The 71,025-nt window shown below is 41.2% G+C and overlaps 4 protein-coding genes across 10 annotated transcripts in view; all 4 read right to left on the bottom strand.

Annotated features, from left to right (window-relative positions):
• furina (furin (paired basic amino acid cleaving enzyme) a) overlaps window positions 1–13,302 on the bottom strand; it is an 86,899-nt gene extending 73,597 nt beyond the window's left edge. Inside the window, exons 1-2 of one of the 4 annotated variants that reach the window (XM_080884266.1) lie at window positions 13,117–13,302; window positions 5,354–5,671 (exon numbers count right to left, since the gene is read on the bottom strand). In XM_080884266.1, coding sequence (XP_080740392.1) covers window positions 5,354–5,557 — 204 coding nt within the window. In that variant the 5' untranslated portion in view covers window positions 5,558–5,671; window positions 13,117–13,302. Of the gene's footprint in view, window positions 1–5,353; window positions 5,672–5,968; window positions 5,989–8,862; window positions 8,937–12,499; window positions 12,668–13,116 lie in introns of those variants that run through there. The other 3 variants (XM_080884268.1, XM_080884267.1, XM_080884269.1) reach the window with 3 other exon arrangements.
• A 4,065-nt stretch (window positions 13,303–17,367) lies between these two features.
• Window positions 17,368–34,870, bottom strand: LOC308398506 (stereocilin). Its single transcript, XM_080885174.1, has 30 exons — window positions 34,808–34,870; window positions 34,278–34,437; window positions 33,048–34,184; window positions 32,550–32,574; window positions 31,869–32,439; window positions 29,850–30,728; window positions 29,708–29,770; window positions 29,497–29,622; window positions 29,008–29,174; window positions 28,741–28,927; window positions 28,399–28,514; window positions 26,999–27,131; window positions 26,725–26,907; window positions 26,324–26,362; window positions 26,067–26,243; window positions 25,746–25,895; window positions 24,286–24,344; window positions 24,005–24,128; window positions 23,839–23,921; window positions 23,596–23,731; window positions 22,928–23,130; window positions 21,080–21,170; window positions 20,801–20,972; window positions 20,495–20,664; window positions 20,031–20,186; window positions 19,406–19,548; window positions 18,808–18,956; window positions 18,468–18,565; window positions 17,635–17,786; window positions 17,368–17,489 (listed from the first exon to the last, which is right to left on the bottom strand). The coding sequence occupies exons 2-30, from the start codon at window positions 34,375–34,377 to the stop codon at window positions 17,405–17,407; spliced, it is 5,874 nt and encodes a 1,957-aa protein (XP_080741300.1). The 5' UTR covers window positions 34,378–34,437; window positions 34,808–34,870; the 3' UTR covers window positions 17,368–17,404.
• A 2,634-nt stretch (window positions 34,871–37,504) lies between these two features.
• Window positions 37,505–45,398, bottom strand: LOC308398872 (dynein regulatory complex subunit 4-like). 2 transcript variants are annotated; one of them, XM_080885739.1, is made up of 12 exons: window positions 45,302–45,398; window positions 44,907–45,002; window positions 43,720–43,917; window positions 42,753–42,947; window positions 40,867–40,921; window positions 40,548–40,750; window positions 40,089–40,244; window positions 39,878–39,958; window positions 39,590–39,799; window positions 38,751–38,816; window positions 38,540–38,670; window positions 37,505–38,251 (listed from the first exon to the last, which is right to left on the bottom strand). In XM_080885739.1, exons 1-11 carry the CDS (start codon window positions 45,302–45,304, stop codon window positions 38,584–38,586), a joined length of 1,350 nt encoding a protein of 449 aa, XP_080741865.1. In that variant the 5' UTR covers window positions 45,305–45,398; the 3' UTR covers window positions 37,505–38,251; window positions 38,540–38,583. The 2 variants fall into 2 exon arrangements, with proteins under 2 accessions (XP_080741865.1, XP_080741864.1); XM_080885738.1 differs by lacking the exon at window positions 37,505–38,251 and having other exon boundaries at window positions 38,404–38,670.
• Window positions 45,399–48,262: 2,864 nt separating this feature from the next.
• LOC308398604 (transcription factor E2F5-like) lies at window positions 48,263–56,050 on the bottom strand. Of its 3 annotated transcripts, none has more exons than XM_080885352.1 (10): window positions 55,824–56,050; window positions 55,236–55,402; window positions 51,595–51,704; window positions 51,328–51,483; window positions 50,344–50,387; window positions 50,111–50,175; window positions 49,799–50,009; window positions 49,318–49,365; window positions 49,189–49,233; window positions 48,263–49,055 (listed from the first exon to the last, which is right to left on the bottom strand). In XM_080885352.1, the coding sequence occupies exons 2-10, from the start codon at window positions 55,392–55,394 to the stop codon at window positions 48,970–48,972; spliced, it is 924 nt and encodes a 307-aa protein (XP_080741478.1). In that variant the 5' UTR covers window positions 55,395–55,402; window positions 55,824–56,050; the 3' UTR covers window positions 48,263–48,969. The 3 variants fall into 3 exon arrangements, with proteins under 3 accessions (XP_080741478.1, XP_080741477.1, XP_080741479.1); XM_080885351.1 differs by having other exon boundaries at window positions 55,236–55,399; window positions 55,824–56,049; XM_080885353.1 differs by lacking the exon at window positions 55,824–56,050 and adding an exon at window positions 52,608–52,692 and having other exon boundaries at window positions 55,236–55,373.
• Between the last annotated feature and the right edge of the window lie 14,975 nt (window positions 56,051–71,025).

The following is a 71,025-nucleotide window of genomic DNA, read 5'->3' as shown; positions in this document are numbered from 1 at the left end:
TCTCTGCCTTTAACAATCAAGGTAGGATGAGAAAAAAGAAAGACTAATAAAGGCAGCCAAGTAAGGGGTAGCACATAGAGGCAGTATAGCTCAGTTGTGACAGTTTGTGCACTTAGTGTGTCAAGAGTTTTACATGATTTGCTGCCATCAGACAACAGCTTGATGGCAGCTTTCAAGTTTCTGCACCGTAAAACAACCAGCTCGAGTCTCACAGTCTCTGGCTTGGTTTGATTGATTTGCAGTAAAAGAAAACAAACTGGACTTAAAGTGAAGTTTACCTTCAACACGACTTAAAGTACTAGCACCAGCAAAGAAAGACTGACGAGCTGCACCAGCAGGGTGGATATTTTTGTCTTAACAAAAAGAAGAAGAAGAAAAAAGGGGGGGAGATCAAACAACAACAAAAATTATACATATATAAAAACAAAACATTGATTTAATGGCACTGTGGTTCTGATTCAGCAGCCCCAATACAAATACTAAAAACTGAATGAGAAAATGTCAAATCAAAGTTAAATATCCATTACCATTTAAAAAAATAAAATAAAATAAAAAAATATCCCTGACTCACTGCTTTGGGTCAGCCAGCTAGACTTTTGTTGCCTGTGAATCCCCTGCTCTACAGAACAGATGACACATAGATTACTCAAAAGGAAAAGTACTCAGTAGCTGCAGTCATAAATCCGACTCGTATATAAAGACACATAATGCACTGAATGCACCACATAAAAACGAATCGCTCATCGAGCAAAATTATCTCAAACTTATCTACCCGACTCGTGCAATGCATCATGTACGATTTGTTCTTCATCTTTTTGTTTACAGAAATGTCTTCGCCCAGGGTTTGGTCCACTGGGCACATCAGAGTTTGGACATGTCCATCATTGGTGGGTTTTATTTTGCCAATTTACTTCTCTGCCTCTTTTGAACATGTCAGTGAATTACAGACTTGTACAGGGTAACCGTCTGAAGATGAGGCCTCCTTGGGTGGCTGTAGCTCAAGTGGTAGAACAGGCCATCTACTAATCGGAAGGTTGCTGGTTTGATCCCTGGCAACTAACCCCAAGTTGCTCTCTGATGCAACTATCAGGGTGCGAATGTTCGATAGAAAGCACTATAAAAGGGAAAAAAAAAAAAAAAAAAAAAAAAAAAAAAAAAAAAAGTACTTATGAATGGGGCACATTGCATAAAGTGCTTTGAGTGCTCAGGTAGAGCAGAAAAGAGCTATATAAGAACCAGTCCATTTACCATTCCTTTTTGTTGTATCAGAAGAGTTATACACAGATGTTTCTCTAGATTCTTAATAGTATGATTAGCAAATCTAAACAGTGGAGACCTGACATTGTAAGTTAAAAGGTAAGACAAACCATCGCTGTGGAAGTTTCCATTAAACTGTCAAGACTCATAAGAAATCCACAAGAAGCTAGCTGCCTACTGCTAGCGAGCATCATTATCTGAAATAACCCAATGTTATAGGTTGTGCATCCTGAAAATTGAACAGTATATGAAGTAACCCATATGTAAAAAACGGGATAATCTTACACAACCACAATGGCGCTCTGGGTTCAGCATCTTGCCCAAAGAGACGTCAGCATGTGACCTAAATGAGTGTGGTTCGACTCACTAACCTTCTGATTAGCAGAAGTTCCTGTGAACCACGTTATCCCCAGCTTTTAATGTGAAGGATTTTTTTTGGTCCCAATTTTCACCCATATCACCTAATTTACAGGATCAGGATGGGACACGCAGTGATAACTATATCTAATGATGGATGTTGGACTGATGGGTAATTTTAACCTATAAACTGCAATTAATGCAGACACCTTCATGAGAACATGCTCTCGTGTCACATAAAAATTGTGGATTGGTTAAGGGAGAGGTTGTATGGATGCCATAGAGCGAGCAGCATGAGTGAAGGCGAAATAAAAACAACCATCATCAGCGCTATAAAACCTGCCCAGCTGCAGTCTTTGATCCTCCCCTCCAGCTCCCCTGCTTAATTTGAACACCTGCACACACCGAGCCACACGCACAGCCCCGCTGCTCACACACGCCACGCCTGGCCACACATCGCTCACACAGCAAATCTCACTTCCCATCAGCTGTAGGCAGAAGCGGCAAACAGATTTGTTTGTTTTCTCTCTGAAGGAATGGCTTCATTTTAATCAATGAGCAGTGATGTTATGCCGTCGGGGCAGCGCAGAGCATGAGCGCGTCTTTATTTTAGTTATCACTTATGGTTATAGCTAACCTTTCAAAGATCATTAGCAAAATGCCAAGGACTGAACAGATGTGGGCGTTTCATGTCATTTACTCTTAAGGTTTCATATGCAACTGGATGTCTCCTGAAGCCTGTGCCTAAAACGGTCAATTCAATTAGAGCTACAATGAGGGATCATTTTCACCAACAACTATTCTACTGATTTAATAAAAGACATCTGTGAAAACATCTCATCGGTTTTATAAATCTATAAATGTCTTTGTCTCTGTGTGTCAAACAGCTCAAAATACCCAAAAGACATTTGAACCACAGACTTCTAGAACAAAAAGCATTTCCACCCATTCCCTTAAAACCAAAACACAGTTCTGGCAATGCGTTCACTGCTTCAATAAACTGGGTGCCTGCTGCATCTTTGTTAAGACAAAATCATTAGAAAAAGGTTATCATTCATTTTTTTTGTCCTTTCCACACTAACCTTGAGTGCACACAGAGGAAGTTAATGTTGGTAACGATCGGTAATCCATCTTGTGAATTTCTCTTTGATAAATCAAACCCAGGTTTTCATAGGATGCCAGCAGCCCAGCATGTGCACATTAGGACACAGGTAATGGTGGAATTCCTTAGCAGCATAAGATGGCTGCCATAGTTCTTCCTGCAGAACATGTGCGAGGTCAGGGCTGATGCCTTTTTAAGCAGGATAGTGGATCTAATGTTGGGCTGTATTTACTCACCTATTCTCAAAAACACCAAACATATATACCATGTTGTGGAACAAAAGAGGGGGGAGGGGGGGGGGTTAATAAGAGGGATAACTGATTTAAGTGAAAACCTGGAACATCTGTTTTTCATTCAGTTCATGTTTCAGACTTCAGAGACCTCAAGGCTTTACTCAGCATCTTTCCAGCTAACTTTATTAAGCCTGCTTTGTTAGATAGACCCACGCTCTGCCTTTTTTCCTGTCTAGATGCTGCGTCAAGACTACCTCATCAATCTAGCTCTGGTCAGACAAAACGGTCCATTTTCCTTCCATAAAACATCATAAAATCTTTTAAGTTGCTGAGACAGGCCGAACCATGCAGAACCTCATCTCCAGGGTGCAGTTTTGTAACTACATGGGTGTAATTGCTTTGTCTGGGTTTCTTGTTATTCACAGGCAATACATAGTTAAAGGATTAAATGTGTAGGATTACTCACTAGTCTTCATGCTGTGATTCAGAGCGAGAATAACATTCCTAGTCACGACCAGTAATACCATATGGTGCAGTGCGGAATATTGTTCCCTGAAAACGAGGTGAGGCTACACGGACTGAAACATCTGCTTGTTCCTCAATCATTTTCTAAACCAGTCAAAATTAACATTTTTAAAAAATTGTATATTTATAAAAACAAAAGTAATACAAATGCACACTGGCATTTAAAAAGGAGACAAATGGGTCACTACCTACGAGCTTACCTCAGTCCCAACTCTGTCAGTTCGTTAGAGTTTTTAAAATCACGTGAAACTTTATTAAAATTTACGCGACATTGCAAAAAAAAGTATTATTTACATGTATAATTTGAATTGATTTGAGTTAACAACTTAACAATTTCCCAGCCTAATTAAATATTGTTTAAATAATGTTTATTTTACAAATATATCCACTAGTTTTCACTTTCTTGGGGTGAAATAATAGATCCAACGTAACACAGCTCTGTCACATATACTTAAAGTTACTTGTTATGATTGTTTCATACAGAACAAAACAATTTTGAAGCTTGAAAAATCCATTTCCCCGAGACATGTTGGCCACATTTCCTTTCCGAGAAGAAATAAAAATAATAAAAACTTTATAGGGACTCATTACTATTCCATACAGACGTATAAAACAATTTAAAAGGAGGTTATTTATTTATTTAGATACTTTTCACAAGCTGCAGTATTACATCTGTGGTTTTATTTCATACATGGGTACTGGCTCTATGTTGACTTTAAAGCTTATTACCCTAGCGTGACACCTGTTGAGCCATTTTCCCCTCCTATTGGGTTAGCTGTTAATCACCGATACATGACAACAATTCAGCTTTTGAACAGTAGTCAAGACAAAGAAAACACTCCTTCATGCTGAAAGACTAAATTAACCTTCCCCCTCTTTTTCTTTTGCAAGGGGAGGGTGTGATGGAGTTAAAGGATAACTTTGTTAATTGGCTTCCATCGAGTCCAAACAGGAAGTCATTAAAAAGTGCCTGAAGATTACAGGAAATAATTATCTGTAAGTTGCTGGCCATATCTTCTGAGTTTGAAAACTATGAGCATTGTAAAATCTTCATTTTATATATCAGTACCAAGTTTAGGAATATGCACAAAAATCTGCTCATTATTCAGTGTTTTCACCTTTGTCTTGTTTACTTAGATTCTTTAATATCGTCATCAATAAAAACTATAGACGTTATGAGGCGTTTCCTGCTTTAGGGGAGGTTTGTATGTTTGTATACTGCAGTTTTAGCCTACAGTCCCAACTAGCTCACTACCTAGCTCTAAGAAAACTAAAACCAGTTTTTTAAGACTATTTAAAAATCAGATTTCTTGGAAGAAATTCATGCTTCTTGTAGAACCCATCTCATAACAATGATCATGTAAAAAAACGCACTGGCAGGACAGGTAATACATAATGCTTCCATCACACCATAACAATACAGTCACACAATGGGCCAAAGAACAGAAAACCGGTTTTAACTGGAAACATCAACAATGTGAAGAAATCAGAGTGCTTGTCTTCCGATGACGAAGTTTGCTCTCAGACTGCTGAGCCAACAGCAAGCCAGAAAACAATGGCTTTAAAAATAATCACTAAAATCATCAAGAAACTCTCAGAAATGATTTCATAAATGTTTAGAGAATATAATAACAGAATTTACCAAATCAGAAATTAGACATAACAAGGGCACACTGTGCTCATAGCTGCAAGCCCACCTTCTTTCTTCAGGAATTAGATAAGCCCTATATTTAGATAATCAAATTGAGGTTTGTTTAAATTTCATATGAACTGTTTATAACCCCTAATCAAGAGTACTTCAGGTTTTTGACACTCCGATATGAAAACATTGCAACAGCAAATGCAGGAAAAGAAAAAGAAAATGCAGCTTATTACTTACGTGTCCATAGTTGATGAATCCATGTTTGCTAGCAATTTGATCAGCCTCCTCCTGACCTCCAGGTACGTGGACAGCCCATGTGTTGGTGTAGACCTTCTGACCCTGTACCGGTCCACAAACCAGCAACACCAACAGAGGCACAAGCAGCAACTCCAGCAGCCTGAACCTGCGGCCTACGGAGGGAGATGGATGGCCAGTAGCCATGGGTTCCCCTAGTGCAGCACAGTCACTGAGCACAGCGCCTCTCCAACAGGCCGGGGCTGCTCACAGTACATGCAGGTGCACGGAGCGTCAGAGAAAAGGAAAGTCACAAATCACCTGAAAAGAAAAGGCAAAAAATAACAAAAGGTACAGTATTAAAACAAGATACCGTAAGGTTTTAAACTAACAAAAGATTTAAAGATTTAAAATCAAATTTCCACAGAACACAAGAACAAACACACGCAAGGGAAAGAGGGGAAAGTAAACAGTTTAATTTTAACCTTATCGCCTTCCTTTATTTGGTGGATTAAGGAACATAAAGGGGAACAAGAAAGAGATAGGCTTGGTGTGGAAGTTTACAGATTTTAAATTACACTGTAAAGTGACTGCAGAGGTGTTGCAAAGAAAACTGACCACATTAAATATGTTAATCTGTTTTGTTCATCCACCCCAACAGGAGTTCTGACCACGCACGTTGCAGCCCAGCTAAACACAGCCATTTGATAATCCCACAGGAAGAGCCGGACGCCCAGCCCCAAAATGATGTTGCGGTCAGACACGCAGCGGCAAATTGTGGTGTTCACGCTCTCCTGGGAGGATACAGTAGATGCAGTTTACACAAAAAAAAAAAAAAAAAAAATGCTGAGGTATACCGAGTTGGCAGCAGAGGTGGAGAAATGTGGTTGGAAAGCTAGACTACGCCCCAGATGCTGGGGGAATCACAGCAGAGGCAGTTTTGGTATGAGGTGCAGGATCAGCTTGAGGGACGAGTTTGAATGCCTGAAGGTAGCAGCAGCAGCCACCGAATGGCTGAGGCCAAGGACAGAACATCAAGTGTTAGAGGAGAAAGAAAAAAAGTTTCCGATTTGAGTGATGCCATTTCTTTGTAAAATGCTAACTGATGTGTTATCAGCCACTCATTGGAAAACATCTAACACAATCTTATGAATGAGACAAAGCAATTTATCTTATCAAGCCACAGCAGCCAGTGCGAGCCGAGAGATCTCAGCTTGCGGTGATTGTTTGCTGATACAATTTTGCGTCTGAGCTGTTGTTTAGAGTCAAGGTCAGCTGTGGCTGTTGAGACCATTATCCAAAGTGCTAACTCTGTTGTAATCTTAAGCTCACTATGCTGCACTAAAAGTGCTTCCATTCGGCCTTTTCATCGCATCTGTTCTACTGTGGGATGGAGCTTTCCATCCTTTCACGGGTGTTACAGCCTCTGTGTTAGCCATTCGACAAATTAAAAGACTTGAAATTATCTCGCACTCCGAATGAACAAACAAGCGCTTCGAGATTTCCCTGAGCAGTTTGTTGTGAGGCACGCATGATGTGTTAAGAGGTGGAAGGAAAATTTAGCTGTGAACTTAGGAGTCACTTTTAGTGCATAGTGTTACCAAAGACAGATTAATATCCCACCAATCCATTCATCACAACAACAGCACACAAAACAAACATCTTTACTATATGAATATTACATATATTTACATTATCTTTGAGGTGCAGTAGGAAGCAATCTAAGTAGGAATGTTTCATCCCTGTCCTGTACCCTGTCCTTTTTCCTCCAATTCTTCCCAGGAAGAGACTGCAGCATTCCCAAGCCAGGCAAGAGACAACATAATTTCTCCATCAAGTTCTGGGTCTGCCCTGGAGGTCTTGTTTCAGCTGGATATGTCAAAAATATCTCACTTGGGAGACATCCAAGGCACATGTTCAAATCAGCTCAAGTGGCCCGACACTGGTTGTCAACTTCTCTTAGAATTCCAGGATTTTACACCAGAAAACCCCATTAATCAACAGATACGTGACCAAACTTTGTGTATCACTTAGAACTTGATACATGAGCCATCAAAAACAGCCTGATACTTCCGTCCATGCCTTAAGATAAGGGAAGACATCAGGATCCAGATTAGTTTGTTACATTTTCTTCATTAGAACATCAAGACAATGTCTTCTGGGTTTCTGATTTAACTCCTTCCAAAATTCCTGGAACAATGACCTGCATCCACACCACGGTTTAATCACTTGTAATTCGGGAAACCTTTTAGTAACACTGTGAGTAAGCCTGAGAAAACTAACCAACAAACAAACAAAATCAAATCGATTATGACCTCCTTGGTGGAAGTAAATAAACACTTTGAATGAGTATCTACTGATTATTTTGTTGTTATCAAAAGCTGATACTCTGCTGAACACTCAACACAGTTCAAGGCTGCTTCCCAGGAACCTCTGCACTGTCAAATGTCAAAACACCTCTAACACCTTTGTCCTAAATGTGCAACTTTCAGTGTGATTTTTTTTGTTAGGTTTATATCAACCATGATGTAAAAAAAATGAAATAAAAATATGTGGTAGATCTCCATCACTTCAGTATTAAAGTTTCTAGAACAATGGTGGCTGTACCATTTCTCCACTGGTGGAGCTTATTGCTCAGAAACACAGAGGAAGTCTCCTGGCATAACCTCCTCTTCTGCATACGTGTCAAAACATCTTTATCTTTTGTTGCCAGAAGCTATACACTGTAACAAAATGTCTTTGGTAACTTTATTGCCTAACACAATACCAGATTAACACAGAGTATGCCAACTCACTTGAATTAACAACATCTACCTTTTAAAAGCTCCTTGTTATCTGGAATAAATAATGCACATGTAGAACTGACAGGCTGCATGAGGTGAGGACTTAAAAGTGTACATCAGACATCAGAGTCCAGACATTTACTCAGCCCTTTACTAGGTCTGACTTTGTTCAGTGTGTTGTGAAGCTACAGGTCACATCATTAGCAAAAAGCAAGCAAACAGGTCAGCCCGGCTCTGGCTGACATGTCAAGCTGCTAATCTATGTCAGGACGTTTCAAGAGTAGATTTTCATTGCATAAATCCCTTCACATCAGAAACAACTATAAATAAAAAGGGACATGTATAAGAAAGCGAGCAGAACAAATCAGGTGTCAGAAATACATCTCAAAAACACCCAAATCCCTCCATCGCCTGTTAATTCCCTCTCTCTGTTCAGATAAGCCTGTTTTACAAACACAGAAATATCTAGCTAAATTAAAAAATTAATCCAAACGCGCCATATTAATTACACGTTTACCTTTTCATTGCCCACTCAATTTGTACTGAAATAGACACACAAGAGTTTGCTCCTGTGTGGATTTTACATCCTTCTGAAAAGCTCAAAGGTTACAAGCTACTTAAACAAATATTTGCATAAGTATTAAAATTAGGTTAAAATGATCTGATTTTTCTAATTAAAAGGAGTCAAGCACTCAAAGTATTACAGACTAATATGACAGCATAACTCACTTAACTTTGTCTTCTTTCCTGTAATGCAGTAAGTATCAGCGAGTGGCCGATCCCTGTGCTCTGTTTGGTTTGACACGCACCTTCTTTAAAGCACTTTTGCCTGTGACCTCACCTCAGTGCTCAACCACTCAGTTTCTCCAACGTCAGCTTGGAAAACCCACATACCGTGGCCCAACAACCACTCAACTACTTTACAGTCTGCGAGAGACAAAGACGAAGCCGACCACTGGGCTGCGAGGTCTTTAGCGTTACCACGGTAAATGATACCATATGTCAGACTGCGATAACACAGGTTATTACAGAAAAAACCTGCACCATATTATAATTAGCCAAGTATCATTAAACTCAAAGGATAATACCGCCCTCATTACCGATCTCATCAGGACAATTTAGAAAGGAAAACAGTTTACACCTCATCGGTTTATTGTTTACATTTTAATGAGATAAAAATGAACTCAAATGCATTTAGCCCATATGACCCTTTGAGAAATTCAAATATCTGGCAATTAGGATTCTCTCTCACATTGTGACATACACAAAAATCAATATTTCTCCGTTGGCGACTCAAAGAGCCTCCAGAGGGTTCCGAAGATAATAATCTGTGTGTGTAGCAGAGTGATGAAATGACAATAACGATACTGATAAGTTGAATCATGAAAATGCTACGAACAACATAATAAAAATTTAATTAGCGCTCTCTGCTAAATATTGCAAGAGATTAGCGGAGAAGTGAAGTGCTCAAGCCAAAAATATTCTCCAGTGTGAAACGGAGAACCCCAGTGCACCACAGCAAGCGTTCGCATCCAGGATACTACAAACCGTCAACTTCTACTTCTTTAAACTGTCTACAAGCACAAGTCAGCAGTTCTTGGACGTCTACGGTAAACCACAGTTTCTAAATGTGTAGATAGAATCCTCAGGGACAATCTGGTAATTCCAATCAATTGACATGTTGTGATGCCACACGTTTACATTGCCTAGTATGCCCAACAACAACCCCAGACATTTTTTCTTTCATACATAAGCAAGAGCACTGTTCTAGCCAAAAGTGCAAATAAACTTGTTTAACCGCTTGTGGCAAAAAACACACCAGTGAGTACAACCAGGATATAAAGGCATGCATAGAGGAGATACGAGCACCTGGTGGCGTGCAACCCAGTCACAAACAAATGACTGAGCCAAACACTCGCCTGGATGGAAATGACTGCTAAAAATAAAAGCGTTACTTAATTTCCAGGTAAAACATTACGTAGCCTACTTTTATGCTTTCATTTGACTTTTAATGTGTCACTGTTGTTGTACTATAATGCTCCTACTGCTGGTGGCACCCTGTGACAACAGATGCACATTTCGAATTAGGCAGTCTGTCATCGGAAACTACCCTTCATTTTGTTCCCACTAATAAATGCTGTTGCCTGCAAGCTGCAACCACCAATAACACTTTCACTGTTTTTCATACATCTTTATAAATACCGTTATTGAAAATTTTATTTAAATATCATGTTAGAATTTTGAGGCTATATCACCCACCCCTAGTATCATTAGCAGTATTTGGCAATTTCAAAATCTGACGTTCCAGTATGTCAGACAACATTTTTCCCTCCTTTCAGAAACACAAAGAAACAGATTTTCTTAACATTTGATATGCATTTAATTGTTTACAGCTCTGCTAAGATCAGTTGGTTGTTGCGTTCCAAACCCATGTTGCCAACAGGAAGTTGCAGAGTACCCTCTGGTTTAAAAAAATAAAATACTATCACAATATGCATTCTCAACATCTCGAACATGGTTGAAAGTTTCTCACGCGTTTACTTTTTAAAAACATTTTGATTAATCAGCTGTTCTAAATGGTGATGAGCAAAAACCAATCAGCTTTACCATGATCGTTTTTCTAAAATGCATTTATCAATAACCTCTTAATAGGTTATCCCACCCCTGTTAGAGACAGAGGTAGGATTATTCCCCTCTCCCTAAGAGTAACCTTTTAAAAGAAGCCCACTGAACCAGCAGAATATTCGTGTTTCTATCCTTCCATGTGCTGAGGAAAGCCTCTGGATGACACACAGGTTTCACTGCTGAATAAAGCAGGAAAACAGAATTCATGGCATTTTGAGAAGTGTAACTGCAGTGTTAACTTCTTCCTGTCACAGATTTTCACTAAAGAACTCAAGATGAAGCCTGCTTTTGAAATAGATACCTGTATTATTGAAGAGAACAAAAAGATAAAGGAGAAGAGCTTTGGGACCACTACTGGTTCACATGTGCTTTAAAAAAAAAAAAAAAAAAAAAAAAAAAAAAAAACACCCCACCGCTGTGCATCTTTATAGAACAAGCCCTGTGTTAAACCCAAACCTGGCACAGCTGCAAGTATAAAACCCTTTCATTCAACATGCCAGGAGTACAATGAAAAACATCCAAGCTGAACCTCTCCTGTTATTGTTTATGCTCTTGAATGCAGGTTTCTAATAGCAGGGGTGGCTTTTTATTCATCCCCAGGGTGCATGTTCTCACCATTTTCCCCATTTTTTGCGTATCCCACCTTCTTAGACACACAACTATAACCAAACACATCATCAGTGCAGTGTTCCCAGTTCTAAAAACAAAACAAAACCTTCATTGTCCACAGAATATCATGTGCTTTGCTATCATTTTTTAGGAGTGAGCTATAATTTTTATTATTAAACCTATTTGGGGGTTACTGGAAGACTGATTATCACTCTGCCCTATTAGTGCTTGCAAGCAACACAAAAAAAAAACAAAAAAAAAAAACAACTTGCTCATCTGCACCCCCCAACATGCGTTTTGTTCCAGTGTTGTCATCTAACTACTTCTCCAGACTTCCTGCTGCAATTTCAGCATTAATGTATCATATAAACACCTCTGTAATATTTTTTTTCTGACCCCGAGAGCTCTTTCTACATTTTAATTTTTCTTAAAAGAGCCAAGTGCACAGATGAATTCCGTTAAAAATCTGACATAAGGAAAAGCTTGCTCAGATCTATAAAGCATCAAATGCTTGTATTCAAAACAACATGCATTGTGTTTTTGTAATGTGGTACATGTCACTGCATGCAAGGAGCTTTACAGCTTGTTTTTATGTTTATCCATAACGATGAGCAGCTCTATATTGCCACAGCAGAGAGGTAAAATTATCAGTAGGTGTAACAATAATGGGGAAAACACAGAGGCACAACAAAAGCAGGTCAGCTCCCACGATCAGTGCAGCATATAGTGTGACACTTAATATTCAATGTTCAGTCACATTTCATAAACCCCAAACGAGATTTTCAGGGAAAGCTAATCCAGATTATGTCTTAAACTGTACAAGACTTGCATGTAAAGCAGGCCAGACAGCGAGGTAAATACAACAGCATTTAAACTACTCACATTTGCCAAAATAACAGCAATAGCTGATCAAGACATTACTCAAAGCAAACTGTATGTCTCAGTCTCCATATGCATTGGATATACAAGAGTTCCTATAAACTGCATGTGGCAACAACAAGTACTTAGCCTTCAGAAGACGGTAGCAGAGATTAACTGCAGTACAGATCAAGAAGGAGGAAAAAACTTCTTTCTCGGGCCTTAAATGCCAAGAAAAAAAAGGGGGGGGGGGGAGAAACGCTTTGATGTTTACCAGCTAAAGTTGAGAGGTTTTCGTGTGTCAGCTGACGGCGGAGTTTGCGGTCGCTTAAACTCAACTCACAGGTTAAGTCCGTGACAACAACACGCTGTCATAATTTGGCTCGGAGCAAGAGGTTTGAGCTGATCCGATGAGGACTCCTGCGCTTGACAAATATGTCTGAAACTGTAACCGCGCCGCGATTAACGCAAACTTGACGCCGCGGTAGGCTGGGCTGTTCCGTCTCACAGGTGCCTCCCCTTTTTCCCCCCCTCTCTCATCCGCCCCTGCCGAGCATTTCCTCACATTTTACTCCTCACAGCACGGGTCACGAACGCCACGATTTTTTTTTTCTCCTCCACTCCGCAGGAACAACCACAGAAACCGGACGCGGCGCAGTCGACGTCAGCTCGGCATGTGTGTGTATGTATAGGCGAGAGGTCTCCCCCCTTTTCAAGCAGACACCCACAAACTGACAGGATAACAAAAAGAAAACATCAACACGTCGTCCGGTTCTGCCCTGTGTCACGGACCCGGTGGTCCTGACACCGAGGGCTCGGTAAACTTGGCAGCCCAAACAAGTAACGACACAAGCTAAAGCAGACAGGAAACTTACCGACGGCTCAACTTACCAGCTGCCGTTTACATCCTGCTCCACACGGCTTATTGGTGCCTCACACCGCGGTGTTAGAACCGACGACGACGCGACGAAACCGCAAAAAAACTGATAACAGCGAACTGCTGGTTATAAATAGTCATGATAACCCTCCGGTGTGTGGCTGAGTGGTCCGTACAAGCCCCAGGAAATACGTCACGGCCGTGAATGTAGCGGAGACGTTAGAGGAAAACTACCGAGCTGCGGCGCTGCTACAGCCCCACCTGCCGGCCACAGGCGGCGTCGCACCCTCATGCCGACACAGAGGCTGTGTCCGGCAGTTGCCAAACACGCTATTGATTCCTAGAGGGGTCATTTATTATAGTGAAAAACACGCAGTGGAGGCCAATCTGTTACGTGTGCGTGACTGTATGCCAATAAAGCTTACTGTAGTTGAGAAAACTGCTGTTGGGCCTATTAATTTACCAGCTTCCTTAACCTTTAAATGGTTGGTAAAAAAAACAACAACATATTTTATGTCACGGTGCAGATTATGACCTTTTGGCATATGTGGAAAACAACCTATATGTTATCTGAAACAGGTTCACTGCGTTTTAAAAAGCACATTTGCAGCATCTGGTCCAAGCCTGATGGCTATAATTTCCTTTGTTACAGTTTTCTCCACACAAACTCTAATAGTTTGTTTGTTTGTTTGTTTGTTTGTTTGTTTGTTTGTTTGTTTGTTTGTTTGTTTGTTTGTTTTATCTCATGATGCTTCCACTCCCAGAGCCTGGTCCTGTCCAAGGTCTTTTCCTTTTGAAAGGGAGTTTTTCCTTGCCACTTTCACAGGGGCTATCTCATACGGAGTTGTTGGATTATTGGGTTTTTCTCCTGATTACCTTCCAGTGTAAAGGACTTTGATTCTGTTTAAATTCTTCACAATCAATCCCTTTGATGTATACCAGTATAGTAAATTTACATTTACACAGAATCTCAAAGCACACCTGGGTTTGCCTCAAAGCATGCAGGTGACTGGCTTAGACCAAGGAGGAACCCTATCGCCTCACCGTAGGAGGGTCTCCGTGTACCCCAGCTTTCCCCACAGTGCAAAGACATGCATGTTGGGTTAACTGGTGATTCTAAATTGGCTGTAGGTGTGAATGTGAGTGTGTTGTCTGTCTCTGTGGGTCAGCCTTGGGACAGACTGGCGACTTGGCTAGGGAGTACCCCGCCTCTCTTTCCATGATAGCTGGGGTAGGCTCCAACCTAACCCTGAACCAGATAAGTGGAAGTAAATGAATGGATGGAAAACTCATATGTTAATAATACTGACTAGTCCCTGCTTTTCTGTGTCAGATTTAACCCAACTCTAATTAGATGCATGCACCATGTGGGCTGCCCCTGAAGCCAGTGCCTGGTTCCCTTCCATATGGGGACAAACTCAGCACCAGGGTTGCATGTCATTAATTCATCTCTCTCACTACATTTTCTGTCAACTGTCTAATGGAGCATTTTAATAAATTAACACACTACCTCAAAAATAATGGAAAAAAATTAACATAATATCAAGAAAAATTATTAACTATTTTTCAGATTATACAGGACCCAGTTTATTAAACAACCTCCAGCATAAAGCAGGATTTTAAACCTACTCCAGGTCCCGATGGGCAGGCCCATTTCTTAAATCAGAAACCAAATGATAAGCAGTGAACTTGGGGCTCTAGGTTCAGTTTCTCACTTGCCTCTTTCTATCAGCATCCTTCAATAATTTAGTGAGGCCACCTGCAACAGTCTATGGAGCAAACACTTCAAATGCTATTGCATTCATCAAATGTTAAACTGTTGCATAGTTTAAACTATTCAACGGTGCCTCCGCTCAAACCTGTTTCCTTGACTACCCATTTTCCATGAGTGCTTATTCAGCTCACTGGGGGCCTGTCACAGCTGACTCAGGGCAAAAAGAGGGGTAAAACCCAGAGAGATCATCATGTCATCACAGGCAACACAGACACTCACACTTCACATTCACACCCACTCCTAAAAGTTAACACACTGAAGTGAATATTCAGACAATTTGCAGTTTTAGACTTTAAAGTCTCAAATCATGACAGCTAAAAGGTTGTAGCAATGGCTAACTGAGGCTACATCTTTTAATTACTGACTTACTGAAAGTGATCAGTTCAGTAATACAATAAAAAAACAGAAATGTTCATTTTTATCCCTTATCTCTTTTTAACTTATTTATTTTTATTGATAAGTTAAAACAATAACATATTCTGCAGATTTTAGAGTATTTGTTTGTTTGTTTGTTTTTTGTTGTTTGTTTAGAGAAATGAAAGAAATTGAGTTTGTCTTGCAAAGCTTATACAAGATTCATAAATGACGTGATTGCATTTTTGTCCAGAGACGGTAAGCTGGGCACACTCAAAGGCCATATCCTGCAGTATTGAAGGATTCTTCCATCAAATATGCAGCATTTCATAAAATGAAATGAAATCCTGCTGTAGGGGGGGGGAAATCTTTTAAGCGCACTGAAAGCTCTATTTTCACTGACACAGTGCCCGTGTTATAGTGTGCAGTTGTGCCTTGCTACCTTTTGAGAAGCAGCCAGCATTCTGACAGGATTGAGAATCTATTATTATGCAGCTATAGTCGGGGTAATTGATAGGGGAAGAGAATCATGGTGGGCAGAGTCTGCAGGCTTCATCTCTGTCGTGGTCCCTGTGGTTTCCACTTCTTGTGCCTTCTGTGTTCCACTTTCTTTGTTATCATGTTTTCTTTCAGTCTTAATTCTCAGCATTAGCTATTACCTATTTGTGGTGACAGCCTCTTTTACTTTGAAAGTTAGTTTTTTCATGTGTCTTGTTTTTTTGGCTTTGTTTCCTGTTTTTTCAACTGAAAAGGCATATAGACATGATCAAAGTGAAGTTGAAACTGAACATCAGAATTGAGAAGAAAGCTTTGAATGTGGCGTGGTTGTTGGTGTCAGACAGGGTCGTCCGAGTATTTCAGAAACTGCTGATCTACTGGAATTTTTCCCACACACAAAATATCCAGCAGATCAGCAGTTCTTTGGGTGAAAAGGCCTTGTTGATGTAAGAGGTCAGAGGTCAGACTGCTTTGAGTTGATAGGAAGGCAACAGTAAAGCTTGATTTTGACTTCTGTGTGAAATCTACGCCCTAATTTATGTAGTAACCGAAAAACTCCTTTTACCCCTGCGCGCAACCTTCCACGCCATTCAGACTGTTGTGGAATGCCTTGACCCGACGTGTAGTTACATTTCTCAGGAGGTGCACGTCAGGTTACATAGAAGGTTGCGGTGTAGGGTTAAAATGAAGTTGCGGTTATGGCCTAAGTTATGACGTAGATCTGATGCGGAAGTATAATCCATGTGTAACTCAAATGAGTGCAGAAGAGCACACATTGGTTTCAGCAGCAGAAGACCACACCACATGCCAATCCTGTCAGCTAAGATGCGAAAACTAAGACTGCAAATGTACACCGGCTCACTGAAACTAGACAATAGAAGATGTGAAAAACATTGCCTGGTACAATGAGTACTGATTTCTGCTGCATTATTCAGATGGTAGGGTAAGAATTTGGAGTAAATAGCATGAACGCATTGAACGAATCTGCCTTGTGTCAACTGTTCAGGCTGCTGGTGACGCGGTAATGGTGTGGTGAAAATTTTCTTGGCTCACTTTAGGTTCCATAGTTCTAGCTGAGCATTGTGTAAACACCACAGGCTTACCCCTTTATGACTGCAGTTTATCCATCGTCTAATGGCTGCTTTGGGCCATGTCACAAAGCTCAAATCATCTCAAAGTGCTTTCTTGAACATGGCAAGAGTTCACTGTACTCAAATGGCCTCCACAGTGACCAGATCTCTATTCAGTAGAGCACATTTAGGATGTGATGAAACAGGAGATTCAGATCATGGATGTGCAACCAACAGATTTGCAGCAAGTCCAACCCAGTAGCAGCATACAGAGCCTAATAAATTGTCTGATGAGTGTATAGACCACGGTGTATTAATGAAATATCTCAAATTTCTGAAAGTCTTATCCTCTGTCAAACATTAATTATTGCAGCGAGATTGTTCTAACAAAAGAACATTACAGACAAAACACCTACATAAACTCATTTATATTCTGCCAAGCTGATAACCCGCATAAGAGAGAAACATGTGCAGCCAAGCACAATCAAGAGCAATGCAAGTTAAAGGAATAGCACGCAGACGAAACAGAACAGTTCAAATTATTTATTTGAAGTACAAATATGATGATACCAGGTCAAAGGGACAATTAAATGTTCTTCCAGTCTTTTAAATAAGTTGCCACAAGAAGAGGTGCAAAGCCAGTGAGCATAAAGTGAAGATGTCTTTGTTCAGGGCTGCTGGAGCCAAGTTTCTTCCTGTGGAAGAAGGAGAACAGAATACATCATGAACAAAAACACAAATCTTATTCAGTGCTTATCAGAAACAAGTATCATGCAGAGTGGCTTTAACAGACTAAATATGGGGGAGGTTATCAGTTGTATTGTTTCTAAAGACACCCGCCTCTCAGCTCCAGCAGAACATCTCCTTCGTATTGAGCTAATCCAACAGCATGTCTCTGTTCCTTGTCCAGCTCTGCCCACTGCTCCTCAGTGACAGCCCACGCCTGCTCCACACTCAACCATGACAACTGAACTGCACTAAACACCACCTGTCAGGCGCACACCCAACACAAAAAAATATATATTTTTCATTTCCAGGAATGCAGACATTACATGGCATCAGGTTTTCTTTGATTTGACATTTCTCAGTTATTTCCAGAGTTGCACATTTTTATGGCGAGTTCAGTAATTTGTATATAAATAAAATGTTATATTATGTGTATTACAGCAAAAAAAACTATCCTGTTCTGTTTATCTGTCCAATTAAAAATCACAGACAAACCCTTTTGAGGCCCACTGTAATTTAGTGCATTATTTATGATATTTACTTATTTAATATTCATTTGATGAAAATCACAAGCTTAAAAAAATGTTTTTCATCATTTTCAAAAAGATAAAAGAGAATGACTGAATATGTAGTCATGTGAAAAAGAGAGAGCTCTTGGCTATGCATGTCCTTAAAATGATTGTCTCAGATACATAGATGTCTCCAGCTGTAAGCAAGGAAATCACTGCCCACCTGCTCTGCAGACCTTCTGTTTGCAGAGGGCACTCAATCAGAAGAGAGCTGACTTAAAGGGAAATGACCTAAGACTGCTTGCTTCACCAAGGGCCAGAATAAAAAACATAAGGATTATTTTAATCTGTGAATCATGCAAAGCTACTCTACTGGATCTAAGAATAAAATTATGGAGCTAAAAATCGGCTTTAAAACAAGTGATGAAACTCACTGCCATCTTTTTTGGTGATATCAGGGCGATAGCTTCAGGGGTGATTCCCCCCACTTGTTCTTGTAGCAGGGCTGACAGCACCATGTCTGGCAGGCCCGCTGGACATAGAGGGAGAGAGAGAGAGAGGAGCGCTATAGTGAGATAATTAATGTTTCTCATGTCACATCACAGGAGGAGTGTAGAGAAACATTTCCTCTTACTTCCGAGCCTGTACCCTCAGGGATACTTTTAATTGTACCTATCCATCCAAGAGCTGTCATTTCCTCTTTAAAAAGAAACAATTTTTAAAAAAGTTAATCAAAAAGAGTTTACACCCAAGGGATATTATGCTCTACTATACCTGCCAACGTCCCAATTTCAGTGAAAACTTCTGGTCCCCAAGTATTAACTGGACCAAAGGCCTGTGGTCTGGACAAACAGCTTGTCAATGCCTCCATCTGCTGCTCTGTGCATGGCAGGGATGTCTCCCGCAGGAACACAACAGCCATACTGCAGTTTGGGGGGAAAGATTCAAGATTTTATTCCTCCTCTGAGGATAGAAAACGTTTTCACTGGCTTTGTTTTGCTCAGAATCGTGCTCCCGCCTGCTGTTGGTTAGCATCTGCTAGCAGGTTCATGTGATATCAGCTCTTTTATTCATAAAACCACAGCAGATAGTTTTGTTTTGCAGCAGGAGGGAGTTTCATTATGAGCTATTACTTTGACAGATTGTGAGAGTAGCATTATTTGACAGATATTTTTTTCCCCCATCATGTCAAACTAAGCTGATAGCTATGTTTGACATCTGTCAGTTTGTGATTGTTCCCGTACATATGCTGGATAATTTGTTTATAAAGTTGGATCGCTGTGTTTCCTCCTTCTTGCTTTTACATGTTTCTGTTGTAGCTAGAGCTAGAGCTAAGTGCATGTAGTGTGGGTAAGCAATTTATATCACTGACCTGAAGTTGTAGGGGCTCAGTTTTTTTATCTCAGAGGGATGCAGACCACAGATCAGATGGCCAAACGCTGCCAGATCAACAACTGTTAACTGCTCCACTTTAAGTTTGCGTTTCCGCAGCACATTCAAAATCACTGCTCTCATCTGAAAAGTCAGACAGAAACCACAAATTTTCATATTAACACACTCAAGTTTTGATTCTGCAACTTATTTTCATAAATTTGGGGGTCAAATTCAAAGGAAAAGCCTTCAACAATGCAGTCAGTGAATCTTATGCACTGGGTATGCTGACATGGTCTGCATACCCATGGTCTGAGTGACTATCTTTATCCCATAATGAAATAAATGATCCTGGTGGCAGACACTAAATCATTTGAAGACTTTGCAAAAGACATGAATCGGGCAATAGAGCCCAGAGTCTCTACATCTGAACCCATTTGCATCCCTATGGGAGATTTGGACTTTATTTTCAAACTTCAAAACACAGAAGAACCCGGTTCAAACCCTTCTTTAAAACTTCACATGCTTATAGATTCAGTGCCAACAGTTTAGGCTGGTTTTACTTTAATTTGTCACCCATCTGTTTTAGAGAATAAATTAATAAATAATTTTTTAAAATAGCTCACCTTTTTAGGGCTCCAGTCTGTCAGTGTGCCCAGATGTGCCAAAACACCTGGATTAGAGAGTTTAGTGTCTTGCAGGTCCTTCTCTCGCATTTCAGTCACCAGTGAGCCCAGCTCCAGCACCTGATCTTCACTCAGCTCTCTGACTGGACTCAACAACTGGATTGAATGGGGTTTTTTTTAGCTAAGACACAACAGTCTATTTTTTTTTCTCTATATCTCACAATTATTTTAATTCTTTAGCACCTCTTATAGATTTTTGATCACACTTTTGGAACATATATTGCTACCACTTTTGTTTTAGATCCACCTCATGGGGTCAAAATCTAAACATGAAGGAGAGACAGAAGAGCCCCGCTCTGACAGACCCTGAAGCAATCTTAAGGGATGATATATACAGAGAAATATAAAGAGGAGGACAATTTGAGTGCTGTGGGGGATGGTCCTGTAAGTGGAGTTTAACTGACCTGTCTGAGTTTCACCCACAGTGACCGGCGCTGCTCTGAGCTCAGCAAAGAATCCTGACCAAACACCTCTACGCACTGTTTCAGTTCCTCCTGTGACATTCGGCTGAGCTGAGTGGATGTCCAAGCTGAAGGATATGTCCCTCTAATGTCTGCACAGCTTGGAACCGGCACTGCTCAAGAAAGAAAAAACCCACACATGCGGATTCAGTGAAAAGATGCTAAAAGGTGGCATTTATATGTTCTGGTTAACAGAGCTATGTAAAATGCGTTAAACAGAGCATGCACTTAAAGAAACATTTACTGAACTTTTTGCCCTCCGGCTCCGTGCTTTCACAATGCCCCGAATGAGGCTCTGAGTCTGCTGTCTCTGGCGATGCTGGTCAATACACTGGGTAATGCACACGCCACCAGTAATGCTGTCTTCCCAGCGCCTTTGACCCACCAGGACCTGCTCCACAGTGTCTTTATTCAGCACTGACTGTACAGCAGAAACCCTTATTATGAATTCCTGCAGGTCAAAATCTCTCCAAGAAAGCCAGTGAAAGTAAAATAAATGTAGTTATTTGAATGATTTTTGCTGCTTACCAGTGGAATGGAGTTAATCTGCTTCGTTGAGAGAGCAAACACCAGTCGACCCAAATGTTCTACATCTCCAATTTGCCACTTGGATGGCTCTCTGGAAAACAAGAATAGGTATTCATTACTGCTGCTTAAAGTGGGAAATCTCTTATTATCCTGGGTTGTGGAGCCGGGGTTTTATTAGTTCTTTGAAATTTAGGAGTTGTGTTTATTGTCTGGGATTTGATTTATATTCTTTTTTTAGAGTTTCGGGGTCTTAGTGATGTTTATCAAGTAAGTCTGTAAGTCTGTTCCTCTCATGTTCTGAGTATGTGTTCTGTTAGTATGTTTTGTTAGCTTAATGTTCCTGTCTCTGCATCCACAGAGGTTCAGTTATTATTTCTTACTTCCTGTTTTATTTTGTAAGTCGCTCTCTCCCTGCACTTTAATCATAATTAGTTTCATCTACATGTTGTTTCTCCAGCTGTGACTCTAGCCCTCAGTGTGTGTTTGAGTATATATAGTCCTGTCATTCCTTGGTTCTTCGTCTCAGTGTCTTTTTAACCAGTTATCAAGCCCTGTGTGATTCTCTTTGTGCCTTTGTGGATTTTGTATTGCTGTGTGGGACTTCTACACCCAGCCTCATTAAACGGCTGACAGTTGTTAAATCTTGCTCGTCTCCTGAGTTTACATTTGGGTCCTAATCCTCCGAATTGTGACAATCCACGTGTTAGTGCAGGAGCAGTGCTGGGATTTCCCAAATGGGCTTGTATTTTACACCATTATTCTACTCTCCACAAATGGATGTGGATTGTGTCTGAAAGACAAAGTTTGCAGGTCAGTGTAAGACGATTAGTATATTTTACTGTATTTTGGACCAAGAAGCTTTGTTTTGCAAATTGTTAAAAGTTGAGGCCACATAATGAGACCACTCATTTCATTTCACTCGGAATAATCCTCAGCTTGACAGACTGCAGACTGTATTTAACCATTAGTTATTATCTGTCTCTGTTTCTCTTCCACAGTGTCTTTTGTCTTGTCCCCCTCCCCTGCCCCCCAGCTATGTGTAACAGATGGCTGCACCTCCCTGAACCTGGTTCTGCTGGAGGTGTCTTCCTGTTAAAAGGGAGTTTTTCCTTCCCGCTGTCACCATGTGCTTGCTTAGAGGGCGTCGTCTCTGTATTAATGTAGGGTCGCTATAACACCACTTCAGGCGACTCTCGTTGTGATTTAGTGCTCTATGAACGAAACTGAATTGAATTGGAGGTGGTATTTTGTAACAGGTTATTATTGTATGTACTGGTTTCAGGGTCACTTGAGATCAGTTGGGGCTAAAATGTACAAAAATGATTCAGACAACCAAGCTGGTGCATTATTTGTGTGTGAAATATCCGATTTGCTACAGCACTGGGCAGCAGCACTATTGCGGTCCAGATTGAACTATCACATAAATTGTCTGTACGATATCTGTCTGTACGATGTACAGACAGATATTTATGAGACTAGTGCCCAGTTACTTGCGATAGGTTAGGAGAAGAGAAAAGATGGAGTGAAACTAAAAGAGAGTGTGCTGATCCTGCAGTCGTGACCTTTATGTCAGTATATTTCAACTTATAAAAGATATGATAAATTTAAAAAATGATGTGGTGGGCTTGATTTCTTTACATATATTTTTACAGGCTTACATTTCATGACTTCCACAGTGCTGTTTGATATATTTTCGATTTAAGTTTTTCATGGTGTGACCTTTTTTTTCTAATTAATTCATTTTTCGGTGCTTATGCTGCTTGTTTGTGTAAATCCAAAATAATAATAATAACAATATTTAAATTCTTATCTTGAGGTGTTAAAACTCCTACACATGTGTTGCTTTACCCAAACAGTTCTTTCTGGGTGAGCAGAGCACTGATATCCCTCAGAGCCTCTTTAGGAAGGCAGAAATTTCTCATCTCCTCCAGCCGCAGAGCCACCGCTCGTCTGTCCACCAGAGCCAAACTGTCCCTGTCTAAGAAAGGCAGCAAAGGTCCGAGGGTATCCAGAGCGGTGCCATCAATCTGCCCCTCAGACAGAGAAGAGCCCTGCGGAGCACGACATACAGAGAGAGACGTCCCGGATTACCAGGATTTCACACTGAAATGACTTCACTTGTGTGAAAAGCTGCTGAGAGGATAAAGGCGGGTTATGTTCTGAAGCACTTTCTCCATCTGTTTTTCTCTAAATACTACAACCGCCTGCTTGAAAAGCCTGAACACACAAATGTTCTTTCTGCAAAATTAATGAGTTAAAACAAATCAAATACGCGACACACAAACACTAACTGAAGCCCTGATTTAACTCATCGAGAAAATGCTCTTCTTCTTTTCGGTTTGCTCTGAATTCTCATTATAATGGTTTAGAATTTTATTACTTTGGGAATTTGCAGAATTTGGTATTTGAGCTTGATAAAGTTTACTTCCTACAGCAACAGAGAGTCTAAAATGTGCTAAAACATGTGTTAACTTGTGCCCATCTTGCATGATAAGCTGTTATTTTGGGTGTTTTACCAGCTCAGTTAAGGCCTTCTCGGCTAAATTGGTCTGTTTATAATGTGGCAGTCTGAGAAAATCAGCAAACTGTGCTTGAACGTGGTCCAAAATGGCTCTGAGGGATGTATTAGAGAGTCTCTCTATCATGGTCACCCTGGAAAAGAGCAGAGCATGGGTGTAAATGCAGTCACCCGAGAGAAACAGTAAAACATTTATTCAGAAAAAAAGAGTAAAATACAAATATAAGGAGGTGATATTTACGGCAATGTTGCAGAAAACGCAGAACTCAAAATATTGAGGTCGAGTTTAGGTTGTCTTCTCAGTTCCTCTATGATACATTTTCGCTGGTGGCATATCTGAACTTGTTAGTACAGGGAAAAAATGCATTTTCATGGAAACATAAATTTTTATGGCTCACATTCCTCACCAGAGCAGGTCTTGTGCCTCCAGGCAGCTCACTAACAAACTGAAGCAGCTCTACAAAATCTGTATCATTGGTCCAGAGCTTCAGAAAGTCACAGCTCATTCCACCAGCGATATGACCCAGATCTCTATAAGTGAGAAAGAAGTCATTATTTAGACTGTCTTCTAAGCGGATGTCTGACTGAAAATGAAACTTCAGATGTTTCTGTTGTGTTTTTATTTTAGCTTGCAATCAAAATATTAAATGAATTATTAAATCAGTGCTTTGGCTGGGGTGAAACCTACCTCACTGACTTGCTGGTAATGTTTAGAAATTCATGGATCTTACTGAATAGAAACTGAGTCTGTAAAGAAAAGGAACAGCATGAGTCAGCATTTTGACTGTGCGTTTCTTTAAAATCAAGAAAGAAACTCAAACCAGTTTCCAGATATTACAATAAGGCAAGTTTTTTTAGCCCCAACAGGAAAATAAAAATCAATTCCCTAAACGGTGATGAACAATTGGTCCCTTATATACTTTAGTATTGCCATTTGTACACATAACATAATTTATGGACATCTATAGTTTGACTTCTTTACATGTGTGAATTGGATGGGTTGTTACAGACGTTTGCTGAAAATGTCACATCAATAGAACCTCTAGAAATATACTTAGAAAATTGGTGTTCAATTTTTATTTTAGCCACTCTATATGCACACACACTGGTTGGAGGATATTTATCAGCAGACGCTGGTTAACCAGAGATATCATCTGTATATTGTACAATATGAAAATCATATTGCAGGTTAGTTCAGAAATAGTGTCATCACGTTGTTTAACCAGAAACGTGACTTCAGCTCAGTTGCCATTCTATCCTTTTTTTTCCATGTAGCACGTCATAATAGAAGGAGACTGTATATGACACTCAGTCCTTCACGATAGTTTCCTCCTTCATGTGAGACTGACTAATATGAGCACAGATGCTCTGCCTCCTGTTGATGGTATTTTTCTCCACTACAGCTAAGGGCAACTGTAAACATGGCAAAGTAAAAGAGAAATTATGCTACCAGCTTAGAGGAAATGTGAATTGGAGCAAACAGCCAGCAGTATGTGTAGAACAGTCAAGATTTTATCACTGTAGATTCACTTTAATCTGTAGAGTGATCCTCATAATAAACCAGCATAAACAACCACACTCTGCTGGCATCAGCCCCAGAAATCATAAATGTCTCTATACTATATATATGCAGCAGTATTGGTTTTAGGTGAAATTTAAGATCACTTTGACAAGTGTTTAATTCATAATGCTCATATAAACATTTAGTACTGTTTTTAAGAGGAAATTTAAGGTTTAACACTGACCCAATGATCAGTCCAATTACTGCACATATCAGGGAAGATAATGAGAGAAAAGGAACTTCATTTGTTTGACTGAAGTCTTGTTGGGCTGAGAATAGGTGGTGAAAGCAGGCTAAAACAATTTTGGCTGTGACAAAACCCCTTTAAGGTAGCCAATTATTAATTCATGCTGTACTCCTCCACATCATTGTACAACATCCAAACTAATTAGCTTGATGGCAGCTGATGTGAATGGAGTATTAATATCCTGAAAGGGCCTCCTGAAGCATATCCTATGAGTTGCAGATTAATGGGGGCGAAAACTGAAGCTGCTAACAGTTTCTTCTTTTGTAAAAGAGCTATTGTTGTTATATGAATGTGATGTTAAACAGCACGCAAAAAAAGGGATTAAAGTAAAAGGGTGCACCTGGTGTGGCGACCAGTCTATGTCCCTGTACACGCTGATGCTTCTTGAAATGATTTCAGCACTCATGGTCTGCATCAGCTCCCTCAGAGGGACAAATGGTAAAAGACAGTTTAGCTGCAGAGTGGTGTTCCTTGTGTCTCTGTGCAGAGCCTGCTGAAACAGAACCACAATAAGAAATGTGAATTTATGCTTTATTGAATCTAATTTGTCACAACCTGCTCAAATGTCTTTTTTACTCAATGCGGCACCAGAGGGGAAATAATAAACCATAAGATTTGAAAAGTGAGAAGAAGCAGAGGAGAAGAAACAAAGCTCCGTCACCTCCTGCATTGCATTGTATAGCATGGCTCTATGGCCAGGCTTAAGCTCAGTTAGCAATGTTCTCCAGCACTGGCAGTGGACAGCTTCACTGATCTCAGCCCACTGGAGGTCTCTGAGCACAGCAGGGGAGAGACCGGAGTGTAACGGCTTCAGTCGGCACAGTTTTTCCATGGTGAGCTGGCGGGAGGAGAAAAACTCAGAGGTGAGAGTGCAGCTGGACGGAATTCAGCACAAATATTTTTAAAATTTTCACTTACGTTGGTGTCCTTCAAAATCTTGGATAACATTTTAAATGCCTGCAAAGAGCATTAAAAAATAAGTCTGCCAACAAGACACCCACATTTTAAGAAAGTTCACACAGGACACATATTTCATCTCTGTTTATTCCCTGCTTTTCATTAGTTATATGCAAATTAATAGTAGACTTACATTTATGCCAAAAATCCCTGGCATTACATATTTCAGTAAAGGTTAGCATTTCATTTCTCTGAAAAGGGGGGGTCCACTGCTACACGCTTCACATCACCTTATAAAAACAACTAGAAGTTGTCCTGACAAATCGGAAACTTTGTCGAAATGCAACTCAAATTTATACATTTACAGTGACACTTGGGGAGGAAGAAGATAAGCATGACAAGAGAAATAATTCCCTGCTGACCTGTGCTGGGGAATATGTGTGTAATCCTGGCTGTGACAGGACTTCCAGCAGTTGATCTGAGGGGAGTGACAGCAGAAAAGAAGCTCCCAACTGGGGAAGCAGACCACTGAGAGCAGACAGCTCCAGAGGAGCCATGCTGCTGACATTCAGGGTCTGAACTGCTGGTATTAACCAAGAAGACAGCTATTCATAAGACACAGTGAAACAGAGTTAGTCAGACATGCCATGAAAACATACTTGAGACTGTAACCTGAAGTTGTCCCATGCCCCTCACCCTGCCACCGGCACTGACAAAGCCCTTGGATATGCACTGAGACAGCTGCTGCCAGAGAGCAGAGGCTACAGCAGAGTCCTGAAGATATGAGCCCAAGTCGGATGGATCCATGTAGCACGCAAGGACTCCTAATCTGCAAAAGGCACTCATTCACTTTTCTGATCACTTGATTTAACATTAAGTTCAATGGCATAATGCTTTTTGTAATAGACTTCAAAATGAAGGGTTCAATTATGAAATAAATCACAGCTAAATACAGAGATCCTTACAGAATGAATAAACTACAGCACAATAAAGATAACACATGTTGCATTGCGTCTGATTAAAATGAGATTCACTATTGTTATTAATCATCATCAGCTTGACTTTCTGGGAAAAAAGAAAATTGCTGTGGGCCCTCTAAGCTACAACTATGGACCCCAGATTCATGTTAACTTCCTTTGCAAAAACAATACCAAAGAAATATTATTGTGCAAAAGTCTTTAAACATACCTAATTTCTTTACAGTTGGCACAGGAAATTGGAAATAGGGGCATCAGTTTATTTAAGCATGCTTCAGTCATGTTGACTGCTTCAGTCTGGGGAGGCCAATCCATGACTGATAGTGATCCATTGTGTGTTTTTTTCCATTTGCTTTTACTGAACTAACAGTGTGTATGGGATTGTTGTCATTCTGGAAAAAAAAATAACAATAACATTTAAAAATGCCAATCAGATGCTTTCTATATGCTATTTGATGGTGGATAAAAATTAGATGTTAGTTTTTATATTTCCATCAGTTTTGACAGGATCTTCATCACCACTGGCTGGAACGCAGCCCAAACCATGACAGAGCCTCCACCGTGTTTTACAGATGGCTTCAGACTATCTCTCCTAACCTCCTCTGTACATAGTGATGAGGATTTCAACATGTTGCCACTCATTTTCAGTCCAGTCCTTGAGGCATACCTCTGCCTTTTCTCCCTTTTTCCCTTTTCTTAAGAATGGCAGTCACCCTTCCACTGAGTCTAATTCTGATGAGGTTTCGGTGAACAGCAGACGGATCAGCTGACGGACCATGCTTGTCAAACTGTATTATCTTTTGTTTTCTTCAAAGATTCAACTACAAAATGGGAATAAATTATATGTTTTTGCAGCACCTAAACAGGTATATCTGAGTGACTCACAGGCTGGTGTTAAGTGGTTGATCACATACAGAACTGGTCTGAAAATGAGTGAAAAAGCAGCCAATGTCCAAAGAAAAAGAAAAACTATTGCTCTATTGGTCTAGACTACTCAGAAATTTTGAAAGAAAGTCTGACTCCTCGGAAGCAAAATTTAAAGAAATGGTGGCTCAAGACTTTTGCACAATACTCTAGACATGGATAAGTTTGGATAAGTTTAAGGTATCTGGATCCCACCTCATTATGTTGTCACCAGTCACATTTATCTTCCTACTGAAGAGGGTCCGCAGCACATGGCGCCCCCTTACTCCATCCAGACTGCCATTGCCAAGTAACTCCACCAAAGGAGCAAGCTGACCGAGAGGATTACAATGACGAAAAAAGCATGCAGAGTGAAAAGAAAGTTTCATGGTGGTAAAGTAGGTCTTTAATAGTGGCGGTGGAGAACACGTTTCTCTAAAACCTCACATACGTGTTGGTATTGGTTGGTGTATGGAAGCATTTATTCATGTAGGTATTCATTAATGAAAAGAGATAAAGTCATGTAAGAATATGTCAATCAGAGAAATGCCCTCAAACCTGCTGTGATGTCAGCTGCTGAAAATGACTGACTGGGAGGTAAGGCAGAAGTGGGAGGATGGAGCTGAGAAAGTATGGTGGCCATGTAGGGACATCACCCACCACGCTAGACTGCAGGAGTCTTTTTACAAAGGCCTTTTTCTGCAGGGACTTCATCCCCGAGCTGTGGTCACGGATGGCTGTCAATCTGAAGAGCATTGCAGAAGCTGTTAGTGTCACATTGAGAAGTTTTACATTAACTATGACCACGTTTGGCCCACAACTCACACGCTGTCATTGACGATGAGGGAGGCTGGGAAGCTCATTATGTCAGAGACAGACATAAAGGGAATGAACTGAGAAAGGTCCACAAACAGCTCTGGGGTCACTCGCGGGAACTTGTGGATGAAAGCTGCTGTCATTGTTTCCATGGCCTGCAACTCTTTTTGAGAGGCCTGACAGAGAAAACAAAACGCCGAACAGGAATGGACGTGGATTCAATTTGGCACTCTTTAACTATGCATGGACCATGACGTGAATCCAAATAAAGCAGAAGCAACATAGTGCAACCTACTGTAATAACCACCAATCAAAAGAAATGCATATGAAAGAAAACACATTACAATTCTTCTCCATCTCCTTACTCTGTGATGAATGGTTTTACTGAGTGAAATCAACAAGGGCTCATTTATGTGTATTTATCCAGCTAATTAGCTTCTTACACAGAGGAAGCTTTAGTAATAAACATATTTAAGTACAAAAAGTTGAAGAACAAACCTGGCTGGTTTCAACCTGAAGCTGATCCCAGCTTCGATGCATGTGGGAGAGAAATCTCTTGACTGCATCCTTCTCAGCCGACATCACTAGAGTACGAATGCTGTCTCTTGGCATCTGGAGGTACTCCTGGTGGGCGATTCAGTTGAATGTAACTCTCAGTGTGTCTATGTGTGAGGTGTTATATGTGGGTAAATCTGCACACGCTCAGTACCTGCAGCAGAACCTTGAGAGCAGATGAGTTGTCATCACGCTGGATGAGGTCCCAGAGGACAGGCTGATGTAACAGGAGTAACAGGTTATTTACTTATTGTGTGTCTGTTAAACAAATATGTCTGTTAGTAACTGCATCTTACACTGAAGCAGCTCAGCAGGTCCTCCTTTAGTGTGGCATTCTGCTCTCTGCGTAGGAACACTCCCACAGTGTGGAGAACGCTCGTGGAGGCTTCCGGCCGCAGTGCGGACCAGGATGTGTTGTCGATGAGACTGGAGAGGAGAATAGCCTGACCCAGACCCTGCCTTGCCTCTCTTTCTCCCTCGTCCAGCCCCGAAGAGAGACCCACCATAAAATCTAAGACTCGCAGCACATATCCCAGCGCCACTAAAAAACCCTCACGCTCTCCCATCTCGACCTCACACACGCTCAGCTTGTGCAGGACATCCATCAGCAGTGGTGCCGGGTCCACGCACAGCTGTGATGTGTCAAAGTCATAAGGTGCTGGAAGCATGTCAAAAAACCTCTGGAGGAAGCACTTCCTGTCTTCCTGTTCAGCCAGCAGATCAGCACAGATATCAGCAAACTGAGGGTTTGTTCTTAAAAGCTGATAGTAGAGTGTGGCATTCAGACAAATGTACTCTCTCAGTCCACGTGTCTGCACACAGAGCTCCAGGAGGGTGAAGTTAGTGAAATGTTGCACAGGCCACTCTCTGTACTGACAAGTCTTCAAAGTGGTGTCATCATGGGAGACATTGTGTATTTTGGAACAGTATGCTGCAGCCCACCTGCCCTCTGGCAAGGACTGGTGCGAGTCAGTGCCACACAGAGATGAGATCAGGACTGAGTTGTTGGGTAGAAAGCAGTGTCTGAAAGCCTGAGCACTGAGAGACCTGCCGCCCAACTGAGCCAGACAGTTCTCACTGAGTCCTGTATTCCACATTGACTCATCTGAAAGCTGCACACACAGCTCATCTATGCTCGTCTGGTTAAAAAAATGATAGTCCTTTGTCACTGCAGCCTGAAACAGCACAAAATAAATTAGTCAACCCACAGAATATTCAGTTCTTTATTAAGAATCTTGTTTTGACTTAACTCTGGAAACAAAAGATTTAATTGCACATAAACAACAAATATTAAATGTATTAATTAAACAAACGATATTAACAAAAGTTTGTATTCTAACTGTGAAAACCATTAGGACACCCAACCCCCTAATAGCTAGTGTTACCCCCTTTGTTAGAAATAGCATCAGTGATGCTTCTTGTAGCCGTCCATCAGTCTCTGACATGGTCTGAGGAAGGTTTCCTCCAATCCAGCAGAATTCCTTCAGCTGTGAGATTTTTGAGGAATTATTTGCATGTACAGCCCATTATCCCAGAAGTCCTAGTCTTTGTTCTCTCTGGCCTCTCCCATGCAAGTTAAACATGTGCAGTCTGATTTCTGATTGTAGAGGCATGCATTTTACATCAGAAGTTGCAACAGCCTGAAGACATTGTTTTGGAGACTTCTTTTAGCATCTTGCACTCTGCTCTCGGGGTGAACTTGCTCAGACAGCCAGACCTGTGTCAATGTCCTCCACTTGTAGACTATTTTTGGGAAGGAATCGCTGACCTCAAATTCTTTTGAGATCTTTCCAAATCCCTTCCCAAACTCATAAGCTGCTGCAATCTTCTATCTGAAGACCTGAGACAGCTCTTTTGATCTCATGATAGTGTTCACTCTCACTTCAATGGTCAGGAGCACACCAAACTCAGCGTCTTAGGTTTAAACAGGGCAAGCCTCCTTTAAAATGCTGAGTAAGGATGTTTTAATCATGTGCGACTGATGTGATTCGCCTGTGAGTGAATCCTTGGCCATTTTTAATGTGAATTAATGCAGCGGTGTCCTAACTCAAGTATTGCATTTTACATTAAAATGTGTTTTCTTCAGTTATAATTGTTTCGTTTTATCATTTGAACCTCCCACTATTGTTAAAATGAATATTAAATTTCCATATGACCAAACATGCTTGCAGGCTTTCACAGCATGTCCTAATTTTTTCACATGACTGTATGCTAAGATTAAAAAAAAAGGCAACCAAAACTCAAATTTGTATTCCTTGCTAAGCTGAATTCCAAGAAGACACTTGTGCTCACTCATCTAAAAAGTAATCCATTACCTGATGTGCTCTCTGCAGCCAGAAAGATGAGTTGGCACACACTGTATTGTTAAATTCATGGGCAAAGAACTCGCTGCAGACATGGACCCAGAGGAAGTCCTCCTCTGCAGCAGACAGGTACCAGGCTGCATCAGAGCACGTAGCATGCAGGTCGAGCTCCATCTGATCCATTGCAGGGTTAACTGACCCATTCTCACCTTCAAACAGTTTACAATAGAGGAATACAGTGAAGTTAGAGACGCCGGTCAAGCCTGGGATGGATTCATTACATGCGGCCTCCAGGATTTCTGTAGAGGTGGAGTACTCCATCTCCTTCTGCTGACCGGTGCTCTCTTTAGTCTCTGTTTGTGACTGGCTGTTAAGTGCAGTTAATGGTTCAATGTGAAGCTTTATGTTGGAGGCTTTACGTGCAGCGGGAGTGGCTTTTGGGGTTGACTGAGCTGGTGATTTTGGTGATCTTGGCTCATCTCCTTCAGTGGAAGGGCAGGACAGGAATGGGAGGGAGCTCGGGAGGCCCCGGGAGCTTACACCCAAAGCTTGAGTGTTCCACATCACGTTGTGCCTTATTCCCCTACAAATCCACAGACAGAACAATGTCTGTTTTGTTTTGCTAGATATTTAATGCAAAATATATCAAATTAAATCAAAAACGTAGTCATTTATATTTCTAATATATCTTACCATAAGATGAGCTGTCGTAGGTCGCCTTCAAGAAGACCGATAAGAAAGGAAATATTATTTGGAAATCAAAGTGAATAAGCAGTGGAAAAGCAGCTGGAAGCTTCTGCAGTACACAACCATGGATGATGTAACACTGCAGCTCGGCTAACAATGCCCAACATATAAAGTTACTGACATCAATGGGAGGATTAACAGATGCCCTCACTGGCCAGGATGATTATAGCGTTTTTAAAGCAGTGTCATTCACTGTCACCGTCCTCTCCCTGGGGGGTTTCTCTGGGTTAAAATTGTTTTCTGAACGAGCACTTTTTATGGAAACTACAGGAAGAGGGTGTGTGACCTTATTTAATTATGAAATTATGAAAAGATTCTGATGTTAGTTTGTGTTTAAATGCAAAAAACAAAGATTTCTAACCACATCAGATAAATTTAACTCCTGTTTTTTATTTCTTCTAATTGTGAGAACAACTTTAGACCAAATCTCATATAAATACTCACCAGCGGAGCACCGGCTCCGGGTTTTGGGCTGTGGCATATCCACCAGGCTGCTGACGTCATCAAGCAGCGCCATTGTGACTCTTGATACTTTCTCCCTCAGGTTGCCATAGACAGAACTGCCCACCCTGTGCAGGAGGCCCCTCCTCAGCCCATCCAAACTCTGCACGAGAGCTAAATTTTTCTGTGCCAAATTGCCTCCTCGCTCGCCTCCACCCGAACGTGACAAAGCCTGCAGCAGCAAGCTTTGCATGGAGTTTGCCTCCGTCTCGGTGGCTACCATTTCATCCACGGATGCATTTCCGTACAACCCATTCTGTCTCATGGCCTCAGGGGGCAAGCTGAAGGGCTTTAAACGTCCGAATGCATTCGAGCCCTTGCTGTGTTCAGCAGCTTCCCCTGCTGGGTGCAAACTAACCACAGGCTTCCAGCTGCGTGTTTCTAGGAACTGCAGCAGCTGCTGAAGCCAGCTGACACTAAAGGCACAGTCAGTGCGACCCTTCAGTGCACAGATGAAGCTTTGTAGGCCTGCACTGGCCTGACCGTAGGTCCCGCTGACGAGAGCCTGAAGAGCAGCTTCCAGCACAGCACTCACTGTCCTCCAGTTTTGAGCTATGAAAGTCAAGAAGGGCCTGTGAGACTGACGCTCTGATAGAGTGATGAGGCTCTGCAGCAGGCCTAGGAGCCAGTCCCAGTGTGGGCTACCTCTGAGGGACAGAAACCAGTCCTGCACTCTAACGCTGGGCCGGGGTGGTACCCGGCCGTTCCACTGATTCTGGGCAGCGTTTCCTTCAGACTGCAGGAAATAATGCAGCACTTTCTCCCAAAGCTGCTCCTCGTCTGGCTCTGCCGGCTCCTCCTCCAACTCAGCACCCATCTCCTGAAGGTACATGGAGATGTTGTAGAGGAAGCCAGAGAGACGATGTCTGTTAATTGGCTTGTTTAAAGAAGGCATATTCCTGCTGGGAAGTAGACCAAGCGTTTTTAAGCCCCCCACGATATTCCTCATCCAAGTGGGCACAGACTGATCCTTGGTGTTTGTCTCAGTGGGAGCTCTCTGTGGATTTGCACCACCTCCTTTACTCCACTCTGAAATGATCTCCTTCAGAATGGCGTATTTCTGGTCTTCCTTGCCACCTCCTATAAAATAGCATCAGAGATTGTGTAATAAACAGATAGTAACCAAATACATAAAAAAGTGGATTTGGTAGCATGTTTTGGTGGCCTACTCACCTGTCTTCTCAGGTGCTCCTTGTCTGAGTAAAACAGCACAAACTATGATGCTTGTGAATTTAAGAGCAGCCACCTCCGACCCTTTCATAGCCATCTTCATCTCGTGCCAGCCCACTCCGCGACTCGTTGGTGTCACATGTTGCTCTATAGACTGAGTCTGCTATTGATTTCACAAAACCCTCATTGAAATGCTTTTTCATTTTAGGTGATGGGGTTGGACTTAAGGAGTAAAGTGTCTCAGTGGAAAGGGGATATTAAACCTTAATGCCTGGCTACCACATCACCTTACCATCATGGCTGCTAAAACAAGTATCAGTAATGTAATTAAGTCTTACAAATGTTGGGGCTGAAAATTTAAAGGGTCCACATTTTACACTGAATGGATATCTAAAGACTGTTAAACAGGATTCTTATATTCACACTTCAGTACATCCTTAGAATACCAGGATACATCTGTTTCATTAAAACTATGCTTTTGAATGATAATTATACTAAAGACAAAAAGAAGAGAACTTATTTTCTGAACTTACCGCAGTTCCTATGCGTTCATGCCTGTAAGTATCCTCTGAAGTGTTTGTCTAACACCTCCTCACACTGAGCCGCTCTGCACTGACCTCTTCCTGAGTGCCACTCTCTATTTCACCATCGCTTGGACTTTCTCTACCTTTCACTCTCCTTCCCCACCCCTCCCCCCAGTGTCCTCTATCACTCTGTTATTTTAACTATTTGTGGCACCTGTTTTTTTCTTTGTCTCTGGGGTTCAGATTGATGCTTGGATTAGTATTTCATGGTGTTAGTTGTGTGGATTGTTTTTTTGTGTGTGTCTTCATTTGACTGTGCAGATAATGGGCATGGCAAAGTGGTTACTTTGAAATAAGGCATCACATGTCTCAGTCTTGTTGGTCATCACTAGTGCATACCCATGTTTTAGGTGCTCCCAGTATATTTTGAAGCACCTCGAGGCTACAGGAAGGTCACAGCATTCAGCAAGGTGCTCAAAGAACATGAAAATCTGGATCATGTTAATCACACCCAGGATATCTATCCCCTGACTGTCCCATGTCCCCCTGCTGCTTAATTCTCCATTGAGCTGAGACTCATCTTGTGACACAGGGTTTGTTGGGGGTGTAGTCTTACCAGCAGTGCCAGACCAGCAGGACTGTGCAGGCTGTCAGTGTTTGGACACATTTATCCCTCAGTCAGGCAAACTTACAATTGAGCCCTGTGCAAGGGGACGGGAGCAGGCTCCCCAGAGTCAGACCACTGTCTGCAGGCGCTGAAACCCTAGAGGGTTGAGTGAAAGGACCATCCCCTCCCTCCACTTGCTTTAGCTGTATGATACTGTGGCCTGCACCGGGACAATAACTTCCTCCTGTATTATTGATGCAGCGGGGAACAGCGATCACTCAGCGCAGCGGGGCTCGATTCACCACGGGAATAGGCAATGAGAAACTGGATCTGCCACATACGTTCCTCCTCTCTCTGCTGGAAACTCAGTCATGGCGGAGGGAAATCATCTGATGAAAGTTGCAGTTGAGATTGGAATATTTGATTTGAGTCAACTTTTTGACCTCATATTCCTACATGAGGCCAAAAGCTTGCAATTAGTCAAAATATAAAAGTAATATATTTAAATTGGAGCTTGAGTGAGAGATATTGTTTTGTTTGATTGTTTTTGCTGTTTTCTGTGTCTTAAAATGGTGAGAACAAGCAGCAACATCCAGGAAAGAGAAACAATGGACCTGTGTTGTGCCAAAAAGTGGTTTTGAGTTATTTACCAGATTTTTAAACTGTTGTAAATGAGTTGTTGGCCTATAATTAGTCTAAAATATGCCAAATGAATGACATCAAGTACTTTTGAACCAGAAAGAACATTTCTGTCACAAGGCAGAAGCAACAATCAGTTTTTAGCAAACTGTTTTTTTATACTTTATTTATCAAGGTATAGTACTTTGTGCTTGTTTGATCTTGTTTGATCTAAAATATGGTTACACAAGTTCAAAAAATATGCAAAAAAAAAACCCAAAACATATACACGTTTTACACTTATCCATTTCAGGGTCATGGGGCCTATCTCAGCTGTCTTGGTGTGAGTGCGGAACAACATGGACACTATCCACTCACTCTCACACCCTCACCCTATAGACAATTTTGAAACAGCAGTTATGTAAAAAAAGAAGCACTGGGACAGTGGGGGGAAAAAAAACAAGAAAGAACATGTGAACTTCATAGAGGGGCTGAGGTCAACCAGGAGGTGCAATCCCAGAAACGTCTTGCTGTGAAGGAACGTTGTAGCGTTAACCACTGAATGATTGTACAAAACACTTTAATGCAGGAAGCAATGGAAAGAATTTTAACAATTTTAATGAACAACTTCAAGATACGGTAACAAAATCTGCGGCAAGTTCAGGAATAAAAGTTGAATAATGTTCAAGGGAAGGTCACAGGTCAGCAATCTAATGGTCAAGTCTCGTTACACAGGATAGAGTTCAGCTACTCCAGCATTCTTGAACTGCTCAGTTTTCGGCAGGGTTCTCGTTCAGAAAGACTGACGTTGATTCACATAAGAATTCCCTGTTGCCCACGGGTCTAGACTTATGTGAGTATTCCTCAGTAAAGCCAGAGGGGAACAGGCAGGAAAAACCAGGAGCTAGTGTTACAGAGTATAGCATGGTGGAAAAGGATGGAGAGAATCCCCCACTAAGCTTTTGGGTTGGCATTTCTTTAGATTTTGTTTTGTATTAATTGCATGCTTTGGTGTTTTTTTTGTGTTTGATGTGAGGTGTGGGCCACACCCATGTGGGAGTGGAGATTCTACTCTAGTCCAGCTGCCAGCTATTTGGAGTTGAATACAGGGAGCAGCTGATTGGGGAGGATTGGAGGCCTTCTCTATAAAGGGGAGAGGAAACAGGAAGTAGGGGTTGTCGTTGTTTTTTTAGTAGGACACTGGTGAAGCAGGGAAGCCTCGAAGATCCAGGATGAAGTGTGCACATTTTAATGGAAAAGATTTTTAACCTGGCCTGGTTTTGCTTTTAAAATAAACTGAGGATGTTGGAGGGAGGACTCATTCTTATTGGGATGTGAGTGGATGTGCTGGAAGGCAGGAAAACAAACACTGGACTGGAGACTCTCTGTGCCCCTGACAAGGAAACTGGACCAGTTTTGGGGAAGTTCCAGCTCCCAGGATGTGATGTGGAGACCCAGCCTCGAACGAAGTCAGGCCTGAAAAGGTGGGTGGCGAGCCTTTTTGAGGAAGCTGCAGGATTGATACATTTTGGCTGCTTGTTCTTCCAAGTGACCACCTTTCCCCTGTTTGTAACCAGGATAACAACCCTGACCGCGGTGGCTTTGGGCCTTGGATTCCTGGCCAGAGTTGTCTTCAGCCAGTAGTTTTACCCGGAGAAAGAACAAATAAATCTTGTGTAACCCATTACAGTGTGCGTGTGGTGGTTCGTTACTGATCAATATTAGAGCTACTACTTCCTTGTACGGAGGCCATTTTGGGCCTTACGTAACACTAGGCAGGCTCACACACCCAATCTGGATGGAAGAGGATAAACAAGGAAAGTACCAAAACATTTACTGGAAGAGGCCTGAGTGACACTGCCACATGATATAGCTTAGCAATCTGGCAATGTAGGAATAACAGTGGTTAAATACTGCAGGTGGGTGTTGATAAGAAACAGGTGCACCAGCGGAAGTCTTGGGTAACTACGCCCACTTCTGGGAGGAGTCTCGCTCCCATGACAAAGAGCGTCAGACCGAGCAAACAAGGAGAGAAAGAGTGAAGCCAGACCAACATCTGTGACCATGACGTCTGAGACACAACGATGAATTATGTGAATAGCGCCACCTATTGACTGTCATTAAAAACACCTGACAAATGACCAATGAAGTATCTTCATCTTTCAGTTGCTCCCTTTAGAGACGACATACTGGACAAAGGATGTCAAACATGGAGATGACACGCAGGCCTAAAGGAGAAAGGCCACAGAGAAATTCATGGAGGTCATGAAGGAGGACATGCTGAGGGTTGGTGTGACAGAGGATGCTACAGATAGAGGCATGACATACCCTTTAGTCTAAAACAACACACAACACAACTCGTTTTTTTTTTTTTTCCCTCAGGATTAAGAGATCCCATTTTAAATTTTGATTTATATTTCTTTACTACTTAAAGTCATATGAGCATTAAAGGTAGATTACAGAAAAGATGTAAATGAAATAATAGTGTTCCAGTCTTTGCGATCTTTGCTTCTCACTTTAATCCAAGTGCTGCTCCACATTTTTACCATGAGGATTCCTCTCATTGGGAATTACAAAGGAGCTCTTCCACAGGAACACCAAGAGCCTTTGCCTTTACCTCAGTGTGCAGCAGCAAATGCTTGCGGACCTGCAGGATACAAAGTTTCACTGTGCTTATTGTTATGAAATACATTAAAAGTAATTTCAGGAAACAAATAGACAACTAACCATGGAAATTTGATTTATTTTGTGCTGTAGGGTCTTGATGGCAGTATTTTTGGAGTCAATATGTGCCTGCAAGCAAAAACATTAGGAGTTTCTTTAATGTTCTTATAAAAACATGACACTTCCAGAAATATACTTAAAAATATACACTCACAGGCCACTTTGTTGGTAACGCCTTGCTAATATCAAATAAATAAATGGCCTGTATTTATATAGCGCTTTACTAGTCCCTAAGGACCCCAAAGCGCATACCAGGATGAACCTTTTGCCTTCAGAGCTTTTTCTCCTATTTCTTTGTGGCACAGATTCAACAAGGTGCTGAAAACACTCCTCACAGATTTTTGGTCCCGTGATTGCTGTACATTCATAATGTGACTCTCCCGTTCCACCACACCCCAAAGGTGCTTTATTGGATTGCGATCTGGTGACTGTGGTGGTTATTTGACTCCACTGAACTCATTGCCATGTTCCAGAAACCAGTTTGAGATAATCTGAGCTTTGTGACATGGTGTGTTATTCTGCTGGGCGCAACCATCAAAAGATGGGTACACCGTGATCATAATGGGGCGGATACAGTCAGCAACAATACTCCGGTAGGCTGCGGTGTTTAAATGATGCTCAGTTGGTCCTGACGGGTCAAGAAAATCCCCCCACCACACACACACAAACACACCATTACCTCACCACCAGCTTGCTACCATGTCACTGGCTCATTAGATATTTGCGTAAATACACAGTTGAACTAGTGTATCTAACAAAGTGGCCAGTAAGTGTATATAAAATTAGTGTAAAGGTTTAGATGACTGCTGAAGAAGAGACATGAAGTAGATGTACAACACTACCTCAGTTTTCTTTATGACCCTGCTGAGGGCTGTTTGGTCCATGTTGGAGGCTGAAAGCACCGCACTGAGCTGAGCCTCCGTCTCCTCCAGGCTCTCTGTCAGAGCCTGCAGCTTCTTTTCCACCGCCATGTTCTCTATGTCTCCATTATGCTGCGCCTTCTCAACAATCTCAGTGAAAGCCTTGCGAAGTTCATCCCTTTCCAGTTGGAGCTGTGCAGCAAACACACAAAAACATTCACATAAAACGTGTGCAACTACACATGAATGGAGCTGATTGTTAGTTTTTACCTCGCTGAATTTCTGTTCCAACACCTCATGCTCTGCTTTCAGATCTTTCAGCTTTTTTCTTTTGATGTTTCCAATTGCATCCTGTCAAAAGCAGTGCACAGAAATTATGCTCATACTGGGCTACAGCGATGCTGCACACCAACGAAGATGCTGGTAAAAGCAAGAGAAACTGTCCAACAGTAAACTCTGTGAAAAAAGGTGCCAAAAGAACCTTATTTCCTGAGTAATGTCTCAGTTTCTTGGCAATTTCATCGTTTTCTTCCTTGATCTTTGAGATAAGCTCAGCAAGATGTTTGTTCTCCTTCAAAACAGTTACCACCTCCAGTTTCATGCTCTTTTGTTTCTTCTTTGCTTCATTAATTTCTCCCTGGAAAATTCAAATAAAACATTGCATGTGAAAATAAGACATATCTGGGTCAAAGCTAGTGGAAAAACTGTTCAGCAACAATAAATAATAAAATTTCAGTCACCATTTCAAATTTGGAGGCTTTTGTTTTGCATTTTCCAGAATATCAAAACAATTATTAATTCACTCGGTTTAAAGATACCCTCTAATGGTTCTGCTATTTCATAGATAAACCGTTCTAAAAATTATAAGCTGTAGTCACAAGCAGAAGACTGATCAGTAGTGAGTTATAGGTTTAAACAAAGCTTGTGTTTGTGATCGCACCTTGAGTTCAGTAAGCGTGTCCGTGTCCGTTTTCATGATAATGACAAATTCCTCAGCGCTGCGGTAGGTTTCATCGTGATCTTGTTTAAGAGCAGCGATGTGGCTGTTCCAGTGGTTTTCGCTATCGCTGATCTCACTTTTCCAGATGTTGTCCAGATCTTGTTTTAGCGCCTGCACTTTCATCTCAAACGACGCTGTAATTTCTGCCCCAGCCGTAACACAAAAGGATGGCTCCTGTTCAGTGCTTGACAACGTGAAGCGATGAATTCAACTCATAATGCGGTTTTTATTTTTGGGTTGTGTTTTTGTTGTTTTTTACCTGCAAGCTGTTTCTCCAGGTGGTCGCTTCTTGTGGTCAGTTCTTCACCATGTTTCTGTTAAGATAACAACCAGTTAGGAGTGTTTATTCTTGTAAGCTGAAGTATATCAGGGTCAGACGTGCAGAGCTATGTAATACAGTACTGAGGTGCAACAACAGATAACAGCTATGCCCACGGTTAAACCACAGTGAGAATTTTACACTAATTAATCAGCCTTAAAAGACCACAAGAACAAATTTGTGGTCAAGTTCTTACAGCTCATGGAAGCCACACTTTATGAATTCACATACTTGTGATTCTTTTTTGTTTGAGGATCAATTTTGACCAAATTTTTCTCTTTTGATAAACATTAGTGATTTTTCCCCTTATCTCGTTTATTTATTTACCCACTGTCTCTGTTTGTACTTTGCCTTCTAGTCCATCTTATTCTTAGGTTATGTTCTAGTTTAGTCCTTGTTCTCCCCACAACAGGAGGAAGTATACAATCCATACTGTTTGTCTGTGCTTGTAAGCAGTCTAGCATGCACAGTATCCAAGATATCATTTTTAGATAAATGATATCTTGGAAACCAATAACAGCTGAAGCTGATTTCATTTTGATGAAAACCAGGTCAAGGTCATGGCACATTTATGAAAATCAGTAAAAACTTTGTATTATCTACAGTTTTTTGTGGATTATCAAACTTCACAACATGATACTTGGTATTGGGGGACATGAGTACGTGTTAGCAACCAAGGTCAAAGTTGACCCTGGAAAAAAAAATCAAGAAACCATAATCTATCATATGAAAGGGCACGTAGAGAGGTGTACGACACGCACTTTTTTTAATACGACACCCTACGACATCACAATGACACCATAAAGTTTTGCAAAATCAAAATATCTCAAGTTCTTACAGCTCATAGAGCCAAAGATTTCAACTGATTCATATGGGTAAAGATCATAAAGTACACTATTTTAGTATTTAATGGTTCAAGGTCATGGGTCAAAGCAGGCTGATGTCAGCAAGTTGTAATTAAAAAAAAAATCACAAAAAATTAAGGTTTCATATCCTTTCATTATTTGTCTGTATATTTATTGTGGTAGTCTCCCCTTGTCCTTTGTCACGTGCTCACTCTGTTCTATGTAACTGTCACAGGTTCCTAGTAAGTTCCTGGTTTCTACCTAGTCTGAGTTTTCTTGTATTTCATTTCCAGTGAGTTCACCAATAAAGATCCTAACAATGTTTCACAATAAAAGCATTGTTAAAAAATGCTATGCTTTTGGACACTGGTTTAGCTCGGTGGTTGAGCAGCGACCACATACCGCAAAGCCAAATGCAGTGGTGTGTGAATTAAGCCATCCGTCCAGGTTCTACCCTCTTCTGTGTCCAAGTCATGGGAGTAACAGTCTAAGCAGAGATGGCCACACCTTCCTCTCCACAGCCACTTCCTCCAGCTCCTCTGAGGTGTTCCAAGGCCAGCCATGAGATCTGATCTCTCCAGCGAGTGCTCTCTCCGCTCAGCAGGACATGCCCCAAACACCTAACTTATGTCAGAAGCCTGAACCACCCCACCTGGTTTCTTTTGATGTAGAGGGGCAGCAGCTCTACTCTGAGCACCTCCTGAATGACTGAGGCCCTCACCCTCTCTCTAATGCTGAGATCAGACATCCTTCAGAGGATGCTCATTTACCACTGCTTGTGTCCACAGTCTCAGTGTTTCGGTCATTTCTCACAGCTTGTGGTCGTGGGTGTGGGTGGAAGCAAAAATCTACTTAAATACAGAAACATGAAGGATTTTTTCCTCAAAAGTGGAACAAGTGGCAGAGTATCTTTCTAGAGCACCCCGGCAACACTACGAATATGATTAAGGTAAAGGGAAATGTATGTTTTGTACTACAAACCAGTTCAAGTTCCTTCTTGGTGTGTTTAAAGTTGATCTCTTGGATGTCTACCCGCGTAATTGTCTTACGAAGCTCTTCCTCTAGGTGCTCTTGCTCTTTCTCCATCAGTTCATTGGACGCCAAAGAATCTGCATTCAGTTCAGCGATATCATTCAGGTGTTCATGCTGGAGGTGCTTGATCTTCTGCTTGTACACCTGGTGGGAAAAACAATCACATGTGAGCGTTCATATGGAAATCCAGTATTCCTAAAACACGTTGCCTTGCAGTTGGTATCATCCACCATCTTTTAGCCCTAACCCAAACCCCTGGCTTGGTACCTATTCAAGTTAGATCAGCGGTCTCCAACCCCTGGGCCACGGACCGGCCATGAGAGTTGAGGCTCGGGTGTGAAATTTATGGTTTTCAGGGTTTTTATCATTTTTTATCGTTAATTTTTTATCGTTTCTATCATTTTTGGTACCGGTACTGGTTTTATTTTGTTGTATTTATCCACGACACCTTAAAGGCCGGTCCGTGAAAATATTGTCGGATATAAACCAGTCCGTGGGGCAAAAAAGGTTGGCGACCGCTGAGTTATATTATAATCTCTGGCCAAACCTCATAGACAATTTAATATTAACACCACAGCCCTCTCGGTTACCCATCTTTATATTTTATGCTAGCGGCATAGAAAATAAAGACATTTGTACCTTAAATTTATCAGTAGCCATTAATAAGCAAATGTCCATAAACAGATTCCTACATATATCCTAGAATAACCTGTAAACACTGAACCACATATCCTGGTTTTACTAAAAACCTTAAAATATTAGCATAAGAAACTTGTCCTGATTTAGGTTTCTTGAAATGTTTTACTAAATTTAAGAACACGATTTGGGACTTCAGCATCACCTGACTCCATCTGACCAGCCTTCAAAATGGAAGAGCTATCTATTTTTTAATATTCTAAAATCAGTAAAATCTTACCTTAACGTCTAATTGGTGACGGGCCTCATTTTCTTCTACATCCTTTTCTACCTTTTGCAGCTCAGAGTCAACCTCCTTCTGTTTTCTAACTGTGATTTCCCAAAAGCTGTGGATCTTGTCCCTCTCCAACTGAAAGTAGTTTCTCTCTTCCCGCTCTCTATCCAGTTCCTCTCGAAGACGCATAATGTGCTCCTCCAGCTTAAAAACAGAAAGATGTGACTGTAGTTTTTATGTGCTCGACAAACCAAATGACTGCAACATATTGTCACTTTTTTTCACGCTTTAGGAGAGTCTGAGAAAATCACTCTCCAATTTCCATACACTCATCATGGGCATCAATATCATGGTAATTTGGTGATTTCTTTCTTGCTTTTCTCTAACCTACAAAGGATCAAAAGTTTACATACCAGCTCAAATATATACACATACAGTCACATAAGTCTTATAAGTGATCCTACATGTTCTACAATGTATCTTAACTTGATAAGGCCAAGGCCCATTAACTTGGAGGAGTGTGGATTAGAAAAAATCCCAAATTAATTCAAACTTGCACACACACACACACACACACACACACACACACACACACACACACACACACACACACACACACACACACACACACACACACACACACACAATCTTGGTTTTGTTTTTTTTGTTGTTTTTCTAATTCATTAAAGATATAGCGTGTACAATCATTCCACCCTGGAGAAACAGCAGTTCAAAGAAATCTTTAAAAGCCCCAAAATGCTATAACATCCATGTCCATGACGAGTACATGTAAACTTTTACCATATCCATGTTTTGTTTTTGTTGTTTTTGCTTTTTTTTTTTTGGTACTTCCATGGATTTATGCATCTTAAAAGTCTTCAGGGAAAGCTTGGCACATTACAAAGTTAGAAAAAAATCTGAATTGCATTACCTGCATCATGACGCCTTTTTGCAGGCAGGGAGGCTCTAATTAAAATATTCCAACGGAGTGTTTACAGAGCTTGATCTGTATTAGGAGCCAAGATATGTCAATCTCACTTGCATTGAGTGTTATTTAAATGTTGTGCCTCAGCTTTATGTGTTACCCCTCTCAATGCACAGATCACTTTGAACAGGTTCCTATTTGCTTCCTCCTGACTTAAAATACATATTCATACACATTCAGACACATTCTATCACTCTTCAGCTCTGACCTGCTCCTTGGACATCTCATCCTTGGTGAGGCCATTTATCAGCGTGGGGGTCCTTGGATTTGCTGGTTTTTTATCTGCACTTTTCTTTTTGGGTGGCTGGGGGGGAAAGAGTCAGCACAGCTGTTTAAAGTTAAAACTGCTTTCTGGTTAGCAACCAATGACTGCATAAAAGATAAAAGTATATATGTATCGATCCATGTATCCATTTATATTTATAAAAGAAAAGGTTTTCTATAGTCATTGGTGGTAACCTTGAGTGTGTTTTTTAATTAGCAATGAGAAGTATACAAAAGTAAGCTACATTTATACACACGCCCAGCTACTAGCGGCATAAAAAATAAAGCTGGTCATTTACTACAGATAAAGCACTTGTTTCTTAATTATTTAATGCTCACCATCTTGTACGCTGCTCAAATTACGCGAAGAAGTGTTCGGTTTGTTGCGAAAAGAGCAGCACACTCAGTAAGTACTAGTGTTGTTATAGCAACATAAACACAAACCTGCTGAGGAGGCGGAATCTACAGACGGAAAACCAATCAAATGGGACAGGAAGGGTTCTTCAAGCAGGATGATTGGTTAACAATTATCAGGAAATTCTACTGAGTCTGTTGCACACAAAACAGGCACATACTCACAAGCACTAAACAAGGAAAAAAAATGAACATCAGCGTTTACGAGTGTGCGTATCTTTCATTAAATATTTCAGTGCTTTTAAAGCCGGTGATAGAGCTTCAGGTTTTAATGCAGTTCTTTTCATGTAACCAGTGAAATCAACTTATTAGAAGTTAAGGTGGGTAACTGGAGGGGATTCACAACTGCTGCGGAGTGTTGACGTCCTACTAGAAAGGTTTTAGCATGCTTTTCAGCAGAAAGGAAGAGACTATTATCACTCCTGATCCAGTCACCTATGGGAATAGAGCCGATAATACTTTTAAAAAAAACCCTCCAAAAGTCCTTTAAAAATATGCCATATATTCTCCACTGCAACCACTGAACATCCAAGGTATGGACATTGAGGCTGTGGACAGCTACAGGTACCTTGGTGTTCATCTGAACAATAGACTGGACTGGACTCATAACTCAGACGCCCTCTACAGGAAAGGGCAGAGCAGGCTGTACCTGCTGCGGAGACTCAGGTCGTTTGGAGTGGAGGGCCCACTCCTGAAGAAATTCTATGACTCTGTTGTGGCTTCTGCTATCTTTTATGGCGTGGTCTGCTGGGGCGGCAGCATCTCTGCTGGGGACAGGAAGAGACTGAACAGGGTGATCCGAAGGGCCAGCTCTGTTCTAGGATGCCCTCTGGACCCAGTGGAGGTGGTGAGTGACAGGAGAACGGCGGCTAAGCTGTCATCCCTGATGGACAACATCTCCCACCCCATGCAGCAGACTGTGACAGCACTGAGCAGCTCCTTCAGTGGGAGACTGCGGCACCCACGGTGTGGGACGGAGAGATTTCGCAGGTCTTTCCTCCCCACTGCTGTCAGACTCCATAATAAAGACTTTAACTGATCAAGTACACACATCCATACATATGCAATAATACTAAGTGCAATAATCCTTTCTGTCATCGTTGTATTTTTACTCAGTTGTATATAGTATTTGTATTTGTATTCTATTTTTATCTTATTGTATATTTATTTTATTTTATTCTACTGTATATAGTATTTTATTTTATTCTATTCTGTACAGTTGTGTACTTTATTTATTCTTATTGTATTCTAATTTTTGCCTCATAACTTTTGCACTGTCCACTTCCTGCTGTGACAAAACAAATTTCCCACGTGTGGGACTAATAAAGGTTATCTTATCTTATCTTATCTTATCTTATATGAACCAAGTATTAAAGATAAGTTTATATTCTGCTCCTGCTTATTTTGGGGGAAAGATTTATCCTTTTACCCTGCCAGATAATTTCCTTAAAAGCAAATTGATCTGATGGGCATAAGTGCTGCCAACTGATAGTTGAGCTGGCCTTTGAAAATAGAATATTTAGAAATTTAACCACACAATTTGTTTAGAAAGTGAAACAGTATTGACAAGAAATAGTAAGCAAAGGTTAAGTGCTAAATCAACAGTGTTTTGCTAATAGCATGGCTCTACTGAGGCCACTTTGGTCCAGACTAAAATATTAAACTCTGCTTAGATTGTGATGAGAGTATGCAGATCTTTCATTGTCCCCAGTAAATTAGATGTCTCAGTGCAGGTTATCCCATCTGCTCCCATCAAGATTCATAAAGCTTTATCACTAAACACATACAAGAGGAACAGCATTCCCATCAGTTTCAGTTGTTCTTCTAGGCTAATAGGCAAATGTTGGCATACCAGTATTTAATAAACATATACCTGTTTAACTTCAAAATATTAGGACACCAACATTTAGCTCAAAGCACTGCCATGTCATGGATGTATTTAGAGAAAGTACAGTATCAGAGATGTGAGTGTAGTTGTACAGCTTTAGGCCTGTTATTCACACGTTTGGTATGATGCAGGTATTTTAAAATCAAGCGATATCGTAAACTAATACTTTAGACCTGAGTAAAATTTCATCTGAGCGACATTTCACACATATTGTAATCTGAGGCTATAGTTCATGGTTGTCTGGAGCAGTAGTTCTCCAGACTTTCTGAAGTTGTTTCAAAATGTTCCTTTGGCTGCTATTCCACTCATTTTCAGAATATTTGCTTTTGCTTATTTGTTAAATCACACCAGCCTATGAAAGACAATAAAGGCACCCTGTGTTAGATGCTTTTGGGGGCTTTTCTTTAGTTGGCGCTACAATTTTTTTTTTTTAAAAAAGATAACAATTTCACAGACATAAAAAAAATTGTATTTTTGCACAGAGGTGATTCTCAAAGAACTATTAGCTGAAGACTCGTATCTTTGCAGTATGTTCTTAAAAAATGAGTAAAAAGTGGACAAGTGGAGGTGAACATAAATAAGAGGCATTAATAATAATATTTAAAAACAAACAAACACTATCTACAGCATCTGAAAGCCCTGTCATTAAGAAAAAGGAAAAAAATTCAGGATAGACCTGACAGATGAATCTAGAGCTTCAGTTGATTGACCTACTGATCTACTAATCAGGAATAGTTTTAATGACATATTAAGGAAGGGAAACGGGAAGAAAAGGCTGAGGGATGTCAAACTGTCCAAGAACTAGACCAGAAATCAGTCAATCAATTAGCAAAAGGATGTAAGGAGTGATGCATCCAAAGTTGACATTTGTGGTTCAAATCAATATGTATGGCGATTAGAAAAGAAATACAATAGTGAAAGTTTTCAGTCATCGAAATAGGTGGAGGCTCCGTCATGGTTTGGGACCACATTTCAGAAAATACAAAGAAACTTTTTGCATAATTTTATTGTTGTTATGTCTTAAAAGTTAAATACAAATCATTATTTAAAAAGGGAATATTCACTTTTGAACATAGGGCTGAGTTCCAGATAAAACACTGGGTACACTTACACCCATCTAAAAAGCTTATCCAAATCATGGTCACAGGTCCCAGCAAGGCGAGAGGTAGTCAATCATCAGGCCAACACAGAGACAGGTTTAACACTCACACTTATAATAGTGGCTAATTTAGCCAGTTAATCTAGGCACCAGTCACCAGTTAACCTAGCATATCTTTGGACTGTGGGAGACATCAGCATACCCAGAAAAAACCCACGCCCCACACAAAAGGCTGGAATTAAATTCAAACCCAGGACCTTCCTGTTGTGAGTCAACAGGGCTAACTGCTGTGACTCTAGGCCACCTGTTGTGCTTTTACATGGAGCCTAAAATTCTGGTAGTAACTGGTTTAAAAGCTGAAATGCTTGACAGTTCAATCAGAATACAAATACTTTAACTCTGAGTGTGCTCTTTCTGTCCATGCCCTTGGTGTTTGCTTCCAAATTCAAACTCTTGGACACTTTACAGCAACAGCACTGAAAACACCATAAATATGGATCTTCAGGAAGCTCAAAAAGAATGCTGCATGTTCGCCAAGGTCCCACGGTTCTGATTAAATGCATTTCATCACAAACCAGTGTTTAAAATCCCACCCAATTAAAAACATTAGCTCATGTAACCACAGGCTTTGAGCATGGGGATGTCAAAGAGGTCGCAGATGCCTTCTCTCTCGTCCAGATCACAGGTGTAATCTTGTTTAGATGAGGGATGGAGACAAGAGGAGCAGAGGAGAAAAAACTGTTAGGCAGATGTAAACGTGTAATTACCACATTCAATATGCAATAATCGTTAATCACTTTATAAAGATGAATAAAGTGTACTTACCTTCAGAGGACAAGAGCTTTGTGATTAGATTTGTATTTAATATTCCTACAAAAAGAAAAACAAACCAGACATCAATTTACAGTAAAATTAGCTGACTTTAGTGTTTTTAAGAGCGAAGACCGGCACTACCTCTGGGCGGCTCTGTTTGGTCCTGGCGTTGGTTCGATGGATCCGGCGCTGGAAAAAATATTTTTTTGAACAAACTGTGAGCATGACAATGTAGATACGTTAAATGTAAAGCCTGCGTAAGCATGAAAGAAGGAACAGCCTGTCAAACATTAGTCACACAGTTTATTTAACTAAGCATTACATCCACTTTTTCATGTTTGAATATTATGTGCTTTTTTTAAATTAACTGATTCCAGTCACATGGGGGAAAAGAGTGAAGACTGTGGCACGATCGAAAGTGGTTGCTTCAAACACCAAGTCTGCCACCACGCAGGGTCAGCTATCATCATCAACATCATCCACAGCAGTTTGTTGCCTTTTAAAAGTTTAAAAGTTAAAAAACTGTTGGATGAATATTAAAAGGCGTGGAACTTATAAAATGAAGGGTTTATTAGTTTTCATTTCTCTTTCAGTGGTGTATCCAGGAAAGATAACGACTCACTTTTGGATTCATCAGTTTTGTTACTGACTTTACTGTTTTCTTCTCGCCAGGCAGACAGAGCTAAGCTGGCGCTCTGTAAAATTTCTTCTGCTGGTGGGACTGGAAGTACAACAGGAGCAGAGCTGACGGAGCATTTGTTTAGGAGGACGACATCTATGGGACCTCTGGCGCTTTTCAGATGGATCTGGTACCTTGCCGGGCAGTTCTGGACCTGTACAAAGGAGACGCAAGCACACATAAATCACCCCCGTCTGAATTAAGGGCAGCAGCGGGAGTATAAACTACAGTCGCTTTCAGTGATGCAGAACTTACAGCTTTGGGAATGGGGACATCTAGCTGTGTGCCAGGTGGTGCTTGCACTGCTAAAAGTGTGTGGCCTGAGAAGAAACAAGATGCAGACAAGTCAAAACACGATTTATATGTATTTATTCCAAAGAGCAGAAAGCACCATCTCAGGCTTACTGACTCTCTACTTTATTTTTTTTATCTATATAAAAAAATACTGAAAAAAGAGTAATTGCTGGAAAAGAGGGATTATACATCACCACAAAAGCAGTTGCAGATATCTTCATGATTCACATATGTCAGAGTTGATCTGAGTTAAGGTTCAACTTAAAATATTTTGCTATTCAGAAAAGAGATGTGATGGATTGTTGCACAGCATTTTCTGTAACGGCACAAATGCAAATGCAGCGTATCTGTCACAGAAACACATTAAATCTCATCAAATCTGCTAAAAATGATATCCAATATCTCATTTTCAGTTAAAGCTGGAAGCATAAAACATTTAGTACAAATACACATAATTCTGTTCCTACGTTGTGGTAAACAGAAGTAAACACACACACGCCCACGGACTATACTACAACTTTGATGTTTTTATTACAACATGCTGACATCAGCTTGCCTTTTGGAAATCCTCAGTAATGACATGGGTATTGTTTTCATAGATCATTTGCACTGCTGTCAGGATTGTTAATATGGAAATCTAATGTAGTATATTAATCATATTTGTGTGATTGTGAAGTCATATAATGGTTTACTGAAAAAATTATGTTTTAAAGAGCTCAAAAAACAAAGTGCTTACGCACCTCAATGACTAATATATTGCCCCTAAAGTTTGGAGATGATTCGATGGAACCTAAAACTTTTTCCTAAATCGGGTGACCCTGACCTTTGACCTTGAAGCATTCAATGCTTAAATGATGTATTTTATTGTCTTTACCCAAATGATTGGAGCAGAATTGGCTGAAATCTTTGGCTTCTGTGAGCTGTGAGAACTTCCATCCTTCCACGATCTATTACTTGATATGGTTTCACAAAAAGTTTTAACTTCATTTTCACATTTGGTGTGTCCTTCACCTCAACCCTGTTTTTACCTAAATGAAATCAGCATTTAAAAAAAGATACCTTGAAAACTAAAGGCTAGGCTGTAAACAAACAAACAGAAGCAATTACATACTCCCAACCTTCCAGGGGGAAAATTATGACTGAGCAATGAATTCAACAGTTATTAGAGAAAAGGATATTTTCTGCAATCTTCTGTTATATTCTTGATGCTCTGTTCGACCCAGAGTTTCTGCTGGTCCAAAACACATTCCATTTGCTCCAAGCCCTTCACGTCAGACTTTAACTCCACCAGCCTGTTGGCTAATAGCTGTGTATTCTCTCCCAATGTGTGGCCTCTTATTCGTGGGGAAAATAAAAGAGAACATGTTAACTTTTACTATTATTTATGTTTTGCTTCATATTCTTGACATATGTGCATGCACACAAGAGAAGAGTTAAAAACTCACATCCACTTTACGTTGCTCTTGGATATTTTCATAATCAGGCCGATGCCCTCCAGTACATTTGTGATGTCGTAGATTCGCCTCTTCTGTCCAACAGCCAGAGCCCTGACCGCCTGAAACAACAGGGAAAAAAGATGCTTTTTCTACCCCAGCCTCCGTGTCTGACACACACACACAGCAGTTATTCAAAGACAATGCATCAGGCCTACACTAACACCCCAGATGTGCTCCAGTTCTGTACTGTCAGCTGGTCTCCTTAGGAGTCAACAAAGTTGATCATCTGCCTCCGTCTCACTCTTTCTCTTCACACTAGTCTGCATGTACTCCTTCTTAATTTTTACACTCACAATGTTAACAAAATCGAGCTGCTGTTCTTGTGGGGTTTAATGCACTTATTTATTTCCTGAAGCAAAAGCTTTTGCTTAACAAATGAAGTGTAATTTTTAAATGTATGCCAAAATGTAGCCAGAACAATCCATGGACTTTAAATCAGAGAAAACATCTTAAAGAACTTTAAAGAAATCGAACCCTAAACCCACACATGGGGAAAGGACAGCCCGAGGCCCCACAGATCATGCCAAATAAGGGCTGCCGCATGCTAAAACACAAACAAAACAAAGCCCAAAAATTTAAATAAATAAATAAATACGTGCTTAGGAATCTCAAGATGCATGTGTGTTTTTATTGCTATTTAACTTGGCTTCAATCCAGTTTGCTTCATTAGTGACAGATCTAGTGGTGTATATCAAAAAAATGGCAACAAACAGACTAATTTAAATGTTTATTTAGCATGTTAGATGAATGATGTAATGTTTGCATTCTAACCTGTAACAATGTGTCAATTCAGTTATGCAGTGTGTGGTCCTTCACTTACTTTAGCAAAGCTAGTATGGCTCTCTTAATTTAATATATACGAAGCAGAAGATCTGCATTACAGTAACCAGATGATGATAGTATGTATTAAAGTGTGACCGGTTGCCCCCTTGTGAGCCTTGAAGGTACTGCAATTTATTTACAATATGTCTGTGAAGGTTCTCAGTCATCTTCTTCTTTAGGTTGCTTGAAGATGTTTCACCTCTCATCCGAGAAGTTTCTTCAGTTCTAGGGTAAAAAGGTGGAGAGTCCCAGATTTAAACCCTGTGGGTGTATCCCCCCAAGGAGGGACAAAAGGACCCCCTGATGATCCTCTACCTAATCACATGAGCCAAGGTGTGAAAGCGGGTGTGGGTGACAATCAGCCACGGTTTCGGGTGGGCTCATTGTGAAACCTGGCCCCACCCCATCATGTGATTTCCTGAGGTCAGATGGCCCAGGATGTGAGTGGCCGTTAAGGCATCTGGGACGGGATCTCAAAACTGGATTATAGATGGCAGACAGTTGGTATCGTAAGCCACCGCCTCTGTTCAAAGATAGTCGCTCACAGTGGACATCAAGTATTTATTTATAATAAATACTTTCTTCTTTTTTTTAATCAGTTAACTGAAATTATTCTTATAAGATTTTAAAAATATAATGATATATTAATCTAAAATTTAAAAAGTCTATAACCTACAGGACAAGAGTCATTCTATCCCAAATCATCACATGTAAAGTAAAACATGCAGAACATCTTTAACTTTAAATTTTTCGTCACAAAAATGGAGAAAATGCTGTTTTCATGCTAAATTCATCCTGGATTGAAAAAATATCAAGTTGCAAAGAAATAGCATAATCGGAATAAAACAAAATCAAAAGTATCCAGATGACTTAGAGAATAATTTTATTAAATATGCACATTTTTCGATTTTGAGACCCACTGTGTTTACATTTAAAAAGTAAACTGAAGTATTTACTGTGCTCCCTTCATTTATGTACTCTGTGTTCCTAAACCTCTTGATGAAGGATCAGGGGCCCGTTCTTCGTACCTCGCTAAGTAGGTTAGCCGGATTAGATTGTTGACGATTTCGCGTGATCCTGGATCAGTCGGTTCCCCGAAGCTCATCCGGGACTTGCTGTCATAGCAACAGAGCCGTAAGCGTAAACCTGCTCGGGAGCAGGTTTACTTTATGTAAACAGGATTAGATCGCGGCCACGCAGGTATGTCCGCGTCATCATACGAAAGCAACAGCGATATTCCACCACTGTTTCACCATAAATAAATAACATCAATGTAACTAAAGACAATGCAGCACCTGATCCATTTATTGATTTCACACAGGTCATTTCCTAAAAAAGGGAAATGTACTATTAACATTCTATTACATGTATGTGATTATTACAGATGTAATTCAGATTTCAGAGTAGTAATTGTAAATTACTTCGTGTAATCAAGATGAGAGACCACGGCTATAAAAGCGAAGGTGGATTTGGGAAGCCTGTCGCAGCCATGTCCTGTCCGTATACGCGAGCCACCCATTGCGGAAGGTGCAAGATTGATAAGGAGAGTCCTCAGAATTCAGCGTATATTGCGGGATAGACAGGATCCTTTAGCTCAGCGCGACAGTGTGCTCATAGAGAGATATCGTGAGGGTATTATTCACTTAACCAACTTGTTGACGAGGGGGTGCAGGACCACCACCTGTCTTTTTTTCCTCTGCCCTTTTCTTGGTTGCTGTTATAAACAAACAGATTATTCCAGGGTCTCTTTCCAAGAGACTAAAAGCAATATAAGTGATAAATATTACCATTCTGTAGGATATTCTTATATTTCACTTTTACCTGTTCCCATGTTCTAGTGGGTCCTGTCGTGGCTCTAATGTGAAAGAGGATAAAATATAACATATTATAATATAATGTAATATAATATTGGATAATATAGTGTAATATAATAAATCTACCCTACCGCCTACTGGTGTTGGCCAGAGGGGCCGATGGCGCGATATGGCAGCCTGGCTTCTGTCAGTCTGCCCCAGGGCAGCTGTGGCTACAACTGTAGCTGCCTCCACCAGTGTGTGAATGTGAGAGTGACTGAATAGTGGCATTGTAAAGCGCTTTGGGTGCCTTGAAAAGCGCTATATCAATCCACTCCATTATTATTGTTATTATTAAATTACTTACGAGTTTAATTTGTCAGCAACTTCCTGCCAGCCCTCGCTCCTTGCTTTTGCAGCCTTTGCAGTGTTCCCTTGCGTTCTGATTAAACTCTGAAACTCCTGAAATCCCTCACTCAAGAGTTCTTGCTCTGCTGCCGAAAAATACCGAGCCGAGCGCGCTCCGTCGACATTTTCGCCGACCAATCAGAGGGTTTCCGATCAATGTTTCTACTATCGATGCGTGGCCCCTTTTACGACACCCAGTGATGTCACATTACTGCGTCCAGCTGTACTAATCGTCAACAGCAGGTGTGTTCGGGGAACCGGATTAGCGAGCTCACGGTTAGCGCGATGATTTGATCTTGGATGTGTCATTTGATCTTGGATGTAGTAAGCGACGTACGAAGAACGGGCCCCAGGTCAACCAGTAAATCCTCTGAGGACCAAAATGAAGTAATGAAAACACAAAGGAAAACTAGGCCACGGAGGCCTGAAGTTTAAAAATGGCAGGCATACAGTATAAAGTAGCACAAATCTAAAGTTTCAAAGCTATAAAATACTGTACAACACACACGTATAATTTGATGCAACATGCTGGCCTAGGTGTTTACTGTATTGTGTGGGCTCACTTACGTCTCTCAGGTCCAGCTCGCCGCTTTTAGACTCTTGCAGTAACTGGACAAACTTCGTGGTGAGCACATGAAGACTCCTCTGACTCCTCTTGTATTTGGGGTGTTGTTCTGGCATGCTGGTGTCTTCGTCCGGGCTGTGTGGGCTATCTTCAGGATCCATAGCTGCTGCTGGGCAGGAACACAAAACAAATGAACCCGAGATGGGGCCTCTCCGATCTTTGAATGAGCCCGCCTCACACAGCTGCAGAGTTCCCTTCGAAATAAAATATTCTCAGTGTTTTCTGTGTATGCTCTCTGCCGTTGCTTTGTCGGGTTTTCAGGTATATCTGTCTAATAAGCGCTTTGGCTAATCAATAATGTCGAGCTCTTTAGATTTACATTCACCTTCACCATAAGTGCTACCTGGGGCTGATTTATTATGAAAACACTGTATCGGAAATGCAAAAAGATGTTTAGCTTTTCACTCGAAAGTAGCTGTTTAGGAGGTTTAGTTTATCCTGCAAACTGGTAAAAGCCTTTAGTTTTTCTAAAGATCACTTCCACACGAACACAAAAAGCGACGAGCGTAAGACAAAACAATTGTGTTTACCTTGATGGCTGGAAGAAGTAGCAGCGTAGAGTCGCTAACGTTAGCAAGCCCAACAACGACAGCCGATTTCAGTGTTTAAACTGAGACAAAGGTTTTGGCGGACAAGTAAATATATCCGTTCTTAACCTCTAATGTAAACACAGTATTTACATGGTAAACAGCACCGCGCTAACTCTACTAACAGTCCACTCCCAACTGTTTAGGCGCGGAGCTTTCCGGTAGCTGCATTTACCTGCCTTCACAATAAAACCTAACCATTCGACCAACCAAAATAAAATCAACTCACATTAAAATATCAGTCTGGTCGGACATCCAAAACCTGTGAATCACTGACAAAAATAGGTTTTCTGCGACTTTATCCTCGTGTGAAAAAGAGTGTAAAAATTAGATTTTTTTGTTTTTGTTTTCAAAAACGTGTTTTCATTTAGCAAATTTCTTTATTTTCATTTAAAGATAAAATTTACAAGCAACACAGCAACAATGTGGACATTACGCTAGCAGAATGGAAAAGATGTCTGTAACATTTCATGGAAAATAAGCACATAATAAGCAACAATAAGTGAACGTTTGCTGAATATCAATTTATTTAAATCTTTAAAATTTTATTTTATATTGAGTAAAGCATATGAAAACTTATCATCTATGCATATTAATGTGCTATATATGCGCGACATGCTGCACACAATTCATCACAAGCCTGTAAATGATTTATCTTTAAATCTGCAGCAAAATCATATATAGAGGTTATAGATAATTATTAAGTACTGTAAAGTAATGTTTATACTTGCTGTTGCTTTATTAAAGGTATGTTGACAAGAAGAAAAATTATTGTAGTCAAACGATCTTCATACATATGTGCTGTAAGTAATATGATCATATGATAAAAATATATTCTCAGTAATTTAAAGACTTATTTAAAAAAAACCTGTGACAAAGATTCTGAAGTGGTTGTTTAAAGTGGCTGCAGACGGGTGCAAACCCAATCGTTGTCACACTCCATAAAAAGAAAAAAAATTAGTATTAACATTTTTAATATTTATTTTTTAATAAAACCTGAAAAAACATCTGGCATTTAAAATTGGTATTAGTGGAAATGCAAATGTGTTGTATGTATTTGCATTTTTATGTTAAAAACAGCAATTTATATTCAGTGATTGGAACCTGACCTTGACTTTGTAACTACAGCCAGCTTCATGTCATCAACACCCGTCCATATAAATGTATATAAATGTATATTATTTACATTTTTATGAGTAAATAAGTCATTATATCCAGGAAATAATTATTTACAATTATTTACTGGATAATAATAATATTGTGTTACATAGATAAACCCAGATTTGCAATTTGAGAATGATAAAAACGTTTTGAACAGAGTCATGGAAGATATAGTAGTGCTAAAATCCAGAAACCTGGTCATGCTCCTTGTCATTAGAGGGATCAGATGTCCCACTAGGACTGTTTTCGGATTAGGGACTGTTATCAGGAACTGCACTGAATTCCCTTGTACCCCTTTAGTACTACGGCCATGTTCTACATTTTGATCAGCTCTAATTTGCAGAACCCCACACAGCAGCTTTTAAGCCTTGGGAGTAAATTTCAATTTGGTCACCTAAAATGTCTCTGCTGGGAATCCTTTGGCAGAGAGTTGTCATTTAACTCATCTAATCTATTTGTTCCATCCTAAAATGGCCCCAGGCACTTATCTGAGTAGTTATTTTTGAAGCATTTATTTGATACAACAAAAATAAAAACTGCATGTGCAAAAGTCACCACTCTAAACTGGTCACACTGTGTCCCATACTCTGGGTTTAAAAGCTTTAACTTAATTGAACTTCCACTTTTACCAGCATCTTTCCTCTTCTTCTTTCAGCTGCTTCCTTTTGGGGTCACCACAGATGATCATCTGCCTCCTCTGCCATCAGAGCGTTCTCACTCCCGAGGCGTAACATGTGGACGTTTTGTCACGTCCCGCGGCGTTCCTGAGGAACGCGAAAGGAGACCTTCGGCGTTCTTATGGTACGCGGCGGGTTATGGCTGGAATCCAGTGCAATGACGCTCCCGCGGTAGTAGACGTTCCAGACCTGTATTCCAGCCCTAAACCTAACCTTATCCCTAGCCCTGACCATAACCTTATTCCTGACCTTAACCAGGACTTTAATGATGTTAAATAGCGTGTTTCTAAGCGATTTGAAGAAAAAGAGCGAACATGTGTAGGTTCAGTCCAGACGGTTCTCATATTTCCTCTTTTTCCGAGGTCGTCATTTAGGAACGTGGTGGGTAGCCGAAAACGTAATATGGTGACGATTTGTCACCTAGCGTAAAATGTTACGCTTTGGGAGTGAGAACGGGTTGCAGACTGCCATCCTCTTCTGCCACACCAACCCTCTGCATGTCCTCCTTTACGGTATCCACAAATCTTCTCTGAGGTGTTCCTGTTTTCCTCCTGCCTGGCACCTCTATATTCAACATCCCTCTGATGTACTCATTTTTTTCTAATCTTGTTCATCTTGGCCACTCCCAATGAACATCTAAGCATCATCAACACTGCCACCTCCAGTTCAGCCTCCTGTCTTTATGGCAGTACAAAACCACACCATACATCACTGCAGACCTCACTAATATCCCATAAACCTCCCCTCTCACTCTTCTGTCCACACAAAGCACCCCTGACACTCGTCTTCACCAGCTCCTCCACTGTCTTTTGTTGTCACCGTTGTTGCTTTGGATATTGAGTACTATCGACCCGATTCTTTTGTCCTCAGGCTTGATAGAGAAGACACAAACTCAGTGTATTCAAAATATATACTTTATTCAACAAAACCTTCCGGGAGGGAGATGTGCACAGCGCGAAGCCTCCTGCAAAATCTAATGCATTACCAACAGGATGAGTGTAATATACTCTACACCCCCGCTCCCCACGTCGGGCACTCACGGCCCGAAGGTCGTCTCCTGTTGTTATCATCTATCAGCACAAACATGAGCGAGACTCTCTGGAAAGTCTGCACTAAAGATCCTGTTTATCACAATTTCATGTCGCCAAGCAGTCTCATGACCTAAAACACAGTGTATAAACCCTCAAAGCTGGCCTTTAATATTACACTTTAATATGTACTTAGCAAATAGGCACTTGGATTATATTTTATAACAATGCTACTAAAAGTAAATATAACAAAATTAAGGTAACAAGGAATCGTTTCAGCCCTTGTCAGATTTGTCATACTTAGGCGTATTCGGGATGTCTACTGCATTCAAAAAGCTACATTTTTATTATTATAACTACTCTGAAAAATAAAGAATGTCCTTTTTTTTACAAAAAAATAACAAAGAAAAAGCTAGCAGTAAAAGTACTAAAAACTAAAAGTTAGTTTAGTTTTTCAACAATAAAGAGTAAAACTGAAAACGAAACTAAAAACGTAAAAAAAAACCAACAACCAACAACTGACATTTAAATTCTTCATACCTGTTTCTAAACTTCAATATTTGTGTTCGACAGCGCCATGTGAGTCATGACTGCGGTAAAGTGAGCCGTCATTTGTGAGCCGCGGTCAAGCCAGCCGCCTCCTATCCGCCGCATAAATTTCCTTGCGCTTTTACACCAGTCTTTACGGTAGCGCCTTTTCGCTTTATATCCTGATTGAAAGCCTAGACTCGCGCACACATGCACGCGCGTGAACAGTCACACGCACGCGCGCACACAAATTACAATGGAACAGCCCAATACAGCCATCGTGACAGTCTGGTTGCATATTCAAAAATTCATTAAAAATCATTCTTAAAAGTTGATGCCAAGCTTTCAACACAATCCTCTTCTCGGACACCTACTTTACCTCTGGGCCAGTTTTTACCCAGATTTACTGTAATATTACTCAGAAATCACAGTAAACTCATATTCAGTGCAATACAGTCAATGCACTACAATTATGTTTATTTCAAAAATTCATTAAAAGTCATCCTGAATAGTTGATGTACAACTTTCAACACATCCCTCCTCTGGGACACCTACTGTACCTGTGTGCCAATTTTCATCCAGATTTACTGTAGAATTCCTCAGAAATTAAAGGAAACTTATATTCAATTCAATACAGTCAATACAATAGAATTATGTCAATTTTCCAAAATTCATTAAAAATCATCCTGAGTAGTTGATGTACAACTTTCAACACATCCCTCCTCTAGGACACCTACTGTACCTGTGTGCCAGGTTTCAGCCAGATTTACTGTAGAATTCCTCAGAAATTAATGGGTACTTGTATCCAATGCAGTCGGCCAATACAGTAGAATTATGTCAATTTTCAAAAATTCATTAAAAATCATCCTGAGTAGTTGATGTACAACTTTCAACACATCCCCCCTCTGGGACACCTACTGTACCTGTGTGCCAGGTTTCAGCCCGATTTACTGTAGAATTCCTCAGAAATTAAAGGGTACTTGTATTCAATGCAATACAGTCAATACAATAGAATTATGTCAATTTTCAGAAATTCATTAAAAATCATCCTGAGTAGTTGATGTCCAACTTTCAACACATCCCCCCTCTGGGACACCTACTGTACCTGTGTGCCAAGTTTCATCCAGATTTACTGTAGAATTCCTCAGAAATTAATGGAAACATTTATTCAATCTAATACAGCCAATGCACTACAAATGTGTCAATTTTCAAAAATTCATTAAAAATCATCCTGAGTAGTTGATGTACAACTTTCAACACATCCCCCCTCTGGGACACCTACTGTACCTGTGTGCGAATTTTCATCCAGATTTACTGTAGAATTCCTCAGAAATTAAAGGAAACTTATATTCAATTCAATACAGTCAATACAATAGAATTATGTCAATTTTCCAAAATTCATTAAAAATCATCCTGAGTAGTTGATGTACAACTTTCAACACATCCCTCCTCTAGGACACCTACTGTACCTGTGTGCCAGGTTTCAGCCAGATTTACTGTAGAATTCTTCAGAAATTAATGGGTACTTGTATCCAATGCAGTCGGCCAATACAGTAGAATTATGTCAATTTTCAAAAATTCATGAAAAATCATCCTGAGTAGTTGATGTACAACTTTCAACACATCCCCCCTCTGGGACACCTACTGTACCTGTGTGCCAGGTTTCAGCCAGATTTACTGTAGAATTCCTCAGAAATTAAAGGGTACTTGTATTCAATGCAATACAGTCAATACAATAGAATTATGTCAATTTTCAGAAATTCATTAAAAATCATCCTGAGTAGTTGATGTACAACTTTCAACACATCCCCCCTCTGGGACACCTACTGTACCTGTGTGCCAGGTTTCAGCCAGATTTACTGTAGAATTCCTCAGAAATTAATGGAAACATTTATTCAATCTAATACAGCCAATGCACTACAATTGTGTCAATTTTCAAAAATTCATTAAAAATCATCCTGAGTAGTTGATGTACAACTTTCAACACATCCCTCCTCTGGGACACCTACTGTACCTGTGTGCCAATTTTCATCCAGATTTACTGTAGAATTCCTCAGAAATTAAAGGAAACTTATATTCAATTCAATACAGTCAATACAATAGAATTATGTCAATTTTCCAAAATTCATTAAAAATCATCCTGAGTAGTTGATGTACAACTTTCAACACATCCCTCCTCTAGGACACCTACTGTACCTGTGTGCCAGGTTTCAGCCAGATTTACTGTAGAATTCCTCAGAAATTAATGGGTACTTGTATCCAATGCAGTCGGCCAATACAGTAGAATTATGTCAATTTTCAAAAATTCATGAAAAATCATCCTGAGTAGTTGATGTACAACTTTCAACACATCCCCCCTCTGGGACACCTACTGTACCTGTGTGCCAGGTTTCAGCCAGATTTACTGTAGAATTCCTCAGAAATTAAAGGGTACTTGTATCCAATGCAGTCGGCCAATACAATAGAATTATGTCAATTTTCAGAAATTCATTAAAAATCATCCTGAGTAGTTGATGTACAACTTTCAACACATCCCTCCTCTGGGACACCTACTGTACCTGTGTGCCAATTTTCATCCAGATTTACTGTAGAATTCCTCAGAAATTAAAGGAAACTTATATTCAATTCAATACAGTCAATACAGTAGAATTATGTCAATTTTCAGAAATTCATTAAAAATCATCCTGAGTAGTTGATGTACAACTTTCAACACATCCCCCCTCTGGGACACCTACTGTACCTGTGTGCCACGTTTCATCCAGATTTACTGTAGAACTCCTCAGAAATTAATGGAAACATTTATTCAATTCAATACAGTCAATACAATAGAATTATGTCAATTTTCAAAAATTCATCAAAAATCACCCATAATAGTTGAGGTCCAACTTTCAACACTTTCTTACTCTGGGCGTCCTACCGTACCTCTGGGCCAAGTTACATCTCAATTCACTGTAATCTTTATCAAAAATTGAAAGAACAATTCTATGTAAATGCTGGCTGTGTGTCCTTTCAAAGTGACACTAAATAACAGAACTCAGGCACATCAGGGAATAATCCAAAAGGCGGATTTATTAAACAAAAACAACATACAAAATATCTCTAACCCATACTACATAACCTAAAAAGAAACAAAGGGACACTTAGAAGCACAAGGAAACAATACTGAAAGGGCAAGAGACACAGTCCAAACACAATCCACAACTAAAATGCCAAAAGAACAAGTCATCCCACATAGCAGACGGGTCTTGCCTGGATCTGGTGTCAAGCCGGCACTGCTGGCTGACTTCTGGCATGGTAAGATGGCACTGTTTATGTGATGGCATGCCACATTTGGCCTGATTGGGTGAATGTGACATGTTGTATAGAGCACTTTGAGTAATATGGGTGAGTAAAAAAGTGCTGTATAAGAATCAGTCCATTCACTGTCTGAACAGAGTTTCGTCATGTTACTTTTGCACTATTATGTTCCAGCACATGTTGTTATTACATGGCTTACATGGCTAAGGTACACATTAGGCTGACATCTGGGGCCAGAGCTGAAACTGTTCTGGGCCAGCACAGGGCCAGCAGTGTGTCTGCAACTGGCCTTGTGCTGGCTCATGTGTGGGCCACCTCTGGTAAACCAGATCTGGGCCACCATAGGGCCGTCATTCTTTGCGGTACGCAGGCCATGTGTAAGCACATTGTGTGGGACAGATCCAGGCCATACCAATTTTGCTATGTGGGAGGAATTATGTAAAAATAGAAACATCATAAAAATGAAAATGAACATAAAGTAAAATGTACTGAAAAGAACATTTTACCATCATTATTTGCTTGGAAAGTCTAAAGTTCCATGGCTTTGAACAGCCAGAGAACACAATGCCCAGCTTAGAATGACTAAAAGTAACTTCTTTTAACATTCTGTCATTCTGCTTCTATATCAAAAATCCACTAAAAATAGTCATTTGAAAAAAAATATTCGCCACTTTTCATCAGTTTGGGTTCCTCTGTTTATAGCAATTTTTAGAAAAGAACCCAATACCTTTGTCACTATACAGTTGTACAGTGAGATACAGAGCATCTCCTACTCATTGCAAACATGCTGGGAGGGTGGCTCTATCCGCCTTAGTGCAGCTGCTGTACCATACTGTGATGCAGTAAGTTAGTAGGCTCTCAATGGGCGAGTGGTGGAAGGGTGAGCTGTAGTCCACAAAGAGCATTCTGGCGTAGCTCTGCCGCTGTTCTAGGTGACTCAGCACCGAGTGGAGGGTGATGGCATCTTCTGTGAATCTGTTTGCACGGTATGCAAACTGGTGGGGGTCGAATTCTGGGGGGAGGTAATCCTTGGTGTGCTGAAGGACTAGTTTCATGATTACCGGTGTGAGGGCCACAGGGCAATAATAGTTCAGGCTGGTGATGGGAGACTTCTTTGGTACTGGGATGATTGTGGCTGATTTTAGACAGGATGGGATGGCTGCTTCATCCAGTGAGAGGTTGAAGATTCTGGTGGAGATGAGGGTGAGCTGGTGGGCACATGGTCTTAGCACTTTACCACGTATTCCGTCTGGACGCCTTCCTGGGGTTCACTGCTAGGAACACTCATCTGACATCGTGCTCCGTTACAGTGAATGGAGCGGTGCAGGAACCAGGTGAGGATGAGGATGGGAGCAGGGCTGAGGCAGATGAATGCTGCTGTTGTGGTGTTTCAAAGCGGGCAAAGAAGCTGTTTATGTCCTCTGCTAGCTGCACACTCAGGTTTTCTGTTTTCACAGTTCTGCCTCTGTGGTTTATGATGTCTATTATTCCATGCCATGTGTTGTTGCTGGACAGGTGGGACCCCTTTTCAGGTCAGCTCGAGCAGACCTGTACAGAGCTCTGTCAACAGACCTACAGGGAGTGCAGAATTATTAGGCAAGTTGTATTTTTGAGGAATAATTTTATTATTGAACAACAACCATGTTCTCAATGAACCCAAAAGACTCATTAATATCAAAGCTGAATGTTTTTGGAAGTAGTTTTTTTTTTTTTTTTTTTTTTAGTTATTTTAGGGGGATATCTGTGTGTGCAGGTGACTATTACTGTGCATAATTATTAGGCAACTTCACAAAAAACAAATATATACCCATTTCAATTATTTATTTTTACCAGTGAAACCAATATAACATCTCCACATTCACAAATATACATCTCAGAATCAGAATCAGAATCGTGTTTATTGGCCAAGTACAGTGGGGCAAAAAAGTATTTAGTCAGCCACCGATTGTGCAAGTTCCCCCACCTAAAATGATAACAGAGGTCAGTAATTTGCACCAGAGGTACACTTCAACTGTGAGAGACAGAATGTGAAAAAAAAATCCATGAATCCACATGGTAGGATTTGTAAAGAATTCATTCGTAAATCAGGGTGGAAAATAAGTATTTGGTCAATAACAAAAATACAACTCAATACTTTGTAACATAACCTTTGTTGGCAATAACAGAGGTCAAACGTTTACTATAGGTCTTTACCAGGTTTGCACACACAGTAGCTGGTATTTTGGCCCATTCCTCCATGCAGATCTTCTCGAGAGCAGTGATGTTTTGGGGCTGTCGCCGAGCAACACGGACTTTCAACTCCCGCCACAGATTTTCTATGGGGTTGAGGTCTGGAGACTGGCTAGGCCACTCCAGGACTTTCAAATGCTTCTTACGGAGCCACTCCTTTGTTGCCTGGGCGGTGTGTTTTGGATCATTGTCATGTTGGAAGACCCAGCCTCGTTTCATCTTCAAAGTTCTCACTGATGGAAGGAGGTTTTGGCTCAAAATCTCACGATACATGGCCCCATTCATTCTGTCCTTAACACGGATCAGTCGTCCTGTCCCCTTGGCAGAAAAACAGCCCCATAGCATGATGTTTCCACCCCCATGCTTCACAGTAGGTATGGTGTTCTTGGGATGCAACTCAGTATTCTTCTTCCTCCAAACACGACGAGTTGAGTTTATACCAAAAAGTTCTACTTTGGTTTCATCTGACCACATGACATTCTCCCAATCCTCTGCTGTATCATCCATGTGCTCTCTGGCAAACTTCAGACGGGCCTGGACATGCACTGGCTTCAGCAGCGGAACACGTCTGGCACTGCGGGATTTGATTCCCTGCCGTTGTAGTGTGTTACTGATGGTGACCTTTGTTACTTTGGTCCCAGCTCTCTGCAGGTCATTCACCAGGTCCCCCCGTGTGGTTCTGGGATCTTTGCTCACCGTTCTCATGATCATTTTGACCCCACGGGATGAGATCTTGCGTGGAGCCCCAGATCGAGGGAGATTATCAGTGGTCTTGTATGTCTTCCATTTTCTGATGATTGCTCCCACAGTTGATTTTTTTCACACCAAGCTGCTTGCCTATTGTAGATTCACTCTTCCCAGTCTGGTGCAGGTCTACAATACTTTTCCTGGTGTCCTTCGAAAGCTCTTTGGTCTTGGCCATGGCGGAGTTTGGAGTCTGACTGTTTGAGGCTGTGGACAGGTGTCTTTTATACAGATGATGAGTTCAAACAGGTGCCATTCATACAGGTAACGAGTGAGGGACAGAAAAGCTTCTTACAGAAGACGTTATAGGTCTGTGAGAGCCAGAGATTTTCCTTGTTTGAGGTGACCAAATACTTATTTTCCACCCTGATTTACGAATAAATTCTTTACAAATCCTACCATGTGGATTCATGGATTTTTTTTTCACATTCTGTCTCTCACAGTTGAAGTGTACCTCTGGTGCAAATTACTGACCTCTGTCATCATTTTAAGTGGGGGAACTTGCACAATCGGTGGCTGACTAAATACTTTTTTGCCCCACTGTATATGTGCAGACACATACAGGGAATTTGGTTCCGGTAGATGGTGGCTCTCAAGCACAGCAATGTAAATCTCACACACACACACACACACACACACACACACACACACACACACACACACACACACACACACACACACACACACACACACACACAAGTGTCTATATATACACATTACACATACATACACAAAGCTATGTAAACCAACTATAAATAACGAATCTAACCTTATATACATAAAATACAGAAATGAATGAGGTGGAATGAATACTACAAAATGTACATAAGGTGCAGTTGCAGTCTGGCAGTGGGAGCAGTGTGACAGGTCAACTGTTAAGAAGGGAGATGGCGAGGGGAAAGAAACTGTTCCTGTGTCGGGTGGTCCTGGTCTGCAGGCTTCTGTACCGTCTGCCAGAGGGCAGCAGATCAAAAAGTCTGTGTGCAGGGTGTGAGGGGTCTGCGATGATTTTCCCTGCCCGTTTCCTGGTTCTTGAGAGGTACAGATCCTGGATGGAGGGCAGGGGGGGTGCTGATGATCCTTTCTGCTGCCCGTACAGTCCGCTGCAGTCTGCTCCTGTCCTGTTTAGTGGCTGCTCCATACCAGACTGTGATGGAGGAGCACAGGACAGACTCAATGACCGCAGTGTAGAACTGGATCAGCAGCTCCTGTGGAAGACTGTACTTCCCCAGTTGTCTCAGGAAGTACATCCTCTGCTGGGTCTTTTTGAGGATGGAGTTGATGTTGGTCTCCCACTTCAGGTCCTGGGAGATGGTTGTACCCAGGAACTTGAAGATCTTCACAGTCGACACAGGGCTGTCTGATATGGTGAGGGGGAGCAGAGTTGAGGGATGTCTCCTGAAGTCCACTGTCATCTCTACAGTCTTAAGAGTGTTCAGCTCCAGATTGTGCTGACTGCACCAGAGTACCAGCCGCTCAACTTCCTGCCGGTATGCAGACTCATCACCATCTTGAATGAGGCCAATGACAGTGGTGTCATCTGCAAACTTTAGGAGTTTGACAGCAGAGTTATTGGAGGTGCAGTCGTTAGTGTAGAGGGAGAACAGTAGTGGTGAGAGGACACATCCTTGAGGGCACCAATACTGAGGGACCGGGTTTCAGAGGTGATCTCCCCCAGCCTCACTTGTTGCTTTCTGTCTGTCAGGAAGCTGGTGATCCACTGACAGGTAGCTGGTGACACGCTGAGCTGGGAGAGTTTGGAGGAAAGAAGTTCAGGCACAATGGTGTTAAAAGCCGAACTAAAGTCCACAAACAGGACCCTGGCATAAGTTCCCGGGCAGTCAAGGTGTTGCAGGATGTAATGCAGCCCCATGTTCACTGCATCATCCACTGACCTGTTTGCCCGGTAGGCAAACTGCAGAGGGTCCAGCTGGTGGCCTGTAATGTCTTTCAGATGGGCTAACACCAGTCGTTCGAAGGATTTCATGACCACAGACGTCAAGGCGACAGGTCTGTAGTCATCCAGTCCTGTGATGGTGGGTTTCTTGGGAACAGGGATGATGGTGGAGCATTTGAAGCAGGAGGGAACTTCACACAGCTCCAGGGATCTGTTGAAGATGCGAGTAAAGATGGGAGCCAGCTGTTCAGCACAGGTTTTGAGGCAGGAGGGTGAGACGCCATCTGGTCCGGGGGCTTTCCTGGGCTTCTGTTTCTGGAATAGTCGGCTCACATCCTGAGTGTGTATTCTTAGTTTCAGGGAGGAGGAAAGGGGGGTGAGAGGTGTGGTGGAGGTCGTTGAGTCTGGATTGGAGAGGGTGGTGGTGGTGGTTGAGTCTGGATTGGGGAGGGTGGGGGTGGTCGTTGAGTCTTGATTGGGGAGGGGCAGGGTGAAGGGGGGAGAGGTGGAAGGTGTGTTGGGGGTCAATGTCTGAAGCAATGTCCCTGGGGAGGGGAGGGTGGGGCGTGGGAGTCTGTCCGTCTCAAACCTGCAATAGAAAGTGTTTAACTCGTTGGCCAGGTCTTTGTTTGCTTCAATAGTGGGTGGGGGGCGTCTGTAGCTGGTGATTTCCTGCAGGCCCCTCCACACTGACGCAGGGTCGTTGGCTGAGAGCCGTTCTTCCAGCTTCTGGGAGTAGATCCTTTTAGCTGCTTTGATCTCCTTGGTCAGTGTGTTCCTGGCTTGCTTGTACAGGACCCTGTCACCACTTCTGTAAGCGTCCTCCTTGGCCTTACGAAGATGTTGGAGTTTAGGAGTGAACCATGGTTTATTGTTGTTGTATGTGCAAAAGGTCTTTGTTGGCACACACACGTCTTCACAGAAACTGATGTATGATGTCACAGTGTCCGTGAGCTCATCTAGGTTCTCAGATGCAGCTTCAAAAACAGTCCAATCAGTGGAGTCAAAACAGTCCTGCAGTTCCTGCTTTGCTGCGTTAGTCCACTTCTTCACAGTTTTGACTACAGGCTTGGCACGTTTGAGTTTTTGCCTATAAACTGGAATAAGATGGACCATGCAGTGATCAGAATGTCCCAAAGCTGCCCGGGGCACAGAGCGATAGGCATCTTTTAGAGTGGTGTAGCAGTGATCCAGTATGATGTTGTCCCTGGTGGGGCAGTCTATATGCTGTCTGTATTTAGGGAGTTCGTAGTTTAGGTTTGCTCTGTTAAAATCCCCAAGAATAATTGTAAAGGAATCCGGGAATTTCCTCTCCAGGGTAGTAATCTGGTCAGCCAGCTCGCACAGTGCGTTGTTCGCGTTGGCCTGTGGAGGGATGTAAACTCCGACCAGCATGAAGGAAGAAAACTCCCGTGGTGAATAAAAAGGTTTACAGTTGATGAGAAAACTTTCCAAGTGTGGGCTGCAGTGTTTCTGTAACACTGTGACATCAGTACACCAACCTTCATTAATGTAGAAGCAGACTCCACCACCCTTTGTTTTCCCTGAGAGCTCTGTTTCGCGGTCCGCCCGGTGAAGTTGGAAGCCCGGCAGATTTAAGACAGTGTCTGGGACTCGCTCACTGAGCCAGGTTTCAGTGAAGCAGAGGGCAGCAGAGCGTGCAAAGTCCTTGTTAGTCCGGTTTAAGAGCAGTAATTCGTCGACTTTGTTTGGAAGAGAGCGGAGATTCGCGAGGTGAATGGAGGGGAGTGCCGTGCGGAATCCTCGCCGACATTCAAAAACAAAACAACAACAAATCAGCGACCAATATAGCCACCTTTCTTTGCAAGGACACTCAAAAGCCTGCCATCCATGGATTCTGTCAGTGTTTTGATCTGTTCACCATCAACATTGCGTGCAGCAGCAACCACAGCCTCCCAGACACTGTTCAGAGAGGTGTACTGTTTTCCCTCCTTGTAAATCTCACATTTGATGATGGACCACAGGTTCTCAATGGGGTTCAGATCAGGTGAACAAGGAGGCCATGTCATTAGTTTTTCTTCTTTTATACCCTTTCTTGCCAGCCACGCTGTGGAGTACTTGGACGCGTGTGATGGAGCATTGTCCTGCATGAAAATCATGTTTTTCTTGAAGGATGCAGACTTCTTCCTGTACCACTGCTTGAAGAAGGTGTCTTCCAGAAACTGGCAGTAGGACTGGGAGTTGAGCTTGACTCCATCCTCAACCCGAAAAGGCCCCACAAGCTCATCTTTAATGATACCAGCCCAAACCAGTACTCCACCTCCACCTTGCTGGCGTCTGAGTCAGACTGGAGCTATCTGCCCTTTACCAATCCAGCCACGGGCCCATCCATCTGGCCCATCAAGACTCACTCTCATATCATCAGTCCATAAAACCTTAGAAAAATCAGTCTTGAGATATTTCTTGGCCCAGTCTTGACGTTTCAGCTTGTGTGTCTTGTTCAGTGGTGGTCGTCTTTCAGCCTTTCTTGCACTGAACATAAGTTCCCTGCAATTTCTGAAGAATATTACAGTAAATCTGGCTGAAACTTGGCCCAGACGTACAGCAGGTTTCCCGGAGGAGGGATGTGTTGAAAGTTGGACCTCAACTACTCAGGATGATTTTTAATGAATTTCTGAAATTTCCATAATTGTAGTGTATTGGCCGACTGCATTGGATACAAGTACACATTAATTTCTGAGGAATTCTACAGTAAATCTGGCTGAAACCTGGCACACAGGTACAGTAGGTGTCCTAGAGGAGGGATGTGTTGAAAGTTGTACATCAACTACTCAGGATGATTTTTCATGAATTTTTGAAAATTGACATAATTAAATTGTATTGGCTGACTGCATTGGATACAAGTACCCTTTAATTTCTGAGGAATTCTACAGTAAATCTGGCTGAAACCTGGCACACAGGTACAGTAGGTGTCCCAGAGGAGGGATGTGTTGAAAGTTGTACATCAACTACTCAGGATGATTTTTAATGAATTTTTGAAAATTGACACAATTGTAGTGTATTGGCTGTATTAGATTGAATAAATGTTTCCATTAATTTCTGAGGAATTCTACAGTAAATTTCGATGAAACTTGGCACACAGGTACAGTAGGTGTCCCAGAGGAGGGATGTGTTGAAAGTTGTACATCAACTACTCAGGATGATTTTTAATGAATTTTTGAAAATTGACATAATTCTACTGTATTGGCCGACTGCATTGGATACAAGTACCCTTTAATTTCTGAGGAATTCTACAGTAAATCGGGCTGAAACCTGGCACACAGGTACAGTAGGTGTCCCAGAGGGGGGATGTGTTGAAAGTTGTACATCAACTACTCAGGATGATTTTTCATGAATTTTTGAAAATTGACATAATTAAATTGTATTGGCTGACTGCATTGGATACAAGTACCCTTTAATTTCTGAGGAATTCTACAGTAAATCTGGCTGAAACCTGGCACACAGGTACAGTAGGTGTCCCAGAGGGGGGATGTGTTGAAAGTTGTACATCAACTACTCAGGATGATTTTTAATGAATTTTTGAAAATTGACACAATTGTAGTGTATTGGCTGTATTAGATTGA

The sequence above is a fragment of the Rhamphochromis sp. 'chilingali' genome (genome assembly GCF_963969265.1).
Source record: "Rhamphochromis sp. 'chilingali' genome assembly, chromosome: 6".
Classification (NCBI taxonomy): Eukaryota; Metazoa; Chordata; class Actinopteri; order Cichliformes; family Cichlidae; genus Rhamphochromis; species Rhamphochromis sp. 'chilingali'.
This window is presented reverse-complemented; position numbering and strand designations above follow the sequence as displayed.

Bases quoted from the DNA above. Each gene is read 5' to 3' on its own strand.
- LOC308398872 (XM_080885739.1), bottom strand. The intron at 43,918-44,906 runs GTCAGAGCTGAA...TCTGTTTTTAAG, and splicing joins ATGAGATGTCCAAGGAGCAG to CTGGAGGAGCACATTATGCG. The intron at 40,922-42,752 runs GTTTGTAGTACA...TTATCTTAACAG, and splicing joins CCAAGAAGGAACTTGAACTG to AAACATGGTGAAGAACTGAC.
- LOC308398506 (XM_080885174.1), bottom strand. From the start codon at position 34,377: ATGAAGATGGCTATGAAAGGGTCGGAGGTGGCTGCTCTTAAATTCACA. The intron at 25,896-26,066 runs GTGACGGAGCTT...CTGTTTCAGCAG, and splicing joins TATACAATGCAATGCAGGAG to GCTCTGCACAGAGACACAAG. The intron at 17,490-17,634 runs GTGTCTTTAGAA...TTCCACAGGAAG, and splicing joins CTGCTGGAGCTGAGAGGCGG to AAACTTGGCTCCAGCAGCCC.
- LOC308398604 (XM_080885352.1), bottom strand. From the start codon at position 55,394: ATGGATCCTGAAGATAGCCCACACAGCCCGGACGAAGACACCAGCATG. The intron at 51,705-55,235 runs GTAAGTGAGCCC...CTGTTGTTTCAG, and splicing joins GCGAGCTGGACCTGAGAGAC to GCGGTCAGGGCTCTGGCTGT. The intron at 50,388-51,327 runs ATATCCTTTTCT...ACTCAGATCAAC, and splicing joins ATAACAGAAGATTGCAGAAA to TCTGACATATGTGAATCATG.